The sequence below is a fragment of the Bos indicus x Bos taurus genome, chromosome 23 (genome assembly GCF_003369695.1).
Source record: "Bos indicus x Bos taurus breed Angus x Brahman F1 hybrid chromosome 23, Bos_hybrid_MaternalHap_v2.0, whole genome shotgun sequence".
NCBI classification, from domain to species: Eukaryota; Metazoa; Chordata; class Mammalia; order Artiodactyla; family Bovidae; genus Bos; species Bos indicus x Bos taurus.
The window spans coordinates 51,758,643-51,826,846 of NC_040098.1; the positions used below are offsets into that span (position 1 = coordinate 51,758,643).

Here is a 68,204-nt window from a genome sequence, read left to right on the forward strand (position 1 = left end):
CTCTCAAGAGTCTTCTCCAACACCACAGTTCAAAAGCAGCAATTCTTTGGCACTCAGCTTTCTTCACAGTCCAACTCTCACATCCATACATGACCACTGGAAAAACCATAGCCTTGACTAGACGGACCTTTGTTGGCAAAGTAATGTCTCTGCTTTTCAATATGCTATCTAGGTTGGTCATAACTTTACTTCCAAGGAGTAAGAGTCTTTTCATTTCATGGCTGCACTCAACCTATGCAGTGATTTTGGAGCCCCCAAAAATAAAGTCTGATACTGTTTCCACTGTTTCCCCATCTATTTCCCATGAAGTGGTGGGACCAGATGCCATGATCTTCATTTTCTGAATGTTGAGCTTTAAGCCAACTTTTTCACTCTCCTCTTTCACTTTCATCAAGAGGCTTTTTAGTTCCTCTTCACTTTCTGCCATAAGAGTGGTGTCATCTGCATATCTGAGCTTATTGATATTTCTCCTGGCAATCTTGATTCCAGCTTGTGCTTCCTCCAGCCCAGCGTTTCTCATGATGTACTCTGCATAGAAGTTAAATAAGCAGGGTGACAATATACAGCCTTGACGTACTCCTTTTCCTATTTGGATAAAGGTGTCAAAGTTACGGAAGAAAGAAGTTTAGAGCGAAAAAGGTCTTCAAAGTTAAGGAAAAACCAAGTTTAGAGGGAGAAAGGCCTTCAAAGTTCCAGAAAGCTTTGCAGAACAAGGCCGTGCTCAGCATTGCTCTTTGTAGGCTGCTGAGAAATGGCATCTGAGTGCCCGCAGGCAGAGCAGCAGGCACGGTCTTTTGCTAACAATACCCGGACAGGGCTCACTGGGCTGAGAGTTAGGAAGCCAAGAGGGACTGACCTTGGTGGTGGTGGGAGATGGTGCTCTGACGGGTGACCCAGACCTGTTGGGGTGCGCTTGCCAGAAACCCACTCTGTTTCTTCTCTAGAGCTGAAAGTCAGATCATGAAATAAAGCCTTTGAAAAACGCGGAAACCTCCTCCCTTCTGGACAGTGTTGGGAAATTTCTGAAATAGCTTTCAGAAAACCTCCTGTAAGTGTTGATTGCACTGACACTATGGTTATACTCACTGCATCCTGGGTCGGGAAGTTCAATGCCCTGTTTTTCTTTTTTTCTTTTTTTTGTCAGGATCCTTCAGATTCAACCAGATAGGGAAATATTTTTCAGATACAATGCTACGTTCTTAAAAGTAATCACATAGGGAAAATTTAGTTGGAAAAGATAACATGTCAAAATCTTTCGAGTTTTAGTTGATTGTTAGAAGGAGTTCATGCCCCCTATGTATCTCTTTGGGTCTTCTCTGGTGGCTCAGATGGTAAAGAATTGGCCTGCGATGGCGGATACCCAAGTTCGATCCCTAGGTCAGGAAGATCCCCTGTAGAAGGGAAAGGCTACCCACTCCAGCATTCTGGCCTGCAGAATTCTAAACATGAACCACACAGTCCATGGGTCGCAGAGTCGGACACGACTGAGCGACTTTCACTCGCACTCTGGCGGGGCCTCAGCTTCTGTCCTCAGCTATGACTCTGACACACAGGCGCAGCTGGGCCGGTGAATCCCGCATGCGGCTCCTGCACCCACGTCCCGTATCCTGCTCTGTTCCTACTTGTCTCCTGGACACCTTCACTTCATTCTCCGCAAGCACCATGAGTCCTCCTTGACAGGAGATGCGGGTTTGATCCCTGGGTCAGCAAGTTCCCCTGGAGCAGGAAATGAAAATCCTACGGGTGGATTTTCAGGGATGGTGGGCGACAGTCCACAAGGTCTCAAGGAGTCCAGCACGACTGACGCCTGAGCACAGCAATGCTACGTTACACCCCTGACCCGCCCCTTCCCCGGGAGGCTCTCTTTCACTTAATCACATCACGATGAGTACAGATACCTGAGTTACACTAGTAACTGGCACCTGCATCTCCACTCCTTTCCTGGCCCCTTGCCCCCAGTCCACCTGGTTCTCACATCCTGTGATGCCCGCCCTCATCAGCTCTGGGCAGCATCCCGTCACTGCTGCACTGCCCAGGCTCAGGCCTGCCTGGCTGTGCCCTGGTCCCCAGAGCCAAGTCCTAGGGGCCCCTGGGGCCTCTCCCCCTGCACCCAGTCCATCCTGAGGGCCGGTGCTGGAGTCAGAAAGGAAACGGGAGGGAAGGAGGGGAGGATATGGATGAATGAAGGAATCACGTTACTCGTCCAGTTTCAATCTTACAATGGTTCCCAATGTTCTTGTTCAGTTTCTCAGTCGTGTCTGACTCTTTGCGACCCCGTGGACTGCAGCACACCATCTCCCGGAGCTTGCTCAAACTCATGTCCATTGAGTCAATGATGAATCCAACCATCTCATCCTCTGTCATCCCCTTCTCCTCCTGCCTGCAATCTTTCCCAGCATCAGGGTCTTTTCCAATGAGTCAGCTCTTCACATCAGGTGACTAAAGTATCAGAGCTTCAGCTTCAGCCTCAGTCCTTCCAATGAATATTCAGGATTTACTTCCTTTAGGATTGTCTGGGTTGATTGCCTTGCAGTTCAAGGGACTCTCAAGAGTCTTTTCTGACACCACAGGGCCATGACTGACAGATAAAACCCCAATTCCTCAGAAGAGCCTCCAGGTTCTTTCCAGTCCAGCCCTGCTCAATCCTTCCAGCCCTGCCTGCCTCACCTTGGCTGCTCCCCAGCCCAAACCCTCTGCCTGGTCCTGCGTGTACCTCCTGGGAGCGGGAGCCCTTTCCCATCAATGACTCCGCCTCCAGCAGCCCCTGGACCTCACCCCTCTCTCGGGCCCAGCTCTTCTGTCACCCCGGGAGCCCAGCCCACGCCCCACTGCATCACTAGCTCCGACCTTCTGCCCCATCAAACCGGTTACATGCCCATCAGAGCCGCCACCTGCTGCACAGAGACACAACCTCTTTCCTGTCCCTCTGAACCCACAGAAGAGGAAGAGCGTGTTTGATCAGTTTTATCCCTCGCCTCCTTTCTGACCTGATACAGTCCTCCATACAATCAGCTTCCAACCCATAGAGCGTGGGGGTTTCCAGCTCTGCTACCTAGTGGGGCTTCGGGGGTAGGAAGATGCTGTTGCTCCCTGTGCAGGTCTAACTGTCGCTCCGCCCTCCGGCATGGCTCAATCCATCCGCCCCTCCCGCTCTGCCCGCCCCTCCAGCCCAGGTATTTGGGCCCCAGCGCCGGGGTCCCTGCCCAGCCCGCTCCTGACCGCGCTCCTTACTGTACCTGTGGGGCAGTGGGGCCGCGGCACTGGCCTGCGCGAGGTGGAAGGTGGGGTGGCCAGGCAGTGGACATCACGACGCTGTGAGTGTGGATCCTGGACCCCCGCGCCCGCTCGGGGTCCTGTGAAATGTGTGTGCTTCTTACTGGCATGTGCATGCAATGCAGAAGAGCTGTCCCTTAATGTAAAAGTCCCACTAGACTGTTTATCGTTTTCTTTGATACCTGCAATGTCTTTATGATAAATTTCTTAAATTTGGTCCTTTTTTTTTTCTTTTTTAGGATTAAGCCTTCTTTAATCTTTTTATGATTGACTAGTAAGGATTTTTATGTTATTACAAAGTGATCATGAAAGTCAGCTTAAAAAAAAAAAAAAGAAAGTCAGCTTATAATTATGTGACAGGTTATTTTCAAATTCACGGCTCAGGACAAATAAGAAGGATCTTAGTAAATGGTATTCAGTGTTTGGAGATTTATTTCACAGTTGACGGAGAAACCAGGTAATAAGCGAGGAAGTGGTTTTTAAACATGAAAGTACTGTTTTACTCTGCTCAAAAAAGAGTTTGTAGACGTGTGACCATGTGTTTAGCTTGTCTCTTGTGTTGTCGTTCCGTCGCTGAGTCGCGTCCGACTCTTTGCGACCCCATGGACTGCATCCCTGTCCTTCACACACTCCCAGAATTTATCCAAACTCATGTCCATTGAGTTGGTGATGCCATCCAACCATCTCATCCTCTGTCGTCCCCTTCTCCTCCCGCCTTCAATCTTTCCCAGCATCAGGGTCTTTTCAAATGAGTCAATTCTTCCCATCAAGTGGCCAAAGAATTGGAGTTTCACCTTCAGCATCAGTCCTTCCAATGAATATTAAGGACTGATTTCCTTTAGGATGGCCTGGTTGGATCTCCTTACAGTCCAAGGGACTCTCAAGAGTCTTCTCCAACACCACAGTTCAAAAACATCAATTCTTCACCGCTCAGCTTTCTTTATAGTCCAACTTTCACATCCATACCTGACTACTGGGAAAACCATAGCTTTGACTAAATAGACCTTTGTTGGCAAAGTAATGTCTCTTCTTTTGAATATGCTGTCTAGTTTGGTCATAACTTTTCTTCCAAGGAGTAAGTGTCTTTTCATTTCATGGCTGCTGCCACCATCTGCAGTGACTTTGGAGCCCCCCAAAATAAAGTCAACCACTGTTTCCACTGTTTCCCCATCTATTTGCCATGAAGTGATGGGACAAGATGCCATGATCTTAGTTTTCTGAATGTTGAGCTTTAAGCCAACTTTTTCACTCTCCTCTTTCACTTTCATCAGGAGGTTTTTTTGTTCTTCTTCACTTTCTGCCATAAAGGTGGTGTCATCTGCATATCTGAGGTTATTGATGTTTCTCCCGGCAATCTTGATTCCAGCTTGTGCTTCATCCAGCCCGGCATTTCTCATGATGTGCTCTGCATATAAGTTAAATAAGCAGGGTGACAATATACAGCTTTGATGTACTCCTTTTCCTATTTGGAACCAGTCTGTTGTTCCATGTCCAGTTCTAACTGTTGCTTCCTGACCTGCATACGGATTTCTCAAGAGGCAGGTCAGGTGGTCTGCTATTCCCATCTCTTTCAGAATTTTCAAGTTTATTGTGATCCGCACAGTCAACGGCTTTGGCATAGTCAATAAAGCAGAGATAGATCTTTTCCTGGAACCCTCTCGCTCTTCGATGACCCAGCGGATGTTGGCGATTGGTCTCTGGCTCCTCTGCCTTTGCCGTGGCCGTGTTTGCTGTGACCAGTGCGTTCTCTTGGCAAAACTCTATTAGCTCTTGCCCTGCTTCATACTGAAAGGAGGGGATTACAGGTCCCGTGGACCACCCAGCCTCTACCCTGCCTGCCGCCAGACCAGGAGGCTCCTTCATTTGCTGGATCCACACGAAAAAAAAAAAAACTGCTCACCCCTAGATCACTCACATCCTGCCATGTAAACAATTTCCAACCTTGTTTTGTGTTTTCTCCTTAATATAACAAACATCCCAGTATTGTCAGGCATTTGTGGAAAGCCTGTGTATGAATGAGAGCCAAATATTATAAACACCAACCACAGCAGCAAAACCCCAGAAGAAGAGAGAGAATGAGAGGAGCAGAAGACAACACAGCAGCCTGTGACTGACATCCTCCAGGGAACTGGAGCGGAGGGCAGGAAAGAACAGCAGAGGACTCGGAGTCTTTAGTAATGAGGGATAGAATGGCTAAGGTTGGAAAAAAGCACTAGAAAAATTGGAAGAGAAAGTCAACTGTGTCTTGCAGAAAATGAGATGGAAAATGCAGGAGAGGGAGGCAGATGAGAGCAGAGCTCTCTGCCCGCAGCAGGCAGCCATGCCTTGCCCAGTGCCCTGCAGATAACAACTTCTGCGCCGGCCGGTAGGAGGTGCACAGAAGAACAGTCAGTCCACAGGGGTGACAGGGGCCTTAAAAGTTCCCAGAGGGGAAGGGGTAGGGGAAGTTTCTTGAGTTGCCAGTTTGAAGAAGGCAGGGGTTAGTCCCTCAGTCGAGTGTGACTCCTTGGGACCCCATGGACTGTACCTTTCCAGGCTCCTCTGTCATGGACAGAGAATTCTCCGGGCAAGAATACTTGAGTGGGTTGTCATGTCCTTCTCCAAGGGATCTTCCTGACCTAGGGATTGAACCCAGGTATCCCGCGTTGCAGGCATATTCTTTACTGTCTGAGTCACCAGGGAAGTCAGGTTGAAAGTGCCCACCAAGTACACAGCCAAATGAATAAAGCCCGCCCATCTGGGGACAGACACAGCTATGTGATGTTGAGAATATCAGGGATAGGGGTCAGAGGTCAAGCGCTTCCGCCTGCTGGGGAGGGGAGAGGGACGGGGCTGGGGTGGCTGTGTCCTCAGACTTCAGGCTGGGAAGCCACAAAGCAGTACCTCTAAGGTCCAGTCCAGAGGCACAGTGACCTGCGGACCTCTCTGGATGCTGCCACACCACCCGTCGCTAGGCAGGCTGGAATAACGACGTGTCCATCATGCTGGAAGTCAGGATGTGCCTGTTCTGTCTTAGAACATCCTTGGACCCCTCACTTCCCCAAAGGAGGGAGGAAACCACGAAGCAGGGAGCACGGGGGCCCAGCGCAGGAAAGGGCGGGCGTCCAGAGTGGCGAGGACCGCGGGAGCCTCACGCCCGGAAGAGGAGGGGCAGCCGCGCCCGCGCCTCCGGCGCACCTGCGAGGGAGGAAGGTGGGGGCCAGGGGGTGAGCGCTTCGCGGGGCGACCCCGTCTCCAGGCTGCGTGTGAGCAGCTCAGAAGGAGACTTCTGCCCAGCTGTCCTCAGCAGCACCAAGGCTCTCCCGCTCCTTGTGGACTCGAGGATTCAGTTTGTGCTTTACAGCTTTTCCCTTAAAAGGGACCGAGAGAGGGCCTTCCCTGGCAGTCCAGGGGTTCGGGCACCGCGCCTTCACTGCCGAGGACCCGGGTTCAGTCCCTCCTGAGGGCACACGGTCCCCCCAAAGAGAAAAACAAGAAATCAAGAGAGGGGCTGATACTTGGAGTCTTGGGACTTGGAGAAGCGTTCTAAATGGACGTAAAGGAAGGAAACGGCAACCCACTCCAGTATTACTTGGAAAAGCATTCTAAATGGACGTAAAGGAAGGAAACGGCAACCCACTCCAGTATTCTTGCCTGGAAAATCCATGGACGGAGGGGCCAGGTAGGCTGTAGTCCACGGAGTCACAGAAGAGTCGGACACTGCTAGCTAGTAACCAAATTGGATATTAAAGATGGAAGAGAATGTGTGTGGGGGGAGTGTTTCCTCTCCTCTGCCATCTTCCTGGTTAGTCTAGGAGTTAAATTTAGCTAAGACAAAACAAGAGCAGAAATCCAACCCTACTGAATTTTGTGCGAAAATCGAAGATACAAGACTCAAGAAGTGACAAGGCAGGCAGCTTTGTGTGTGTGTGAAGATTTGACAAAACAAGGGGTTTTTGCCTGGGGTAGCAAGTTCGTGAAGTAACAGGGTTTGCTGGTTCGTTGTACAACCATTTCAGCCTTGCATTTCCCTCTTTGGTTGTAAAGATGTCTCTCTACCTCTGGTACAGGGACGATATTTCCACGTGGAGATTTATTTTCAGCTTTCAGGGTGAGCAGAAGAAAGGCAGAGCACACTTTTTGCACCAGCTATTTCTCAAGTCTCTTTACTTCAGAGCAATCAGTGTGCTGCCGTGGAGTGTTTTGGGGTGAGCTGCCCTGCACGCCATCAGGAGCACAGATTACCTGGTGCGTCCCCGTCCTCATGCAGGGGGACAGAAATCAGGGAGCTGACGCAGGGCCCGGAGCGGGGCTGCCAGCCTGCACGCCCTGTGGCTTCGCGCCCTTTCCTCAGGCTCACCTGCTTGTTTCTCCCACGTCGGTATCTAGGACTGACGCTGCTTTCTGTTGAAGAACTGGGGATCTCTCAGCTATCATCCCTTCCCACCAGGCAGAGAGGCCCTGAACCCTCACGCACCCCCACCCCTCCCCCAGTGTCCTGTTCTGGACCAAACGCCCTCCGTGGCGGGGCTGTCGACCTCCGAGGCCGGGCCCTGGAGGTGGACGTGGGCGCGTCCCGAGCCCTTGTCCTGAGTGGGGTGAGCAGGTCCTGGGCCTGGGCACAGGGCCCTGGATTCAGGCTTTGGCACAGGTGGAGGTCCCATAGGAGGAGACCTGGGCCTCAGGGGGTTTGTCTTTGAGGCTTTTGTGCTTCTTTGTACGGGATTTTCTTGTCTTTTATCTCAAGGCTTCAGGTTATGCTAATCAGGGTCTTTCTGTCTCTTTACATAATGTTCAACTTGTGTAACTGTGCATTTTGATTGATCATTTTGAATGATTCTTGTTATAAAATTGTACCTATAGGCCCCAAACACACCGAACAATCTAGAAATGGGAGCAAAAGCCCACAGCTCCTTCCCGACCCTCCCAGGCCGTGTCCCAGCACACTCTGTGTGTCAGCAGCGTGTCTCAGCCGTGTTCACGTGTCAGAAGCCCACGGGGGGGTCTGAGGCCCCGAGGAAACCGAGTTTTGTGCATGTAGCTGTTTGCTCGTCCAAGCAGAGCGTCAGTGCTAACAACAGTTAAGAGCGGAGTGAGACGTGGCCGACCTGTGGCCTGAATTTGCGTGACACTGATTTTAAATCCATCCTTTCAGCCTCGCCACCATGGATGCGCTGTCAGAAGCAAACGGCACCTTCGCCTTGACCCTTCTGAAAAAGCTGGGTGAGGGCAGCTCGAAAAATGTGTTTATCTCGCCCCTAAGCATCTCCTCTGCCCTGGCCATGGTCCTCATGGGAGCCAGGGGCAACACCGCAGCCCAGATGTGCCAGGTACATTCGGGAAGCCGGTTCTGGGCGGCGGCCGATGCTCTTTCCTTTGCCCGTGAGCCAGTGTCCGCGATCTGAGTCCCAAAGGCCTCGCTCGGCAGACAGGCCTCGCTCTCCTGTAGTCAGGGCGTACTGCACTTGTGCGTTTTTATCTGTTTTTTTTTTTTTTTTTTTTCAGACGCTTTCTCTAAACAAGAGCAGTGGGGGAGGTGAAGATGTCCACCAGGGTTTCCAGAACCTTCTCAGCGAAGTTAACAGGACGGATACACGGTACTTGCTCAGAACCGCCAACGGGCTTTTTGGAGACAAGACTTATGATTTCCTCTCGGTAAGTCATACTCCTGATTGCCCGAAGCACATAGAGACCGAGGTCGTGTGGAGACGGGAGGCGGGCCTTGTGGTGCAGACAGGCCTTGTGGGCTGAGACCCACACGGAGGGCGGGCTGTGGGACCCCAGTCACGACCTCACGCTTCCGGGAACCGTTCGGTCATTGCCTGTAAGAGGAGCCCTGTAACAGCCTTGTTCACATATTCATGAAGCTTCAGTGAGATGATTGTCAGAGAACTAACACGAATCATACCACAGTTGCAGAGGAGTTGGCCCAAACAGGGAAGTGATCGAATAGAATATTGCTGGTGTTGTTTTTCACGTGTTGGAAGTATTTTGTGCATTGTGAGACTTGCTTAATTCTTTTACACATGTAAACATTTTGATTATCTTTTCCTATGCAGAAATTTTTTTTAATTTTTGTGTTTTTTACTCTGGTTCTATTTAATCACACTGCTTTCCTGATTTTTAAATTTTTTTCATACACACCTCAAGTAACCTGTGAGTGTGTTCTTATTATATAAAACGCAAACAGAGCCAGAGTCCTCCCACACTCTCTTCCACGTTGCTCCCGCGCCCAGTTTGAGGGCTTGTCCCCTGTACCTAGAGAAAGGCTTTGCATCTCACTACCTGTGTGGCTGCTGTTCAGTCGCTGAGCCGTGTCCGACTCTTTCTGACCCCGTGGGCTGCAGCAGCCCAGGCTCCTCTGTCCTCTACTGCGTCCCAGAGTTTGCTCAGAGTCACGTCCATTGAATCGGTGATGCATCCAACCCCTCGTCCTCTGTCCCCCCTTCTCCTTTGCCTTCGATGTCTCCCAGCATCAGGGTCTTTTCCGATGGGTCGGCTCTTCGTATCTGGTGGCCACAATAATGGGGCTTCAGCCTCGGCAGCAGCGTGTGTCCGCCTCACCCTTCCTCACGGTGGCGGGCGGCGTGCTCAGGGGTGGCTGTACCAAGACACAGCCGCCAGCCCTGGGTGGGCGTGGGGTGGGACCCAGCCCGGGCCGAGCCGGCAGGGACCCTGTGTGTGTGGTTCTGTCCTGTGTGTGCGTGCTACTCCAGATGGACTTTAGAGGGAAGGGACAGAGGGAGGCTCTCAGATCTCAGTGAATTCTGCCTCATTCCCACCCCGACGGCTGCAGCCCTTCCTGTCGTCCTCAGAAAGGGTAGGGGGTGGGCGCGTCCACCTTCTCCTCAGCGCTGCAGGTGCTCAGCCTTTAACATTCTGATTGCTCACAAGACTGAGCAGCTTTTCATGGTGATCAAACGTTTGTATCTTTTCTGAAAATTATGTATTTATATGTCCTTTGTGTATTTTACTTTTGAGCTTTAGGTCTTTGTTTTTTGTTTTGTTTTGTTTTTACTGAGTTCTTTGTATGTTTAGGATAGTGATCTTATTCTGTTATATAACTTTTTTCATTATTTTTCACACTTGTTTCAGAGTCTAAATTAACTGTTTTAAAACAGGTGGTGTAAAGTGAATGTAGTCAGCATGAGGTCAAATATTGGTAAGGTTTGTAGAGCACAGTGCGAATTTTTTTTACAACCTGGTTTACTTGTTTTTATCAGTCTTAGCTACATGCTAGTTTATTGTCATCTTTTTTTCTTTAGTTCTACCAGTTTACTGCTACCAACCCATTTCCCTCCTCCCTCATGCATGTACACTCAGGCATGTAACCCTGTGGACTGCAGCCTGCCAGGCTCCTCTGTCCATGGACTTTCCCAGGCAAGAATCCTGGAGTGGGTTGCCATTTCCTTCTCCTGGGATTGTCATATTTGTGTAAGCCTTAGATTTACAAAAAAAAAATTTCCAATAAACACAAAGAATTGGCTAATTTTCCTTAACTTTCTTTCTTTTCTAGTGGATATTTGAAGACAAGCGTTGATGTTTAAAATGTTATTTTGATATGGACTATAAAATCAAAACATTAAAAATATTTTTCAGTTATTTCGTAGTGATTATTCCACGAATCCAATACCAATGGCAATGTATGATTAGATATTGCTTTAGTTTGGTTTTGACTGGTCATTACTCACTAAATAGTATTTTAAGAAGCAGGCACTTGTTTTCAGATGTGTTTAAAAGCTGTTGAAATCACCAAGGGTATGATGAGGTAATGACTTGTAGGTGACCACTTTGGTTCCAGACCATTTTCTTAGACTGGGAGATGGACATCTTTTCCAAAAGCCCCGATTAAGAAGTGGAGCAGTAGGTTGGCAGAGCCTGAATGATGTGAGGGTTCTATGAAATGAGGCACCCGGACCATGAAATGCAGGATCCACAGTGTGCAGAGAACTCAGCCATGTGACATCGGCAGAGCCAATTCTCCTGGTCCTCAGAGCACCTCTGAGACGTAGCTACTGCTGCGTCCTTGCTTCCAGGGGGCGAGGAAGCCAGAGAGACGCTGCACCTTTCCAGGGTCACACGGCAGTGACGCCCGGAACGTGTGCTGGCGGCAGTGTTGCCGCATCGCCTCTCTTGAATGGCTGTGTTGTTGTTGTTTAGTCGCTGAGTCGTGTCTGACTCCTTGCAACCCATGGACTGTAGCCCTCCAGGCTCCTCTGTGCGTGGGATTGTCCAGGCAAGAATACTGGAGCGGGTTGCCACTTCCTTCTCCAGGGGATCTTCCCCACACAGAGATCAAACCCTTGTCTCCAACACTGGCAGGTGGATTCATTACCACTGTGCCACCTGGGAAGCCTGTGATTTTACTCAGTTATTTATTCAATGTAGCTGAAAACGGAGAAACCGCATTGAAGGTTAATTCTGCACATTCGTTTGTACATTACACAAGTAACTGTCAAATGATCAGTGTTGAGATCGGCGCGGTGAAGAAGTAAGCTGTTGGTGTTGTCTGTTTCTGTAGCCATGTGATTCTGTCATTCCGTCTCTCCTAGTCTTTCAAAGATTCCTGCCGCATATTCTACCAAGCAGAGATGGAAGAGCTGGACTTTATCAGCGCTACGGAGCAGTCCAGGAAGCACATAAACACCTGGGTAGCCGAAAAGACAGAAGGTGAGGACGTGTCACTACTTCTGTTCACACAGTATTTGAATGAGTCTTATTTTCCACAAGTTCCTTCCCAAGACCATCAAATGTAAACAGAAATGGCTTTTTTCTCCATAAAACTGGAAACTTTCAAATCCACTTCTGAAATTTAATCAGTAATCAATTTCTCTAGCTTCCCCCCTCCTCATCAATATTTGGTGCACCTCTTCCAGAGCAATCGCACTTTGACTTTTGGCTGTTGCAGTTAATGTTCATATAGTCTGCCTTTTCACAAAGGGCGGGAGGAAGACTCTGGATCGGGCTCCACCTCCCTGCCTGTGCAGCAGAGCGCATGCTCTGCGGGTCGCTGAGCATCACTGCAGGACACTCGGTCAAGCCCTCGTCCACCTGCGCTTCTTCATTTTCATGCTCTGCAAGCTGGCTTCGGCCTCTTCCCTTCAGGACAGTCCCCTCACGTTGTAGACCGAACATTCCTTTTTCTGTCACTGTGAATTATCCTGCCCTATTATTTGTTCATTTTATGTGTTTTATGCAACTAATGGTATTTTCTGAGCGGAGACATTAAGGTTTTTGTTGCTGATTTAGCTTTAGGGGCCAGGCTCCCTGCATGGGTTTCCCTGGTGGCTCAGATGGTAAAGAATGCACCTGCCAATGCAGGAGAGGCGGGTTGGATCCCTGGGTCAGAAAGATTCCCTGGAGAAGAAAATGGCAATCTGCTCCAGTATTCTTGCCTGGGGAACCCCATGGATGCAGGAGCCTGGTGGGCTACAGTCCACGGGGTCACAAAGAGTGGGACCCAACTTAGTGAGTAAACAACAACTCCCTGTTTGTGGTTGTCTGGGGGACAGGGAACCCTCTGGTCTGTGCACTGACTCCTGCAGGGGACGGACCAGTGACTACTGTGCCCAGCACCTCCACCAGGAAACCCTGTTAGCTAACTGGTTCTTTAAATCTTCCTTGCAGGTAAAATTAGAGACTTGCTCCCTGCAAATTCAGTTAACCCCATGACACGTCTCGTTCTCGTGAATGCCGTCTACTTCAAAGGGAACTGGGACACAGAGTTTAACAAAGAGCACACTGAAGAAAGGCCTTTCAGAGTCAGCAAGGTGAACGAGAATGTGTCATAATAAGGGAGGAGGTTCTTGGAAACGGTCCCTGGGGTCCCCTTGGTTTACGGAGCCTGCCAGGAGGCTGACCTCAAGGAACGTGTGCCTCTTGTGGCCTTGGCAGCCCAGATGTGGATCTGGGCACACCCTGGCTTCCTCTCCCCCTGCTCCGCCTTTGCTGTATCATGAGCGGAGATCCGTGCGGCCAGTGTTCCGTCTTGTATCACACATCCCACGGGGCAGCTCGCAGGTCTCTGGGCCTCCTAGAACCCCCAAGATCCAGTTCAAACTCCAGACCATGGCTGTGACGCTCCCTGGGCCTGGATCCTACCATCTGTCCCCCTCCCGTCAGGAGCTACCTACACAGACGCCTTTCTCTGCAGGGCCGTCCAGAAGCCTCCCTAGCGGTCTCCCCAGCCCAGGTTCCTGGTTCCTGTGTCCCTCCTCTGAGCTCTCACAGAGCCCGTGGCCTCTCACAGTGGCTCTGATCTCCCAGAGCCCCTCGGGCCCATGTGCAGGACCAGGGAGGTTACTTGGAAGTTTTCCTGAGGACCGTGGCTGGGCTGAGAGTGGTGAGGGTAGGAAGCACAAGTCAGATTGTTTTGTATTTTCTTTTTAATAATTGTATCTATTTATCTTGGCTGTGCCCGGTCTTCTTGCTGCAGAGCCTTTCCTGCAGCTGCCATGGTGGAGGCCCTCTTGGCTCGGTGCTCGGGCCTGTGGGCTTAGAAGCCCCTGGACTGTGGGGTGTTCCCAGACCAGGGATGGAGCCTGTGTCTCCTGCATTGGAAGGCGGGTTATTTACCCCTGAGCCACCAGGGCAGCCCTGTTGTCTTTAAAACTAGAGCCAACATGGTTTGCTCATGGGTCACCTGTGGGGCGCGAAAGGCACCCAGGACCCTCCAGGGTTTGGCGGCGGGATGAGTGGTGTCGCCACGAGCAGAGATGGGAAGGTATAGATGGAGCACGTGGAGGGGAACACGAGCCGCCAGTGTGGGAGCCGAACTGGAGGCTCCTTTGCGTCCAGATGCAGATGTCAGGTGGGCAGGAGCCGGGGGAGAGGTCCTGCTGGGAATGTCCATGTGGAGACTTCCTGGGTCAGCAGGAGAATAGCAGCCTGAGGCCTGAGTGCTGGGAACCAGGGGTGGGAGCTGGAGCTGTGCAGACGAGCTGACGACGTGGAGCTGGGGTGGGTCTGGAAGACAGGACAGAGTGTGTGGGCCCAGGTGGACGGCTCTGATGACTCGTCCAGCGTGTTCACGGGTCTTGATTCAACTTAACGTTTATCCATTTCCTTTATAGAATGTAGAGAAACCTGTGCAAATGATGTTCAAGAAGTCCACCTGTAAAATAACCTACATTAGAGAAATAAGCACCCAGATTTTGGTGCTTCCTTACGTAGGTCAAGAGCTGAACATGGTGATTCTGCTGCCCAGTGAAAGAACTGACTTGAACATGGTAACCGGGCAGCCATGGCTACGGGGCCCAGGGTCTCGTCTGGATCCCTGCTGGGCACTGGGCTCCGGGAACTCGTCTGCAGCTGGCAGGCCACCCCGGGCCCACAGGGCTCGGAGTGTTGGTCGTAGCGGATGGTCCCTGGGGCAGCGCTGCTGCAGACCCTGAGATCTTCTACCTTCTCCTGCAGGTGGAAAAGGCCCTGACCTATGAGAAATTCATCGCGTGGACGAAGCCGGATGTGATGGACGAGGAGGAGGTGGAGGTGTTTCTTCCCCGGTTCACGCTGGAGGAGAGTTATGATATGGAAGAGTTCCTCCGAGAACTGGGCATGACCGACGCCTTCGAGGAGGCCCGGGCCGACTTCAGAGGGATGTCGTCCTGGCGAGGCCTGCACCTGTCCAAGGTCATCCACAAGTCCTTAGTGGAGGTCACCGAGGAGGGCACGGAGGCCGTGGCCGCCACAGGGGAGGACGTCATGACAGGCTCCCTGACGACCATACCCATGTTCTATGCCGACCACCCCTTCCTCTTCTTCATTCAGCACAGCAGGACCGGGGCCATCCTGTTCTGCGGCCGCTTCTGCTCGCCGTGACGAGTGGGGGGGCCCCCAGTGCTCCTCACCTCTCTCCCCGATCTCTGCGAAGAGCTGGAACCCCGGTGACCTTGGCGAAGGTCCACAAATAAAGAGCTGATCGAGACCGCCTGTGTGTGTCTCTGTGTGTGTGTGTCTCTGTGTGTGTGTGTCTCTGTGTGTGTGTGTTCTGTGTGTGTCTCTTTGTGTGCACATGTGTCTGTGTGTGTCTGTGTGTCTGTGTGTCTGTGGTGTGTGTATGTGTGTGTGTCTGTGTGTGAGTGTGTGTCTTTGTGTGTGTCAGTGTGTGTGTGTGTGTGTGTGTGCCTGCCCATGTGTTCTCGTGTCCCGTGCCTTCTCAGAACTGCAGATGCCATCAGAGGTGGCTGCTCGGTGGTCCTGTCGGTGGGGAGCACTGGCTGCCTGCTCTCTGCGTCCTCCCTCTGCCCGCCCCGTCCAGGCCTTCGGGGAGAGCGCTGTCTGCTCCAGGCCTGGAAGGATGAGCGGGGCTTCCCTGTCTCCTCTGCTCAGTGGCCCTGCTCCTGAGACCAAAGCGAAGCAGAGGCTACGGCAGCCACAGGCAGGAGGAGCAGGCCTCAGAGACCCCCGAACGTGAGCCCTCCAGAAACCAGCAGAAGAGGGGAGGGCCGTGGACCCAGACCAGAGAAGTCCATCCCCGAGCCACTGTGTCTGCACTGGAGGGTCTGTGGTCAGAGGCGTGTTCAACTGCTTGACCCTGCACACTCCTGAGCATGCTCAGTTGCCCACGGGGTCAGAGATGAGCAGACAGGTCCTGTTCACGAGATGGGGGCGTTTCAGACCACGTCATGGATGTACACCGGGTGACTTTCCATCCTGCCGCTGGTACTGGAGATAAAGAGCGGGCTAAGGTTTCAACCAGTCCATCCTAAAGGAAATCAGTCCTGAATGTTCATTGGAAGGATTGACGCTGAAGCTGAGCTCCAATACTTTGGCCACCTGATGGGAAGAGCCATTTGCAAAGACCCGATGCTGGGAAAGATGGAAGCAGGAGGAGAAGGGGACGACAGAGGATGAGATGGTTGGGTGCCATCACCAACTCGATGGACATGAGTTTGAGTAATTTCGGGAGTTGGTGATGGACAGGGAGGCCTGGCGTGCAGCAGTCCATGGGGTCGCAAAGAGTCGGACTCAACTGAGCGACTGAACTGCACAAAGCTTTCTGCAGCCGCCCGTGTTCCCTGCTGAGACGTGGGGCCCCGGCCCAGCCGATGCTGAGGTTCGGGTGGAAAGTGGTGGGGTGTCCACTGGCCTCCCTGTGGTGTCATCAGGAGCTGGGCTCCCTCTAACCTAATGGTGTGACCAACATTCTCAGCCTGTCTCTAGTCTGCTGTCTCTGCTGTGCCCAAGTCAGTGCCTGAGCTGTGAGGAGAGACAGGCTGCAGAGATGCTGCCCTTGGGAGTGGGCGGCGGGCGGGCCAGCGGCGTCAGCGCCCCCCTCGCCCCAGCCTGGACCACTGTCGCCTGAAGTGAGCTGTCTGTCCATCCAGGGTCTGAGGCGTCTGTCCTTCGTCCCCACCAGGCCGTCAGTGGGATGCTGTGACGATGGACACAGTGGGCCCGTGTGTTACAGAACCTGTCACACAGCTCGGCCCCTGCCCATCTCTTTCTTAGCTGGATCTACTGCGTTAAATGTCATTGGCAGTTTCCTCAAAACTGTATTTTTCAATGTGATCTCATTAAAATTTTTAAATAAAATCGCCTTAGAATCTTCCATGCATTTGTGATCAATAAACTTGGAATTCCTGTCCTCGTCATAGTCCTTCCCTGGTGGCTCAGACCGGGAAGAATTGCCTGCAGTGCGGGAGACTGGGCTTCGATCCCTGGTTTGGGAAGGTCCCCGGGAGATACTGGCTCCCCACTCCAGGATTCCAGCCTGGAGAATCCCACGGACTCAGGGTCGCAGAGTCAGACGTGGCCGAGCCTTCTCACTCTCACTTACTTTCCTCCCAGTTGATCTTGTCTGTGACCAGCTCGGCTTCAAGGAGGAGTGGCCGGTGGCCCCCAGAAGGACCTGCGGCTCAGTGCTCTGCTTTCATTGTCTTCAGATCCTTTATAGCTTTTGAGCAGAGGGTCCTGCGTTCTCATTTTGCTCCAGACCCTGCAAATTACGGAGCCAGTCCTGCCGTGGACTATAGTACCTTTTATGGAGAAATATAGTCTTTTTTTCAGATGCTGAGTACCAGGTAAGCTCAAAGCAAATCCTGAGAAATGAAAGATCTTCTCAATCCACTCTTTCCACATTAAAATATATACACATTTTGGTCAGGATATTTCCATAGTTGGCTTTTGAACTCCACACAGCATGTGTTTCCATGAGAGAAAGAAGTAGCCCAGTTCAGGTCATTTCAATTGCTCAGCCATGTCTTATTCTTTGCAAGCCCATGGACTGCAGACGCCAGCACTCCCTGTCCATCACCAACTCCCAGAGCTTACTTAAACTCATGTCCATCGAGTCGGTGATGCCATCCAAGCATCTCATCCTCTGTCGTCCCCTTCTCCTCCTGCCTTCAATCTTTCCCACCATCTGGGTCTTTTTCAGTGAGTCAGCTCTTCGCATCAGGTGGCCAAAGTATTGGAGTTTCAGCTTCAGCATCAGTCCTTCCAATGAACACCCAGAACTGATCTCCTTTAGGATGGACTGGTTGGGTCTCCTTGCAGGCCAAAGGACTCTCAAGAGTCTTCTCCACACCACAGTTCAAAAGCATCAATTCTTCGGCGCTCAGCTTTCTTTATGTCCAGCTCTCCCATCCACACATGAGCACGGGAAAGACGAGGCAGCCCAGCGTGACCGTTGATTTTGTCTGTCCCTTGACTGGGCCAGAGGACCAGTTAACTGGTCCAACACCAATCAAGATGTTTCCGTGAAGGTAGCTTTTACAGAGGATGAGGATTAAATGAGTCGACTTTGAGTAAGGCAGACTGGCCGCCAGCACGTGTGTGGGCCTGGTCCAGTCAGTTGAAGGTGACTGAGGTCCCCTAAGGAAGAGGCGCTTTCCTCCAGAGGCCTGTGGACTCAGGCTGCACAGAACCCTTCCCTTCCCCCACCTCCGGCAGCAGGGCACAGTCTCCCCCGTCCCTTCCTCTCTCTGTGTTCAAACCTCAGAAATCGCCTGGAAAATGGTGGCTGTCTGCTTTAGCGCCTGCACTGCCCAGCCCTGTAGTTCCATCACTCACTCACAGCCTCCCGGAAGGAGGACGCGGATGGTCCTGGCAGCTCGCCCTGCCTCTATTTGCAACTTTCCTTGGTTATCTCAGGTCAAGGTGCAGGCGGCATGTTCCCCGCTCCTGGCAGGAACAGTCATCTTCCTCTTCTGAGCCAGCGTCCTCGTGTCGATGTCCCTCTGGCCTTGGGCTCACCCTCAGCGTTCCTGTGGGCTTCTCCGGTGAAGTATCCGCCTTCCAGTGCAGCAGATGAAGGGTTGATCCCTGGGTCGGGAAGATCCCCTGGAGGAGGAAATGGCTACCCCTCCAGGATTCTTGCCTGGGAAACCCTGTGGACCGAGGAGCCTGGTGGGCTACAGTCCACGGGGCCGCAGAGTTGGTCACAAATTAGCGACTGAGCAAAGCAAGTGAAATATAGCCTCGAGCAGAGAGGTGCCGGTTGACACAGTCACGCCCCCGTTCCCGTCTTACCCACCCAGCCCTGCTTTTGTCCCGAGGTTCCCCAGAGGCACAGATGGCCCTTCCCTGGCTTGATGGAGTTGTCTCAAAACTGCAGAATCATATATGGATGTGAGAGTCGGATCATAAAAAAGACTGAGCGTCAAAGAATTGATGCTTTTGTATTGAGGTGTTGGAGAAGACTCTTGAGAGTCCCTTGGACTGCAAGGAGATCAAACCAGTCAATCCTAAACGAAATCAGTCTTGAATATTGGAAGTACTGATGTTGAAGCTGAAGCTCCAATACTTTGGCCACCTGATGTAAAAAACTGACTCATTGGAGAAGACCCTGATGCTGGGAAAGATTGAGGGCAGGAGGAGAAGGGGATGACAGAGGATGAGATGGTTGCATGCCATCACTGACTCGATGAGTTTGAGCAACCTCTGGGAGTTCATGATGGACAGGGAGGCCTGGCGTGCTGCAGTCCATGGGGTCACAAAGACTTGGACATGACTGAGCGGCTGAACTGAACTGAACAAGGGGTCTCTTTTGTTAAGGAATCCTTTGAAAGGAAAATGAAAGTAAAACTTCTGGCAAACCAATTCAGGACATGGGGATTTAAATATGGCTCTTCTTTGTGAAGAACTGCGCTCTTTATCTGCAGAACTCTGTCCTGGATGGTAGGGCAGACAGCAACCCGAAGGCGAGCCAGCAGCAGTCGGGGCTCTCTGCGGTTCTCGGCTCAGACTCATTTGCTTCCTCAGCCACGTCTCCCCCTGCTTACAGCTGGGTCACACCTGCCCTGCCCCGGGTGTGCAGCTCTGAGGCTCTGAGGCTTTAAGAGCTGAGTGTGTATGGTTCCGGCTCAGAGAAGTGTTGGCGGCTGGTGCACAGGGAAAGGGGCTCTCGCCCACCAGGGCCTGTTGCCCAGAGTCACCGGTTATGAGCCCGGGCAGCCACGACTGGTTGCTTGTGAGTAATCAGGTGTCTTGGTTTCCGATAACCGATCACCACAAACTCAGGGTCAATGTGTCATGGAACCTCGCCATATGCACGACATTAACATGCGCTCCATATCCTATATATAATTCACATGTAATATGATCAACAACAACAGTCAGTGCCAGGGTGTGTGCACATTCACCTGAGGTGCATCCAGGGAACCCAACTGGGGTTCCCCGGGGTCCTGGTTCTGCTCATGGAGCAGGTAATCTCTGGCCAGGGTGGGGGTCGGGGTGGTGGGGGGGATACCGGAATCACCTATACTCTCATTGTGACAAAGTCTCCACTGGGTCTGGAAAATTCTATGAAGTTGCTGGTGAACCATTTTCACTTTCATTTCTACATATGCTCTTCCCTGTATTCCCCAGGCCAGGTTAGATTCAGTCCCAAAGAGATTTTTCCTGTCTTCCTCCGGTTATCATGACTTATGCCCTCCTGGGCTGAATGAGTCTGTGACACCATTATCAGCTGGTGGGCACTGTCCCCCTTGAAGACAGGTAGCGTGCCCGGAGGTATTTTTGTTGTCATAATGGAGGGAGGTGCAGCTGGCCTCTAGTGGAGGAGCACAGGAGCCACGTCAGGAATGGTCATCTGACCCCACTCGTCAGCCGTGCTGCCTGTGAGCAATGCTGGCTGGACACGTAATCGGGCCCCTTTCACCTCGGAACCCACCACATCTCCAGCACAGCGGTGTGTCTGGAGGTTTCTCTTCGGGGGCCTAGTGGGTGACGTGCAAAGTCAGTGGTGGTATTTCCCATCAACAGTGGTGGAGGCAGATGTTTATCAAGCTTCCCATCACTTCTCACTGAAGTTAACGAACGTGACACGCAGTGTCTTCTGGAAACTGCCCACCAACTCTGTGGAGCAAATAGGTGTAAATGCTGTCAGGAAGTCAGGTTCAGACATTCGTGAAAAGGAAATACCAGCAACACTAGCACATGCCTTAAACGCGGGCTGAGAGATACACGTCTGCAACTCTGATCTTGCATTTTAATATTGCTTCTGAATTATGTCTGCCTCCTTTCTTGTTTCTGCAGCCCCCCTCCCTGGCGTCACTCCCAATACACCCACCCCATGTAGCCCAGCCTGTGCGTCCCCCCGACTCCCTGTTCCCGCTGTCCTGTAGGAGGACCACCCTGGGTCCTCCCTTCCCAGCTCTCCGCTCCTTGGCAGGTCACCGCCACCCTCACCGCCCACCCAGGACCTCTCACCTCTTTCTGAGGCACACTGCGATTGCTTCAGTTCTGAGTCTCAGGGAATTTTACCCCTATCATTTGACTTGCTTCTTAAGTGTCTCTTTAGGTCCAACCTGGTCCTTTCCTCTGTGTCATAAATCCACATTAGGACTGAACAGGGTTTTTAGAGACAAGCCTCTTGTGAAACTGAAGCTTTCAATCTGTGTAGTTTTCATAAAATTCCTTGGTCTGGAAAAAACCCTCCGAACGGCCATACTTGAAGTCCCGCTTTTCTGCCATGTGACACGCAGCGTGGTGGTGGGGGGAGATTAGTGAGCCAGAGGAGGGGTCCCGGCCCTCTGACTGGGCTGCAGAGCCAAGAGCACCTCTGTGACTCACACATCCTTCCTCTCAGCTCCTGGTGCCATTTCGGGGGCTTGACCTCACTGGGGGTGGTGCTGGGTCAGCCTCGGGATCCAGGAATCTCCTGGTTAATCAACGTTCGTTTTTATCCATCAGCCTGATCTGTCTTTCAGTGTTGCCGAGCACTGGGACACCTTCCTGCGCTCGGGTCCCCTCCTCCCGGCCACCTCCTGTTTCGTTACAGAAGCTAAAACACTTGAGGACAAGGGTGCAGGGAGCAGGGGAGCCGACTGCCCAGCACTTTGTGTGGAACCCCGGAACCACCGGGCGCCCTTCTCTGGGTCCCGTGTGCTGGGTGCAGGCCCTTCCCGATCTGGCTTGGATTTCAAGGCTCCTTCCTGCCACCGACTTCTCAGTCTCCTCCGGGACACACCCCCCGCCCCCACCGGCACCTCCCGGGACCTCCCAGGTCATTCTCAGAGGACCTGTTCTCTGACATCACTGGGAAGACCCGGCTCTAAAATGCTGTTTCCCTCTGCGTCTGGCTGAAGGGCTTTAACATTTGTGACAAAGGAGGCAAGAATATACAAAGCAGAAAAGAGAACCTCTATAACACGTGGTGCTGGGAAACCCGGCGAACCACTTGTAAAAGAATGAAACAAGAACACTTTCTAACACCGTACACAAAAATAAACTCAAAGTGGATTAAAGATCTAAACGTAAGACCAGAAACTGTAAAACTCCTAGAGGAAAACATAGGCAAAACTCTCTGACATAAATCACAGCAGGAGCCTCTCTGACCCACCTCCCAGAGTAATGGAAATAAAAGCAAAGATAAACAAACGGGACCCAGTTAAACTTAAAAGCTTTTGCACCACGAAGGAAACTATAAGCAAGGTGAAAAGACAGCCTTCAGAATGGGAGAAAATAATAGCAAGCGAAGCAACTGACAGATTTAATCTCAAAAATATACAAGCAGCTCCTGCAGCTCAATACCAGAAAAATAAACAACCCAATCAAAAAATGGGCCAAAGAACTAAGCAGATATTTCTCCAAAGATGACATACAGATAGCTTCTCCAGCTTCTAGAGAAGATGAGGGACACATGTACACCCATGGCTGATTTACGTCAACGTATGGCAAAACCCACCACAATATTGTAAAGTAATTAGCCTTCAATTAAAATAAATTAATTAATTTAAAAAATATTTGTGCATAATCACATGCCCCAGGAAGCCTCACCATCCCTTTAGAAATGCGTCCAGACACTGCGGTTGATGGTACGGACACAAAATCAAGTCAAGGAGAATGAGGCTGTCCTAAGGCCGGTCACCTAGTGGGGAACACGGAAGCTTCTCCGTAAAGTCTGTCCGGAGTGAAGTGTCTGCCGGGGACTTTCTTGGGGAATTTGTGTGTGGCTGCCACCATCTAGATGTTTTCTCATAACATTTAGGAAATACCTCTGAGGACTTCTGGTGTTCTCATCACCTGGGAGGCTCCTCAGGTCAGAGGTCGTGTCCTCAGCCAGGTGCCCAGCGCCCAGCCCAGTGCCACGCTCATGGGAGAGGCCTAGACGACCCTGCTGTTTGAGTTGACAGTCTTCCTTATGGAAGAATGAGGCACTCATGGAGGAAACAAGTTTAGAGGGAGAAAGGCCCTCAAAGTTACGGGAGAAACAAGTTCAGAGGGAGAAAGGTTTTCAAAGTTACGGGAAAAACAAGTTGAGAGGGATAAAGGCCTTCAAATTTAAGGAAAAAACAAGTGTAGAGGGATAAAGGCCTTCAAAGTTCCGGAAACCTTTGCAAAACAGGGCCATTGCTCTTTGTAGGCTGCTGAGACATGGCATCTGAGTGCCCGCAGGCAGAGCTGCAGGCACGGTCTTTTGCTAACAATACCCGTACAGGGCTCACTGGGCTGAGAGTTAGGAGGCCAAGAGGGACTGACCTTGGTGGTGGTGGGAGATGGTGCTCTGATGGGTGACCCAGACCTGTTAGGGTGCGCTTGCCGGAAACCAACTCTGTTTCTTCTCTAGAGCTGAAAGTCAGGTCATGAAATAAAGACTTTGAAAACATGGAAACCTCCTCCCTTCTGGACAGTGCTGGAAAACTTCCGAAAATGCTTCATTCTAGCAGCTTGGTTTTCCCTTTTTTTTGGCAGGATCCTTCAGATTCAACCACATAGGGAAATATTTTTCAGATACAATGCTACTCTGTTAAAAATAATCGCATACGGGGAATTAAGATGGAAAAGATAGCATTTCAAAATTTCTTGATTTTTAATTGATTGTTAAAAGGATTTGACGTTCCCTATGTATCTTTTCGGGAGTTCTCTGGTAGCTCAGATGGTAAAGAATCTGCCTGCAATGCTGGAGACCCAGGTTCGATCCCTGGGTTGGGAAGATCCCCTGGAGAAGGGAACGACCACCCACTCCAGTATTCTTGCCTGGAGAATCACACGGACAGAGGAGCCTGGCAGGATATAGTCTATGTATCTACTGTTGGGAGAAGAGGAAGAAAAAAATGAAAAGCTTTTTTTCTCATTTCGAGCTCAGGTTTTTCATCCTTGGTTAAACCCATCTCCTATCACGGGGATACAAGCCGGACGGAGGGAAGTCCTTCAGGCCTTGGCACACAGGGGCGACCGCGTCCACGGTAGAGGAGAGAGCCCTCTTGTCAGGAGCGTGAAGGCCCGGGGCTGAGGATGAGCGGGAGAGGCCCCTGGCGCCGCGCACAGTGGGGGTGGGCGTCCTGCTGGCTCCCGGTGGGAGCGCCCTCAGCGAGGCCTGCAGCGCCCGGGCCCTGAAGCAGCGTCTCTGAGAGCAGGCAGAGGGTGGGGTGCCGCGTGGCGGGCCTGCGGGCCTCCTGCCTCTCCTCCTGGGGTCAGAGGCGTTCCCCGGGCGTCTGCCCTGACGGCTGCGAACATCAGGGGAGGCGGGGGCCGGCGCTGCGTCCAGGCGGCCCTGGATCAGGGCTCACCTGGACGCCTTGTGGAGAGAGAGGCCCGCAGCAGGACAAAGCCCCCTGCCTCCTGTCCTTCCTGTGGACACGTCGAACAAGGCCTGGCTCCAGACTGGATGCTAACTCCTGGGCAGGCGGACAGCTGGCACGGGGGCCCAGGGATGGCCAGAGCTGCAGGCCTCTCTGGGACGAGCACCCCATTCAGGGGGTTGGGGAACCCCGACACCCTTCTCTTCCACTTCAGAGCTCTGGGCTGAGATGTGCCTCTCCTCTCACACACCACCTTCTGACTCAGAGGATTGTGCATGACATGAACAAATAAACATAATAAATCCAGCACTTGGCTGGGAGATAACTGAAATGAAAAAAATATTAAACGAGTTTAGGGCAAATCATTCTTTTAAAACCTCTGCTTGCTCTGGCTGTTTCCTGTCTTACCCTTGTGTTCACAGGGCAGGAACACCCGAGACTCTGGGATGGGTCCTGCAGTGTTTCTGCGAAGAAAACAGTCTGTGGATCGTCTTGAAGCAGAGCCCATCATGCACATGCTCTGAGGTGTGGGGGTGAGGAGCTGGGATGGGGGGTGATAAGACAGATGTGCGGGACAGACGAGGTGTGCTGGATTTTAGGATCTAACCAGTTTTCCAGGTGAAAAAGCCACCTACGTGTGAGAGGTTCTGAGCTGGGGCAAATCCGGAACCTGAAGTCACATTCAGGAGGTGCAGGGAGCAGGGGAGCCGACTGCCCAGCACTTTATGTGCAGAACCCCGGAACCACCGGGTGCCCTTCTCTGGGTTCCGTGTGCTGGGTGCAGGCCCTTCCCGATCTGGCCTGGCTTGGATTTCAGGGCTCCTTCCTGCCACTGTCTTCTCCTCAATCCCCTCCAGGACGCATCCCCCACCGCCACCTCCCGGGACCTCCCAGGTCATTCTCAGAGGACCTGTTCACTGACATCACCGGCAAGACCTGGATCGAAAATGCTGTTTCCCTCTGCGTCTGGCTGAAGAGCTTTAACATTTGTGCATAATCACATCCCCCAGGAAGCCTCACAATCCCTTTAGAAATCTGTTCAGACACTGCGGTTGATGGTACAGACACAAAATCAAGTCAAGGAAAACGAGGCTGTCCTAAGGCCGGTCACCTAGTGGAGAAGGAAATGGCAACCCACTCCAGGATTCTTGCCTGGAGAATCCCAGGGACGGCGGAGCGTGGTGGGCTGCCATCTATGGGGTCTCAGAGTCGGACACGACTGAAGCGACTTAGCAGCAGCAGCAAGGCTGGTCCTAGCGGGAACCATATGGAACACGGAAGCTCCTCCATAAAGTCCATCCGGAGTTTAGTGTCTGCCGGGGACTTTCTTGGGGAATTTGTGTGAGGCTGCCACCATCTAGATATTTTGTCATTACATCTAGGAGGTGCCTCTGAGCACTTCTGGTGTTCTCATCACTTGCGAGGCACCTCAGGTCGGAGGTTGTGTCCTTAGCCAGGTGCCCAGCACCCAGCCCAGTGCCACGCTCATGGGAGAGGCCGAGACGTCCCTGCTATTTGAGTTGACAATCTTCATTATGCAAGGATGGAGCACTCATGGAGGAAACAAGTTTAGAGGGAGAAAGGTCTTCAGAGTTAAGGAAGAAAAAAGTTTAAAGAAAGGTTTTTCAAAGTTACGGAAGAAACAAGTTTAGAGGGATAAAGGCCTTCAAAGTTCCGGAAACCTTTGCAGAACAGGGCCATGCTCGGCATTGCTCTTTGTAGACTGCTGAGAAATGGCATCTGAGTGCCCGCAGGCAGAGCTGCAGGCACGGTCTTTTGCTAATCATACCCGGACAGGGCTCACTGGGCTGAGAGTTAGGAGGCCAAGAGGGACTGACCTTGGTGGTGGTGGGAGATGGTGCTCTTCCGGGTGACCCAGACCTGTTGGGGTGCGCTTGCCAGAAACCCACTCTGTTTCTTCTCTAGAGCTGAAAGTCAGATCATGAAATAAAGACTGAAAAAACTCCACACCCCAGAGGCCTGGGTCTGCGGAGAACCGGAGCTCCCAGGGCAGTGGGCTGAACCTGGAAGTTGTGGGCGGGGCGGGTTTGCAGGCGGCCCCGCCCTTCGGGCCTTGTTCCCGGGGTCTCCTGGACCAGGGGCCACTCTGTGCTGGGAGCTGTGAACATCTGGAGCTGAGGAGGCAGGTGAGCCCCTCCCGTGGGAGAGAGAGCTGAAGGGGAGCCCCGGCAGGGACTCGGGCTCAGGGCACGCCTAGAAGGTGGGGACTGAGAAGCCGCCACGCTGCCACCTGGAGGCAGAAGGGTGACTGCCTGGCTAAAGGATGGGGAGCTGGGTAACGGAGCTCGCAGAGGCCACAGGGCCTCAGAGGGGCTCAAGGGGCTCTCGGGTCTGGCGGGAGGATGAGCCGTGTCGGTCGAGTGTGTTTGAGCCCCAGGGCTGGGCCAGGCAAGAGCCCGAGTGAAGGGTCAGGACCTCCTCCGTCTGCCGCAGTGGCGGGAGGTGCGGAGTGGGGACAGTCCTGTTCTCAGGCTCCGAGCGGCAGCAGGGAGAATGTGGGCCAGACCAGATGCGGAGTCAGGGCCAGCCTGGCTGGAGAGCTTTAAGGGGACAGGAGGCGAGGCTTGGTGGTGGTTGTGGGGGGGCTGGAGCGGGCTGGGAGGACACGGGGCCCTCTCAGGGCCTGAGGCCAGCCGTGGTGTGAGTGAGGGTCTCGTTACCAAGGAAGGATGGCCACAGGTGGGCTGGGGGCTGATGGCTGTGCCACGTCCGGTTTCAGGTGGGCCGGGGCCACCCCGCCCACCTGCCTGACCCCCTCTGACCTCCCCGCCTCTCCCACGGCCTCAGTGCTCCCCCTGGCTGCACCCCGTCACCCTGACTGTCCTCTCCTGAACCCCTGTCTTTCGTCCTTTCCTCTCCTGTGTCCCTCAGGACCTGGTTTCCAATGTCAGGCTCGGTGTCCGCTGGTGGCTGTTGAGGAAAGAAAGGAGGGAACCTTCAAATCCTGTTTCTGGTAAAGAAAGAACTGAAAATTTAAAAAAAGCACAGTGTCTGGGCCCCATGTCCCATGTCCGAGGGTCCCTGAGGGCTGGGAAGCGGAGAGCAGGCGCCCTGAGCTGGGTTGGGGTTCAGGGACACTTGCTGACCATCAGGACCCGAGGCCCGGCTCAGACGGAGCAGCCACTGTAGGTGGAAATTCCTCGCTTCACAGCCCATTTCCTCCCGGATTCCAGCCTGTCTGGCTCCAGTTCAGCTTCTCAAACATTTCTCAGCTATCAGCTGGAAAATGGGGAGACCTGGTCTGCTTCATAACTGAACATCTCCCAGGGATTCCTCAGGAGTATGTGCAAGAATACACGGGGCCTTGTGGGGACCTGGCAGAGGGCCGACAGGGCTCTCACGTGGGGTCTCTCCCCTCCTCCTCTCTAGCCCTGTCCTCCCCCTTCTCAGATGGGAAAGGACTGGACTTCACTGCTCCCAGGAGCCCAGCAGTGTGTGTCGGGGGGTGTGCGCCCCCGTTAGCCACTGGGGTTCATTCCCCGAGGCTCTCAGCTGCTTGACCTGCTGCCAGGACCACACGTCGTGACCTTAACCTTGGACTGCCTATTTGGACAGAAAGCACCGTACACGGATCTTGCTCCATAGACTATTTTGCACTCCACCCTGAAAGGACAGTGTCCTGTGTGAGGTGGGCGGCATTCAGAGTTACTGAGGGTCTTTCTCTCCGCTCTCAGACTCCAGACCTGGCCTCATGGACGCGCTCTGTGAAGCAAATGGCACCTTCACCCTCCGCCTTTTAAAGGCCCTGTGTGAACACCGCCCTTCAGAAAACGTGATTTTTTCTCCTGTGAGCCTCTCCTCGGTCCTGGCCATGGTCCTCCTGGGAGCCAAAGGGGACACCGCTGCCCAGATGGCCCAGGTGAGCCGGAGCGGGGACTCTTTCCCGTGTCCTGTCCGCTCGCCCGCTGCATACTGCCTTCTCCAGGCCTGCCTGTGGGAGGGTGCGGTGGACGGGGTGCAGACGCGTGCTGCCTTGGGAGGGGCTGGGGCTGCCCAGACACAGGGGCCGGAGCTGAGGTCTCCTTCACCAAGGTTTTTCTTGGGTAATCCTTCTCCAGTTAATAGCCTGGATGTGACTATCAAACTTTTGTCTTAATACTTTTATTTTTACTTAGGAAATGATAATGATTGCTTGAGATCTCAGCAGCTGAGCTCTGTCTCAGTTTGAGAGTACTGATGTTTGTACTAAAACTTGTAGCTGTTCGTTGGTGAGAAGGGTAGGTTAATAGGTATTTCAAGTCAATGATATACCACCATGCTTTCCAGCTGAGTCAGAGGATAAGCGGAAATGTGCAAAGAAGGTGCAAAGGCGTGGGCTTTTTACCTGTAGAGATGCCTAGGTGTGAGTTAGCCTAGATGAACAGATACTCAGAAACATCCGCTCGAGTCTGTCCCGTCCCCAGGGAAGTGTCTAGAGCAGACAGAGGAACATGTGCAGGAGTCGCCCAGAAGGCGGTGTGGTCCTGCGGTCCACACGGGCCCCCTCACTGCTGGGCGCCTTTCTGTTTCACTCTGCCTCTCCATTACTCTGAGAACCCTGGACGGTAGCGATTACTCGTCGTAATAATTTCCCAGCTCATGTGTGAGAGCCTGAAGGTTGAGGTGTTGAGAGTGACTCTTTATTCCTGAGGAACTTTATGGTGTGTAGGCGGGCCCATGAGCCCTAGAGCAGCTTCGTGGGGGAGCTGGTGTGTGGTGTGTCTGCTGTGACGTGGAGTGGGCCTGGCCTTCCTGTGCTGAGGTCACAGGCCCTCAGGGTGCGAACTCCGCCTGGCTGCCTGGCGTGTCTTGGGAAGGGCTCCCGGCCTGCGGGCTGTGGGCTCTGGGCGCCGGCAGACTCTGGAAGCACAGTCTCTGCCACTGTCGTTGTTCATACTCATTTCTCCTCGGATTTTAATGCCTTTACGTGAATCTCTCCTTTTTTTTTTTGGTAAATTTTAGAGTTAAGCTGTCCTACATTTAGGCACACTTACACTGTCCTTAGGATGCAGGATTTTAAAGCAGCTCCTTCTCTGAATTTCTCCAGTCCTTTCATTCTTTCCTTGTTACTCATCTTTAAACAAGGGAGATCAACTGAGACAGAAAAGCCAACTCTTTTACCCATTTCTGTTCTACTTTCTGTATCTTCCCCCTCTCCCGTGTCGTCTTGCTTCTCTGCTGCTGCTAAGTTGCTTCAGTCGTGTTCGACTCTGTGCGACCCCAGAGACGGCAGCCCACCAGGCTCCCCTGTCCCTGGGATTCTCCAGGCAAGAACACTGGAGTGGGTTGCCATTTCCTTCTCCAACGCATGAAAGTGAAAAGTGAAAGTGAAGTCGCTCAGTCATGTCCGACTCTTAGCGACCCCATGGACTGCAGCCCGCCAGGCTCCTCCATCCATGGGAGTTTCCAGGCAAGAGTGCTGGAGTGGGGTGCCATCGCCTTCTCCAGTATGTACTAAATCCACACTTAAAAGTCGTGTCCTTTTAGGAATATTTTGTAAAGTATTTGAGAAAAAATGCTGGTCACAAAACTTTTAGAAATTGAAGGGCAATATTGATCATTTTAAATTACTTATCTCGATAGGTGCTTTCCTTAAACACAGAGACGGACTTTCACCAGGATTTCCAGCAGCTACTTGTTGAGCTGAACAAGACTGACACTCAGTACTTGCTCAGGACGGCCAACAGGATCTTTGGGGAGAAGACATATGAATTTCTCTCTGTAAGTTCAAGCAACAGAACAGTACAAGTTGTGATCAAAATGTAGAGGGTGAGAGAAAGACCCCAGAGAACTGATACTTATGAACACGATTTTTAAAACTTGTAATTCTCTAACTGTACTTTGAATTAGTTGAAATTTGACTATTTCTAAAGTGCATTTGTCCATTATGATTATTCATAGCTGAGTTCTCACCTGTTTATAAACGCTGATCTTTTCATATCTAGCAGACTGAGATGATCACCTTTAAGGGATTAATGGTTACTTTAATGTAATATATATACTGTTCAGAATTTTGGAAACTCACTGACCACTCTCCTCTCCAAAGACCTTTAAGGAATCGTGTCTTCGCTTCTACTATGCTGAGCTGGAGCAGCTCTCCTTTGCTGAAGCTGCAGAGCCATCCAGGAAGCACATCAACGCTTGGATCTCAAAGAAGACTGAAGGTCAGCGCTCCATGGTGGCTCCCCCACTTCTGCTCCTCCTGCTCCTCTCGTCCCTGGTCTTTCTGATGGTCAGCGCTGTGTTGTCTGGGCCCCATGGACCATCTGAACGTTAATGGACTCGCAGAGGTTCTGATCAGATGCTCGGGTTTTCAACAGCAGAGACTTCATCGTGTCCATTCTCCCCGGAGCAGAGTGACCGGCAGGAGCAGAAGCTCACAGGCCGGGCTTGCAGGTTAACACCTCACAGAGAAGCATCGTCTCCCTCGGGCGTGTGTTCTCGCGTCGCTGAATGCCGCATCTCTGTCGGAAGGAGCCTGGGGCCGCCTCTGAACAGCCTCTGTGGCCCTCCGTCACACGAGACTGACCCTCTCCTGCTCCTTTCTTGTCTCCTGCCTCCACTCCTGTCCTAGAGCCTAGGACAGGCTAGACCCACGACAGGCCCGCTGCAGACCCTCTCTCGGGCTGATGGTTCTGCAGACTGAAATCACTGCATGGGGGTGGGTTGAGCCTCGTTCGCTTCTGTTCCCCAGGGTGTCCTGCTGTGGCCTTGGCCCCATGGTGGCCATGTGATGTTGGGCCCAAACAGACCCCTCTGTACCAATTACACGTGGTACCACTGAGAGCGATGATCCTTCCGCTAGTACATGGACCAGCAGAGAGCAGGAGGTGGTCTTTCCTTCAAGACCTAGCCATCCTTGCCCTGTTTCTCCTCTGCCCTCTCGAGGCGTGAATTAGCAGGGGTGCTCTTAGTTCATTGAAAAGGCTTGACTGGATCTCCGGGGGAGAAAGGAGTACCTTTCACGTGCTCCCTGACCTTCTCTGAGAATGTCTGGGGGATCATAGTGAAACCTTTGCTAGAGGCTTCCAGAAGTTTGTCCTTGTGATGGTGTGCCCTCTGATGCGCAGTCCTGGAAGGCTGGCTCTGCATGTGGCCTCTCCAGCCATAGCCTCTCCAGCCCATCCATCATTTCCTGTCTGTCTCCACCCACCTGGAGCGGACTTATCCTTGAGTGATGAAGTGGTTCACGTCACCCACTTTGCAGAGGTCCTGAAGCACCGAGATCATAAACGCCACCCATGTGTGTGGCTTCCGTTTAGAACAACCCAAACTGGGCAAATCTGAAAGCAGAACTTTGGTTCTAGACTACTAATCGGGATTTTCCAATGAGACTTATCAAGGGTTTTTTCTATCATGCTTTGTATTCTCTACTTCTCCCTAAGGTAAGATTCCAGAGTTGTTGTCTGCTGACTCCATTAATGCAGAGACCAAGCTGGTTTTGGTCAATGCTGTCTACTTCAGAGGGAGGTGGAGTGAGGAATTCGACAAGGCGTACACCAGGGAGATGCCTTTTCGAGTAAACCAGGTGGGGGAAGCTTCTGAACATCCTGAGAATTTGGTGAAAAAATTGAAAAATTTAACTTTGTAAGAGCATAGATCATTGGTTAATAATAACTTGAAACTTCACATTTCTGAATGAAATTTTAAACTCAGTGGTGAAGAACACCTGTTGCCTTTAGTCTTTTGCATTTTTTATTGCTCCTAGAGCCTTGATAACTTCTCATGAAGTCATTGCTGTATGAGTGTATTCATCCTACATTCAGCCTGAAAGCTCAAGTTTTTCTTTTAAGTCCAAATTGCTCAGATAGAAAGCAAAAAATGAAGAAGAAATCCAAATTTAAAACCCCCACAGGTGTTAGGAAAGTGTGATCTGGGTATTACTATGATGGGGGTGGGGGGGGGGTGGGGGGCGGTCTGCAGAGGGAAAGAATAAGAAAATGTATTTCTTTAATCAATTATTTAAAAAATGAGAATAAATACAGACTTGATTTGCTATTAATTAATCTCCAAAAATTCAGTAATCATAGCTTTCTAATAATAAATTTTGACACAGACCTTAGTCTTGACATTGAGGTATAATTTCAATTGAGACAGGCATTAAAATAGTTTGTTAACCACTCCCCCACAGCCAGCACTTATAAAAATGCCCTTTTAATGCAATTCAGAAATTTATAGGAGTAAAACCCTTTTCTTCGAATACGGTATACTGTAAATAATCAGTCTTCTAGTTGCAGAGTGGGAGGGGAGCACTCCACAGCTGGCATGGATTTTAGAAATTTGTTTTAATCTTTTTAATAGATGACCTGTGTCAACCTGTAAAACTGAATTTAGTAAGGGTAGTATTTCAGTTAACTTCTGTGCACATACAGCACTTCTGTATTTTAAAAATTTATTTCCTCCAATTGAAGTTTCAGAATTGGTACAGTTGTGTTTAAATGCATGAAGACCCATGTGGTTCTTTTTTTCTTACTGTGCAGCACAGCATGTGGGATCTTCGCTTCCTGAGCAGGAATTAAACCTGCCACGCCTGCAGTCTAACCTCTGGGCCCCCGGAGAACCTCTCTCATGGCTCCTTGCACTTGTCACACTTTTCCGAGCCTGTCTACATTTCTGGACTGCACTGCTGTGAAACTCTAAGGTTTCATAAAACATTTTTCTAATTAAATAGCAGTGATTTTCATCAGATTCTATTGTTTCATTAGATATATTTACTGGGCATCTTTTAGCTCTGGAAATCTGACTTCCTTTCTGAGCACAGCAGAGCACCACATTTATTTTGCTGAATGAACCATCTTTCCCAGGCAGCACCGGTGTGCTGACGACAGGTGCCTTGTGATGGGAGCAGGGAGAAGCTGCTGGACAGTTTGTAGCACTAATCAGGGCGCGGATGCCGTTTCCATCGGGGGTTCTGCACACCCCTCCATCCACCGCCTCTCCCAGAGACGGTGCTGCCTCCTCCGATGATCTGTGTCTGATTCCGGGTCATCTGTTTACTCCTGCAGAAGGAGCAAAGGCCAGTGCAGATGATGTTTCAGGACAGCGAGTTCAGACTGGCCCACATAAAGGAGGTGCAGGCCAAGGTGCTGGAGCTGCCGTACGCGGGTGAGGAGCTGAGCATGCTGGTGCTGCTCCCCGACGACCACGTGCCTCTGAGCTCGGTGAGTGTCCTGCGCGCCCTTCCTGCCCCGCTGGCCCTCGAGCCCCTCCTCCCGCTCTTGGGTGTACTAGCTCGGGGACCAGAGCACGAGATGGCACACCTGTCTGCCAGGTGACTCGGGGTGGAGGGGGGCGGGGGGGAGCCCTCCAGGAAAGGAGACTCAGGGCTGCCTGACGTTGCTGAATCCCAAAGTCAAATTCTGGCCTTTCAGGTGGAGAAACATCTCACTTGGGAGAAGTTCCTCGCCTGGACCCACCCTGACTCCATGAAGAAGACCCAGGTGTCTGTCTTCCTCCCGAAATTTAAGCTGGGGAAGACCTACAACATGCGGTCGGTGCTCTCGGGCCTGCGGGTGGCTGAGGCCTTCCAGCCGGGCCGGGCTGACTTCTCAGGCATGTCGCATGGCAAAGGCCTGTGTCTGTCTACCTTGGCCCACAGGAGCGTGGTGGAGGTGAACGAGGAGGGCACGGAGGCCGCGGCCGCCTCGGCCGCGATCGAGGTCGACTGCGGCCTGGACCAACCCCGGTTCTGTGCCGACCACCCCTTCCTGTTCTTCATCAGACACAACGGCTCCCGCAGCACTCTCTTCTGCGGCAGGTTCTCCTCCCCGTAGGGGTGCGCACGCCGTGCCTGCCCACCCTGCCTTCCCTGTGTCCCCAGGGCCTGGGCAGCTCCCAGCCTGAATGACTCACTAGCACACCCTTGCTTCTCCTCCAGGCTGACCCCCGAACGGGGATTGAGGGCCAGTAGACCTCAGTGAGACGCAGCCTGAATCCCGTAGGATGGTGGGCAAAGCGCTCCGTGGGCCGCAGACTCACTTCCCACTCACTCCCGAGTGCGTTTCTTTCCGGTTGCACTGTGTTCTCTTCCTGGTCACCTGCTTGCCTTAGCCTGTTTCGGTATTCATCCAGGCCACTAGCTGTCACCACCGTTTGATAGATTTCCTGGTGCTTGTGCTTTTTAGGAACGTTCCGTAATGCGTATTTATTTTTTTGGCTGGGTAGCCCATGGGATGTCAGTTTCCCGACCATGGATGGAACCCATGGCCCCTGAGATGGAAGCTTGGCTTCCTTTCCATTGACCTGCCTGGGAATTCCCTCTTTAATGCCCATCTTATCTTTCTTTGACATTCACTGGTCACCATGAATACTGCCAACCCTGCATCAGGCCCTGGGGAAGGAAGTAGGGGGGTGTGACCTCTGACTCCTGACCCCATGGCAGAGGTAGGCAGCTCTGAGGACCACCAGGCTGGACTAGGTCCTGCCTCTAGGTTACCATGTGACCACTGGAAGGATCACATGTTTCCTCGTGTTACTGTATTTCTCCACTTCCAACTCTAACGGGAAAAATCACGTTCAACCCTTAAAGCTCATTTCCAATGTCATCTTCTCTGAGAGCTGTTTCCTTTCCTGCAAAACCAGAGGTGCGTCTTTGTACCCACACTGCCCCTTGGGAGATGGCACGTCCCTTACAGTAGCTCTTTGCATATTGCCCCTCTGTGTTTTCTGGCTTTAAGGCCCTTGGGGATGGGGCTGTGCTTCATGCATCAGGGTATCACTTACAGTGCATGGATAAGCAATTTGATGATGGGCTCTGTGACTTTAAAAAAAAGGATTAGAAATCAGTTTTTCTAATTGATAAATAATAGAAACAATTTATTGAAAAAACAATTTTTTTTAATAATTTTTTTATTGAGGTGAAATTTGTAAAACCTAAAATTACCATTTTAAAGTGAATGACACACTGGTGCTTAGTCTGTTAGTGCTGTTGTTCAACCATCACACTGATCTCGTTCCAAATGTTCTTCATCCCCCTGTATCCACTAAGCAGTTACTCCCCATTCCCTGCTTCCCCAACCCGTGGCAACCACCAGCCTGCTTTCTATCTCCATGGATTTTCCTGTGCTGGCAATTTCATGTAAGCTGAATCATGCACGACCTCTTTTGTGTCTGGCCTCTTTCATCTCACATAATGCGTATTAAAAAGCAGGGGCATCACTTTGCCAACAAAGGTCCATATAGTCAAATCTATGGTTTTTCCAGTGGTCATGTACAGATGTGAGAGTTTGGACCCTAAAGATGGTGCCAAAGAATTGATGCTTTTAAACTACGATGTTGGAGAAGACTCTTGAGAGTCCCTTGGACTGCAAGGAGATCAAAACAGTCCATCCTAAAGAAAATCAATCCTGAATATTCATTGGAAGGACTGAGGTTGAAGCTGAAGCTCCAATACTTTGGCCACCTGATGTAAAGAGCTGACTCATTGGGAAAGACCCTGATGCTGGGAAAGATTGAGGGCAGGAGAAGGGGACGACAGAATATGAGGTGGCTGGATGACATCACAGACTTGATGGACATGAGTTTGAGCAAGCTCCAGGAGATGGTGAAGGATAGATAATCCTGGCATGCTGCAGTCCATGGGGTCGCAGAGTCAGACATGACGAGTGACTGAACAGCAACAAAATGTGTTCAAGATTCATCCGTGTTATAGCAGATGTCAGCAGTTCACCCTTTTTTGTGATTGAGTAATATTCCATTGAATGCAAAGAGCACATACTGTTTGTCCAGCCGTCCACTGATGGACATTTGTAAGTTTCCACTCTTGGTTCATTGTGAGCAATCCTGCTATGAACATGCATATACACGTATTTATTTGAGTATTTGCTTTTCATTCTTTGGGGTACATTACTAGGGGAAGTTGCTGGGTCAAATGGTGATTTCATGTTTAACTCTTTGAGGAAATACCAACGTGCGTTCCACTGTGGCTACTCTCCACTCTTGTATGAGGGTTCCAGGTTCTTCACAGTCTTACCAATGTCTGTTATCTCCTTTCTTTTAAAAGTATTAAAAGAAAGTGGGTAAGAAGTGATACCTCACTGTGGTTTTCATTTGCATTTCCCTAACGTCTAATACAGAGAAGGCAATGGCACCCCACTTCAGTACTCTTGCCTGGAAAATCCCATGGGCAGAGGAGCCTGGTAGGCTGTAGTCCATGGCGTTGTGAAGAGCCGGACACAGCTGAGTGACTTCCCTTTCACTTTTCACTTTCATGCATTGGAGAAGGCAATGGCAACCCACTCCAGTGTTCTTGCCTGGAGAATCCCAGGGACAGGGGAGCCTGGTGGGCTGCCGTCTATGGGGTCACACAGAGTCGGACACGACTGAAGCGACTTAGCAGCAGCAGCAGCAGCAGCAGCATCTAATAATGTTGTGCGTCTTTTCACGTGCTTACTGACCACTTGTATATGTCTTCTTTGGAGAAAAGTGTATTCAAGTGCTTTGTTCGTTTTTTCATTGGGCTGTTGGTCTTTTTGCTGTCAAGTTGTAAGGGTTCTTTATATATTCTGGATGTTAGGCCTTTATCAGATTTGTGATTTGCAAGTATTCTCTCCCATTCTGCAGATTATATTTTCCCTTTCTTGATAATGTCCCTCAATCCACAGAAGTTTTAATTCAATGAAGTTGAGTTTATCTATTTTTTCCCTTTTGTTGCTTATATTTTTGGTGTCACAGCTAAGAATCTATTGCCCTATCCAAAGTCATGAAGATTTACAGCTGTTTTTTTTTTTTCCTAAGACTTTTATGGTTTTAAGTTTTACATTTAAATTGTTAATCTGTTTGATATCTGTGATATGAGGTAGATGTCCAACTTAATATTTTTGCATATTTCTTTGTGGTATTTTATTGATGAACAAATATTTTCCCTGTAATAAAATTTAGGCTTTCCCTTAGTGATTTCTACCCTGCTTTCTGCTCTCAGTATTGGAATTATCTTCCCACTGAGAAACTAATTAGTCACCTATTTTTTCTTCTATATTTTTCTACTTTTTAAACCAATTAACTGTTTAATCTGTCACTATTTTTTTGTGTTGTTGACATTCAGGAGAAAATATGACTTGGTTTATTTACAAATAGCCAAGTTCTCAACATTATTTGTGAAACAATCTGCTTTCCTCCAGCCATCTATTGTTTTCATCTTTATTCTTCTGTGTTGTTGCCAGAAAAAAAAGCAACCTAAAAAACTGAGTTATGTTTTATTTGGTGAAAATTTTTAGGACTTGGGCCCTGGAGGCAGCATCTCAAGTGACCCTGCGAGCACCGCTCTGAGGAGGCGGAGGTTGGAGCCAGGCTATATAGAAGCTTTGCAACAAAGGGCCAGTGGTCTTCAATGTCAAAAGTTTTTTTGTAAATTAAAGAAAAGCAGATAATCCAAGTTAAGGGATTTGAATTTAGTGCTTTTCCATGTATAGGGAGATGCAAGAGTCTGGCTCGCTGACATTGCTCCTGTGCCGTGTGCCTCAGCTCTCTGGGATCAGGATCCTGTGTTTCCACATCCTGAGTCGCTCAGGGCTCACGGTAGGGAGTGTCTATGGTCTGCTGGCTGCTAAATGGCAGGTATTCTTTCCTTCCCGAGCACCCGTGGGGCTCACCAGGCGACACTGGAGGCCCGCAGTCACTGATGACTGACATCCTTGTTTACTGATATGGCAGGAAACATTCTGTTTCTTGGTTGAAACACCAACATAACAGTCATTGAAGACTCAAATCATATAAATATTCACCTATATTTTTCTTTAGTGTTTTTGTCATTTTATTCCTTGTTATTAATTCCCTTTGGAATTTATTTCAAAGTAACGTGAGAAACCAATTTTTAAAAAACTTTATTTATTCTTGATTGAAGGATAATTGCTTTACAAAATTGTTTATGAAGAAACCAAATTTTTAAGGTAATAAATTTTTTGTGTTTATTAAAAATAGTGAAGATATTAGTTAATTCAGTTTTCTTGAATAAAGACATGATAAAGTGAAAGTGAAAGTCATTCAGTCATGTCTGACTCTTTGCGACCCCATGGACTATCCAGTCCATGGGATTCTCCAGGCCAGAATACTGGAGTGGGTGGCCTTTCCCTTCTCCAGGGGATCTTCCCAACCTGGGGATGGAACCCAGGTCTCCCGAATTGCAGGCAGATTCTTTACCAGCTGAGCCACCAGGGAAGCCCAGGACATGATGGGATTTCCCTTAAATGCCCTGCGTGACCTGCAGGGAGTCCAGGAAGCTCTTGAATTGTCCTTTTACTGATTCACCCCTGATGGCTCATATAAGCATGTGAACATGACATTTTTCTGACAGCTTGTCTTCACGGCACTTCTGTGGGCTCAAGGTCAGGAGTTAGTGATGAGGAATAAAGGTGTTAGGTTCTTGTCAAAACCAGTCACAGGCTGTTGTCGGTAACTCAGCAATTGAGTCTAGCAGATTGGTGGCTCTGTGGCCTTCTTTCTAATATGTAACTACAAGGGGAAGGGAGTGTTACGCGCAAGCAAAGGATCAGTTCAGTTCGGCCACTCAGTAGTGTCTGACTCTTTGCGACCCATGAACCGCAACAAGCCAGGCCTCCCTGTTCATTACCAACTCCTGGAGTCCACCCAAACCCATGTCCATTGAGTTGGTGATGCCATCCAACCATCTCATCCTCTGTCGTCCCCTTCTCCTCCTGCCCTCAATCTTACCCAGCATCAGGGTTTTTTCCAAGGAGTCAGCTCTTCTCATCAGGTGGCCAAAGTATTGGAGTTTCAGCTTCAACGTCAGTCCTTCCAATGAACACCCAGGACTGATCTCCTTTAGGATGGACTGGTTGGATCTCCTTGCAGTCCAAGGGACTCTCAAGAGCCTTCTCCAACACCACAGTTCAAAAGCATCAATTCTTCCACACTCAGTTTTCTTTATAGTCCAACTCTCACATCCATACATGACCACTGGAAAAAGCAAAGGATAATAGGTGCTAAATGCAGCTCTTGCAGGGTTGGGGGCGGGGAGGTGCAGAGAAGCAAACTTAGTTACAGATATGCAGTTAGGAGCAGTTAAAGCAAAAAAAAACCCCAAAACCTAGGAACGTTCAGGTCTGCTCATTCTTCTCTTTATCTTTCCTCTTCTTCCTTTTCTCTGAGACAGTAGGTAGATGTACAGACACTTGAGAGATTCTTTCCCATACCAACCATTACCGATGGGGTGTCCAGAATTCCACTCAACATGTACTTTCTGCCTGCAGCTAGCGTGTTCTTACAGGTTAAGAGCTCAGGAGGGAGACTCCAGTGCCAATTTGGAGGCCAGGATGCTGCATTCTTACCAGCTTACTGCAGCTTCAGCCTTCCCACAGCCCACCCCTTCCTGCTTTGATAACTGACAAGAATGACTCACAGAACTCAGGAAGGTGCTTTCCATACCATCATGGTTTGCCCTGAGGAATAGAGCTGCTGAGGCCGGGTGTGGGGAGGGCCGCACGGTTTCCAGGCCGTCCCTGGGCACCACCCTCCATGCGTTCACCCACCTGGGAGTTCCCCGGGGCCCCTCATTTAGGGGTTTCCTGTGAGCGTGATGGCTTCATCATCAGCCACGTGTTTGGCTCAGTCTCCAGCCCCTCTCCCTTCCAAGGAGGTCGGGGTGGAGCTGAAGATTCCAACTCTCGGATCACCTGGGTTTTAGGAGCTCCGTGCCAGGAACTGGGGACAAGGACCAAGTGTGTGCTTTATTATATCCCAGCCTCAGTGAGACCACCTCTTCAGGAGCCTGGAAAAGCACAGGGTGACGAGTGACGGGTCAGGTGCTAAGTGAGCACCATGCAGGATGTCCCACTTTGAAGGACCCTGAGTCCCGCCTCCCAGCAGAAGGAACTGAAGGGCCCCAGCGGCTGCCCTGGGCACCCGGCAGCCTCCATCCTCTTCACATCGTGGTCCTGCCTGTACGACAGTCTGGTATGCTTAGAGGCTGACTGGCTCGCCAGCATGATTTTTAGGTTTTTCATGTCTCAGAAAAAGTTATCAACTCTCTAGGGATTGAAAGTGAAAGTGGCTCAGTCCTGTCCAACTCTTTGTGACCCCATGGACTATACAGTCCATGAAATTCTCCAGGCCAGAATACTGGAGTGGGTAGCCTTTCCCTTCTCCAGGGGATCTTCCCAACCTTGGGATCAAACCAGGTCTCCTGCATTGCAGGCAGATTCTTTACCAGCTGAGCCACCAGTGAAGCGCATCCTCTAGGGATTAGAAGGATTGTTTTATTACTGGTCTTTCCCCCGGGCCTTTAGAGTCTTGCCTTTAGCTGTTTTATCAGAACAAGCCAGAGGTATCCAAGCAACACATACATGCCTGGGAGGCAGAAAGGGCTGAGGGGAGAGATTCAATTTTTCTGTTGTTATTAGGAGTTCCATGGATATTTCTGCCACACATAAAATGGTGAGATTACTACATAAGGGAAAGTGTTCTGTTTTTAATTATTCCGGAAGACATAAACAGAAGTTTTACAGCAAATGAGTTTCCGTTCAGTAATCAGCAAAGCATTGACATGCCTCATTGTTCAGTGATGTGTTCACAAGAGCCAAAATCTGCCTAGTATTTGAAGCATTTCCTCCTTTTTTTTTATTGAAGTGTAGTTGATTTACAATGTTGTGTTAGTTTCTTGTGTAGCAAAGTGATTCAGTTACACACACATATATTCTTTTTCATGATAGGTTATGACAAGATACCGAATATGGTTCCTTGTGCTACACAGTAGCACACTGCTATTTATTTAGCTGATATATAGTAGTATTTTTAATATATATATATATATATATAGTGTATTTATTAGGACTTCCCTGGTGGCTCAGGCGGTAAAGCGTCTGCCTACAGTGCAGGAGACCCGTGTTCAATCCCTGGGTCGGGAAGATCCACTGGAGAAGGAAATGGAAACCCACTCCAGTACTCTTGCCTGGAAAATTCCAAGGACAGAGGAGCCTGGGGGGCTACAGTCCAGGGGTCGCGAAGAGTCAGACACGACTGAGCGACTTCACTCAGTGTATTTATTATCCCTTTTTTAAAAGCTTAGTTTAACAAATACACTGAATGTTGACTTCTGACCCAGATGCTGAGATATAAAAATAAGAAGAAAAAAAAAAGACACTGGTTTGATCCTTGGGTCAGGAAGATCCCCTGGAAAAGGAAATGGTGACCCACTCCATTACTCTTACCTGGAAAATCCCCATGGACAGAGGAGCCTGGTGGGTAGTCCATGGGGTTGCAAAGAGTCAGACATGACTGAAGCAGCTGAGCACGCGCACATGTGCACACACACACACACACACACACACACACACACGATTGTTGACTGACGTTACGGATGGGAGGGACTCCTGCATCTGATACTCGACCCTGCCTTCCACTGGGAGCTACCTCCTCACCGGGCATCCTCAGGAGTCCAGTAGGACCCTCCTCCCAGGGGTTGTGCAGGGAGGACTGACTATTCCAGCGTCTCCCCAGCCCTGGGGGCGGTGCCTGGGACACAGCAGGTCCTGGGGAGTCACGGGTCCAAGCGCAGACACCCGCCTTCCGTGGGATCCTTGCCGCCACTCCCGTACTTGTGGCGCCTTCTCCCCACACACTGGATCCCGCCACAGCTGGGGAGGCAGGGTTCTCTCATCCTGCTGGCCCCTCAGTCCCCAAAAGTTCTGCCTGTGAAGCCAGAGACAGCTACAGCCTCACCACTCCCAATCTGCCCATTTCTTGGACAGATATTTTTCAGTTTTATGAACTATGTAATATCGTTCCTCTATTCATTCCCAACTTCTTTTTGAAAAGATTGCAGTTTGCATTCTTGCAGAGACAACAGCTGGAACTCTCCAAACTCCTACTCGTTAATACTTTCAAACACTCTGTGAAAACGCAGGGATTGCGTGCCAGATTCCAGCTCCAGCAGCCAGGGATTCAACCTGAAGAGACGGACGGTGTTGGCGATGATGATGTAGCCTCTGACTCATAATACGGAACTACATGTTTATTTCAAGCTTCAGGTTCTCTTTTATACTTTGACAAAAGCATCAGGTCAGAGATTTGACGTTTTTAGTTTCCCCCACCCACATTGACTGTACTTGTGATTACATTGTAACTCATGCTACATTCCTCAGTTTACTTCTTATCTTTCTAAATCCTGTTCACCCCTAGCATCTTAAGATCCTTATCTCCTAAAAAGGCTTCTAGCTACTCTTAATTAATCCTAAACTCTAAACTCAGCAAACTTCTTTTGCCATAAGCATTCCCCTCACAAACAGGTCTCAGATAATAATCCTTCCCATGGCCTCAACCTGCAGCCTACGTGCTCATCCTGGGACATTCTTTGTAAAGATCCTTGAACAAATGTCAATGGTTATTTTATAGATTATTTTCTGGGCACAACTGTAGAAGGCTTTGTGCTTTCTCATGCTTCTCTCAAGCACCTTAACATTCTTTCCAGCCAACTCAACCAAAGAAAGGAAAGAACAAGTCAGACTCACAAGGCCTAACTCCTTCATCCTGGGGCCGTGCCTGCGAGATGAGGAGAGGGGGTTGGGGCCATGCCTCCATTTTGTCAGTAATGCCTAACGCGGCTCCTGACAATCACGGTTTGATGGCAACAGCAGATGTATGTGAGTTTGGCTTCTAGGCATGAGGACCACAAGTTTGAGGAGGTGGCCCTCAGCTCACAGAGTGTTCTTGTGTGTGCTACCCCAGTGTCTGTGTTTTAATATTACTGAGACCCATTCCCTTTCTTTCCTTGGTCTTTTCTTTTTAAAGACAAAACTGTAGAGGTATCACCTCTCAATTCAGTTGATTTATTGACAAAACTGGTCCTCCTTAATGCTACATACTTCAAAGGAAGCCGTCTAAGGAGTTTGATTAAAAAAAAGCCTAATGGAGAAAAGCTTTGTCAATTAGCAAGACAAGGCTGTGTCTGCCTGTGCAGAAATTGTCTAGAAACATTGAGGTCCTGTTACGGGCCAAACTGTGTCCCCTCCAATCCCCAGGACCTCAGAATGTGAAAGTAGAATTTGGAGATGCCTTTAAAGAGGTAGTTAAGGTAAAATGAGATCACATGGCTGGGCCCTGAGCCGATATGACTGCTGTCCTTTTAAGAAGAGGAAACGGCACAGATGCCCAGAGGGAAGATAATGAAGACACGTGGAGAAGATGCCCTCTACGAGCCAAGGAGAACAGCGATCAGAAGGATCCAGCCTTCCTGGCGCCTTGACCTTGGCTGTCCAGCCTCCAGAGCTGAGATGATAAATTTCTGTTGTTTAAGCTCCAGAGTCTGTGCTACTTCGTTACGGCAGTCACAAGAAAAGAATTTCAGATTTCAAGAATCACGATGATTTCTTCTGGGTTTCTCCATGCAAATAAATGCCTAAGCACAGAAATGATTCTGTTAATTTGCATCATATTAGTGTTCTCGGTCAAGCTTATATTTTGAATATGTTTTGTATTCCTCTTTCAATCAGCTGGTGGCAATCATCTGATTTCAGTTTTGCATGCTTTCTTTAGAATGTGAACAGAGGCAGATGTGTCATGTCCTGAGCGGGGGAGATGCAGGCAGGGGTCCTAAGGGGCACCCCCTGGGGTTGAGGAGCTGAGCAAGGTCATTCCTCACCTGACGACCACGAGGACCCAAACGTCTGAGTCATCCCTCGGTGGTGTGCTCTGAACACCCACATCTAAAATACACCCTCTGAGCACCAGGTCTTGGACTTAGAGATGGTCTGAAAATTAAATGCAACTTCAGCTGTGACAGAGAAAGGCCAACCCATTTTCTGAGGTGCTGGGATCCCGTCCTGGGGGAGGATGGGCGGCGTCCAGCTCTGGGGGTGCCATTCACATGGAGCTGCATGCATGCGACCTCCCGAATCTGGGGAACTGTGGCCCTTCCCGTCCGGCTCAGACCTGACACCTGGCTGCCACCTGCTGAGGTGGTGAGAGACACAGTGTCCTGTTCTTCAAGGCACTCACAACTTATATAAGGGAAACAAGCCCACCTTTAATAGGAGAGAGAACTTGGTGAGAAAACATACTTGTGGAGCACTTTGCAACTTAGGAAGCACTGTTAATCAACATTTATTAAATATTTACATTTACATTTGATTTTCATAATAACTTCTGGACACAGGTAAAGTAAGAACCCTTCACTGTACAAATAAGGAATTGAGGACAAAGAGCTTAGTAACTTGTCTAAGACGGCACAGGTAGTTAAGCGGCAAAAATAGGACACACTGAGGTTCGATTACAGAGAGAGATAAGACAGGAGGGCGGAGTTTAAAGAGAAACCTGAAGAAGCAGGCTGATGGGCTGAGCCTCGGGTGGGGCAGAGGCGGGGCGGGGGACGACCCAGACAAGGGTCTGGGAAGAGGGAAGGACAGAAGAGGGCTGGACAGACGGAGGAGCTGGGAGGCTGGAGTTGCGTTTGTTCGTACCTGATTCCAGGTCTTCATTATTCACACTCAGTGGCGTAAGGAGGCCGCCAAGGCTAGAACCCTGTTACAGTCATCTTCCCAGAACCTGACCTGATTCTTGGCACTTTAATAAAAATGCGCTAAGGATGTTGTAAACACGGCTGACCCTGTGGCTGGAGGGTGGCTGGGCTTGGGGAGGAAGGGCCCGAGTCAGAGGTACCGTGGGACAGGGCGAGTCCTGTCTCCCCTGGTGGGAACTTGACCTGCGGTTTGCTCAAGGAGACATCACGTGTTCTGCCGTCACTGAAGATGCTGCTGCTGCTGAGTTGCTTCGGTCATCCTTAAGCTCTTTGTGACCCCATGGACTTTATCCCACCAGGCTCCTCTGTCCATGGGATTCCCCAGGCAAGAATACTGGTGTGGGTGACCTTCCCCTTCTCCAGGGGATCTTCCCGACCCAGGGTTTGAACGCAGGTCTCCCCCATTGCTGACAGGTTCTTTACCCTCTGAACCACCAGGGAAGCCCCAGTTGAAGATAAAATGAGGCCCAACTGTTTTTGCAGACCTTGAGTCAGAATCTCTCTCATAAGGAAAGGAAAAGAATGGGCTGGGGGTTGGGGGAGACCTCACGGCTGTCACCCCCGTCCTTGCCCTGCTGACCGGGAGCACAGCTGAGCCTGTGAAAGGGGGTTTCGTGTCCCCAGAACTTCCCCTCTCCTCCCACGCTGGGGCCTGGATTCCAGGCTATTTTCACTCCACCCCTTATGGAAACAGGAAATAACTTCAGAACAGCTTGTTTATATGAGCTGTTACAGGTTCAGCTTAAACATCGTTTCCTCCAGAAGGCCCAGCTGACCCTCTGGCTGGACACCCCTTGACCTGGTCCCCGCTCTGCCCTCCAGCTCCACTTCCTCCCGGCAAGTGTTCCTTTGGACCCCCGCCCCTTCCCCGCCTGCCCTCCGAGGCAGGGGCGGTCCACCTCGTCTGAAGACAGCAGGAAGGGCTTGTCGCCCAAGCTTTCATCGGTGGCTGGGAATTCACTCTTCCCCTTGACGCTGGCCTCTTCATTTCCCATCTTTGACTTCTTTTTATATAAGGAAAGGGGGCTTTCCTATCTATGGGCTTATTTCTAGGAACCAGACCACAAAATTTCCTGCCGCAAAGCGTGGTGGAGGGTCCATGCTCAGCGGCCACAGTCACTCTGGCTGTAACCCACACGGGCGGCCTTGCAGATGACCCGGGAGGCGGAGGGCGCCTGCGGCCCAGGCCGCCTGCCTCCCACCCCAGACAGCGCTCGCAGGGGAGGCAGGATGGGCAGGCCACAGGCAGCCTGCTGAGTGAGGGCACGTCCTGGGAACACTCTGATGTGAACAGAATCTGGTTTTAAAGAGAACTTTTTTTTTAAGTTTTTATGGTGATAAAATACACATAACATCCAGGTTACCACCTGAACCATTCTGAAGCGCAGACTTCGGGGTCATTAAGTACAGACTCTGAGCGCTGCCATCCATCCCCCGACTGCTTCATCTTCCCCGAGTGAGACTGCCCCGTGAAACAACAATGACTCCCGGCTCTGTGTCTTTAAGAATCTGACTCCACTGCAGCCCTCTTGGAAGTGGAGTTGGGTAGTACCCGTCTTTTTGGTCTGGCCACTCTCGCTGAGTTTAAGTCCTCTGGGTTCATCGGCGCTGTGGCCTGTGTCAGGGTGTCCTTCCCCCTAAGCGTGAGCAAGACCCCAACGTCCGCCAGGGCCACGCTCCGTGTCCATCTGTGGATGGAGCAGCAGCTGCTGCTGCCGTGAGCCGGGTGCACGGACGCCTCTTCCGGGCTCTCTGCTCGGTGGTTCGGGGAGCACACCCGTGGGTGGACTTGCTGGAGTGGATGCTCCTTCTCCTCCTGTGTGTGTGAGGCGCCTCCATGCCGCTTCCTCGGGGGCTGTGTGGTCTCCACTCCTCCCACAGCGCAGCGGCTCCTGTCCCCACATCCTCGCTTGCGGACCCTTTAAAAAAGGTATTTGCACTTCTTCTGAAGGAGGAAACAGAACAGGCTCTATCTTAAAAGCAGGACTTTTAAGTCATCTTGGGCCGGACTATGGACTTTGAGCTATATGACCAGTATCTACGGAAACCACAAACCAACTGGAAAACCAGGCCCCAGATGGAAGAGTCCTAGGGCTCTCCATCGCCTAAAGGAATACCCTAATTATCTGTATAACTGAATAGAATCATACATTCTATTATGCTTATTGGGGTATGACCACAGGCCTATTGATAATTGTCCACTGTTAACTACCTAGGCTTAAGGCATGTGAATCATGGGTTAACTTTGATTGTATCTTTCTTTCTCCTTTGTTTAGACTAGATTCAAGGAATTTTGGGGAGGTGGGTTTGGGCATGAACACTTAGGGTATATAGTGAGTGAAGTCGCTCGGTCGTGTCCGACTCTTTGCGACCCCGTGGACTGTAGCCCACCAAGGCTCCTCCATCCATGGGATTCTCCAGGCAAGAATACTGGAGTGGGTTGCCATTTCCTTCTCCAGGGGATCTTCCCGACCCAGGGATCGAACCCAGGTCTCCGGCATTTCAGGCAGACGCTTTAACCTCTGAACCACCAGGGCAGACCCTTATAAGGTTTTCACAAAAACTGGTGGGGTCCTTGGCTAGGAGGAGACTCTGCCTTGGGCCCGCCGGTGTAATAAACTGCACTCCATTGTCTGCATTGTCCTTCTCGGTGAGTTTGTTTCCCGGAACGTGAGGCTACAACATTGCTTTGCCCACTCCTCCCACAGCGCAGCGGCTCCTGTCTCCATATCCTGGCTTGGGGACCCTTTAAAAAAGGCATTTGCGCTTCTGCTTTGACTGTTCTTCCGTGATGGGGTCCGCCCCCCGCCCCAGCCTGGGCCCATCAGCCGACCCCGCCCTCCGCCCTCCGCTGTCTCTCTGCTGCTGCCCGGATGCAGCCCAGGCCTGCGGCCCCTTCCCCTGGCCCCCTCCCCCCACCCCTCAGTGCTGTTTTCCTTCCAGGGCATTCGAGGACCTGCCTAGGGCTTCCTCAGCGTCTGTCTGTCGGGGTTCAGAGAGGTGCCTCTGAGCTCCAGCCTGCTTCTTGTTCTGAGCCACAGGCTGCTGGCCGCTGGTCAAACACATCCCTCTGTTTATCTAAAGTTTTTCCCTGTAAATAAAGTCAGAATAGGGTTTCTTACCCTGCCTTCCAGGCAAATACCTCAAGGGCCTAACTCTCTGCAGGGTTAGTCTCTCTCTGTTCTGACAGTCCAACAGCACAGCCCTCAGCTGCCTCCTCCTGTAAACTCTTCGGCTACTTTACCCCAATCCACGCTTCTGGACCAGGTTTCACTTTCATTTTGAGATGGAAGAAAGCACACCAAGAACCCATCCTCTTTCAGTCTCCAGAGCTACTCACTGTCAGAGGCAAAACTCTGACAAAGAGGCAGCGAACACGCTCTGCCAAGAAGACGAGAATCTACTTATAGTCAGCTGTGCAGCAGCTACTCAGGGACAGAGTCACACAGCCAAGAATATGCAGAAAGATAATCCGCTACTAACTGCTTACTTGAAATCACTTGCTAATCAATTATTAGAAATCTGCTTGAGCTTTAAACTAGCCATGGGGAGTGGGAAACTGGAACATTCCTGAACTTCACCTCCCCTTTGACCTGCGGCCTATGATGAGATAAACCCCTCCGGGTCCCGTAGGAGATAACGTGGGCCCTTGGGCCTGGCATAGTGTCTAGGCCTCGAGATACCGGGAGGCAGGGTTTGTGGCCAGGGCCCACTTCCCTTGGGCCTCAAAGTTAAACTACTGAATTGTTTCACAATGAGATTAGACGAAGAGTCACACTGGAAAGCTGGGCCAACAGCACTTCAACCGTAAACCTTGAGCTCACGTCCCAGAAGAGAAGCATCTGCCAGTGCTTACAAATCCTGTACTACCATGAGGACAACACAGCTATACAGCCTTGCATTCTCATTTCCCACTTTTTACTTCTTTTCATTTTTTCGGTCATGCCACAAGGCTTGTGGGATCCTGGTTCCCTGACCGGGGATTGAACACCTGGCCGCAGCAGAGAAAGCATGGAGTCCTAAGCACTGGGCCACCAAGGAGCTCCCCGCGTCGCACTTTTAAAAGCATCCATGTATTAAATATGACATTTTAAAGTATACTAAAATGCTTACTGGGGCTTCCCTGGTGGCTCAGTCAGTAAAGAATTGGCCTGCAGTGCAGGAGTTCAATTCCTGGGTCGGGAAGAGCCCCTGGAGAAGGAAATGACAACCCACTCCGGTATTCTTGCCTGGGAAATCCCATGGACAGAGGAGCCTGGCGGGCTAGAGTCCATAGGGTTGCAAGAGTTGGACACGACTGAGTGACTAAACCACCCCCGAAATGCTTACTAGATGCATACTAAATTTTCTTTTTCGTCTTCTTTTTTTGTTTATTAAAGCAGGAGACTCAGGAAGTAAAACTGGTTTGGCTTGTCTGGACCTGTGCGAGGCAGAGCGTGAGGAAGAGGACTTGGCTACCGTGTCCAGGGTCATCACAGGGGGCGGCGGGCAGGCCCGGTGGCCGGCCCATTGGACCTGAGAGCTCTCTTCTTTCTTCCAGGTGGCAAATAAGCTTCTGAATGAAAAGCTCAGAGATGGACAGAGCCAGGATCAAGGGGCCACAAAGAAAACTGCCGCAAGGGGTCTGTTCTCGGCAGTCTGAGAATTAGAGAGCCAAGGCAGACTTTTTTTGGAACGCTGTCCAGGAGAGAGCCGCCCTGTCTGGTTAGAGCACAGGCCCTTCGGGCGGGTCGGGCAGGAAGGCCCCTGCGGGTGGAATGCAGGGCCTTCGAGGGTGGACCGCAGACCAGCCCCGGGCCTCTCTATCTCTCTGCGCGTAGCCGACGGCACCCTGGCCCTTCCGTGGCCTACAGCTCTCCCCAGGTCCTGCCATCACCACCTGTGTGTGCTTGATCCCGGCCCCCCAGCACACCAGCTCGTGTGGAAGGCTGAGCTCAGAACGTAAACGATCTGTGTGCTTTCCCTCATGTGGCTTCCAGCACTTCTGGGGTACACAGGGGTACACTGGAGAGGGGAACAGGAGAGAGCTGTGATCGGGGCTTAGAAAGCAAATCCGGTGCCTTGGAAGAGCAAACCTCTGCCCTAACACCTGCTCTCCACAGACACGTCTCAGCTCCGGGGGTCCTCGGTCAGCGCTCACGCCTCGACTCTCAGGAGGTCGGCCAGGGCTTCATCTCTGAGGAGACAACGGCTTCCTGCCCTCTCCTCTTGGGACAAAGACCCCAGCGAAAGGTGCCCCTGTGTCCACCCTTTGGAACAGCTTGAAAATGCATTTGAAAAGTTTGGCTGCAGGAGGAACGGAGGGAGTTCTTGGTCAAGACTTGCGCTTGGCTCCGGTCACCCGATCTGGTTCCTCCTGAGGCACAGGGTCTTCACACAGCCTCACACACAGTGAGACTCAGGGAGGCTGGGCTGTGTGCACTCCTGCACACACACGGCAGACCAAAAGATGTGGAAAAGGTTACAAAGCCGTTTTACACAGCGAGGGCACAGTTTGGTTTCTACAGAGTAAGGATCAGATTCACTTTTTAGAACTGAACAGGAAACTGTATGCTTTTTTTTTGGTGGGGGGGGGAGCGGGCAGGAAACTCTGCCAAAAATTGAATGTTGGCATCTCATAGAAGCTTTCCAAGTTCAATATTGACTGCAAGGTGAAAACTCACTGCTAAGGTCACTAAGCGGCCTTCGTAATCAGGTAGGTTGAAGACCTACTGAAATGAAACTTGAGCACTTAATAGGGAATTTCACCTGAGGAACCATGATAATAAAACTTGTCTGGCCTAGTATCCATATCAAGGAGACTGGGGGAACTCTGCTTCCCTGTCTTGAGGAAAAGTGATGTTACTAAGTGAACAAGATCAACTGAAACTAGCCCTCCATTCATGACACGCAGCTCACCAGCTGGAGGCTGGAGGGACCCTCTGGGTCAGCTAGTTGGCTTCATCTGCGGGAAAATAAACACATCCTTATGGCAGGAGGTAGGTTTGCAACTGCTGTCCCGCAGAAGCTGGTCAGGAGCGAGGGGAGGGGGCTGCAGGCAGGAGTGGAGGACACCCCCCAAAACCCGGAGCCCCGTCTTACCCCCTTGACTTTCCAGTGGAAGTGTTTTTGTTTTTCCTCTCTTCTCCGGCCTTGGGCCAGCCTCCTGTCTCGTCTTCTCTCTCCTATAGTCTCTGGGTGGAGGCGGGTGGGGTTCCCTTTCAACCCCGAGTTCCTGCTGTCTGTTAGGCAGGACAGTTCACCCCCTTGACACCCGCCCACTCCCCCGGCACCTGCAGGGTCCTTGACACCCGCCCACTCCCCCCCCACCCCAAGCCAGTCCACAGAGAGTCTCCCGTGCACTTCCCAGGTCTTGAGGAGCCTCTTTGGGGAGGTACGAAGGCTCCCAGGACCCTGTGGACATGGGGGTTGGGGGTGGGTAGGGGACGCCCCCCCACCCCTGGCTAAGGCAGGCTCCTAGGAAGAACCCTCATGGAGGTTTCGCTTGGGGACTAAACAGGTCACTGCCTCGTGATGGAGGGGAACCTCCGTGTGAAGGTGGTCTGTCCGGCGATGACAGGTAGCAGGGCTGGGAAAGCCGAGCCCACGGCACGGAGAACTCGTGCCTTGCGGGTACACTGCGCTCTCAGCCAGGCGGGCAGCTTCGGGCCGCGGTCTCTGAACTCCTCCACTCACCAGGTGTCTGCTGTCAAGGACACGGGTGGACGTGGGTGGAAGGACCTCTGCGGGTCTAAGTCTACTTTACGCGATGCCACCCTGGGTTCTCAGTCCCTCCCGTCAGGAGCGCCTGTCTGACCGGGATGGTCAGAGCCTGGAAGGGCTGGGAAGTCAGAGGTTTAGCTTCGATGTCATGAAAACACACTTGTTCTCTGCCCCCTGTTCCTGACACAGAGCTTCCGAAGCCTGTGGAATTCCAGACGATAAGAGTGTTTTGATCATTTACAAGGCGGCTCTCTCAAGCACATGTGAGTTTACACTAACAGAGCAATTCCAGGTAGGTTCAGGGGAGAGGCTGTAAAGGCTGGGACTTTCAGGCACCCCTGCCCACCTCTGGGGAGGGAAGGGGCTGGAGAGTGAGTTCAATCACGTGGCTGATGATTTAGTCAATCGTCTCTTGATTTAAGGGAAAAAACGACCCTAAGTCATAGATTTGGAGCGTCTCTGGGCTGGGGAACACACCAGGGTTCTGGGAGGATGTGTGCCGGGGGCGGGGGATGGGGCCCATGCTTCACCCCCACCCCCATCCCTGTTCTGCGAGGCTCTTCCACTTGGCCGGTCTTGAGCTGCATCCTTCATAACAGGCATCGTGAGGAGAACGGGCTTCTTTCGTGGCTCCATCGGTAAAGAATCCACCTGCAGTGTAGGAGACCAGGGTTCGATCCCCAGGTTGGGAAGATCCCCTGGAGAAGGAGAACTCACTCCAGTGTTCTTGCCTGGACAATCCCATGGACAGAGGAGCCTGGAGGGCTACAGCCCTTGGGGTTGCAAAGAGTCGGACACGGGTGGACGTGGGGACTGAGGGAACCACACGCGCACGCACACACACACCGCGCACACAGAGAGTGAGCAGAGCGCCTTCCTGGGTTCTGAGAGTCTCTTGGAGACTCGTGCGACTGAGGAGGGGCCATAGGAACTCCTGAACTTGTAGCTCGTCGGCTGGAAGCGGAGGTGGTCCCTGGCACTCGAGACTGGTATCTGCAGTGGGGCCATCCCCGTGGGGCTGAGCCCAGCCTGGGGGCCCCGCGCTCACCTGGGGAGCTGCTGTCAGAACGAGCTGAGTGGCAGGACACCCAGTTGGAGGTGGAGGTAACAGGTGACGAGGTGCCTTCCCAGTTGAGATAAGCTGTGGCTCTGAAAAGCTTTAGAAGGACATTGCCTTGAGTACCGTGGGAAATAAAGAAAGAAGGGGTTAGGTATTTTGTCCCAGGTGTTCTGTGCAGGAGGCGTGGGAAGCAGGGAGAGAGCCCTGGGATTGGGCTAGGGCCCAGGTCCCCTCCCCCAGGAGGCAGGCCCGCGGCCGGCTGGTGGGCGCGGCTTCGCTGCGTTGCCCAGATGGGATGCGAGCTCGCGCTTCTGTGACCTCCACCTGAGCGCCCCTCCGCCCCTGTTCTAAGCCTCAAGGACAGCATCGGTCCATGCGCTCCTGTGACCCCTCCTGCACCTGCGCTGTATTTAGGTGCCAGCGTTTGGGGACGTTTCACTGAATCCACCCCGGACCTCAGCGGCTGCCGCTGTTGCCCTCGGCTTACAGACAGTGCAGCTGGGACCCGGAGGGTGTGAGGAGTCCGCCCGGGAGAGGCAGCGCGGGGCTCAAAGCCAGGCATCACCGGCTTCCTCATGAGCCGCCGTATTGACGCAGGCCCATCGGCCTCCTCCCTGCCCGATTCGGTCTTCCTCTCTTTAACTGAAGGCAGCCAGTTCTTCCCAAAGTCCCTTGCAGAGCGTAACCTTCGTCCCCTCTGATACTTGTGGCCCCCACAGCTGAAAGCCGTTCTCTAAAGAGATGAGGCCATGGCGCGGGCCCACGAAACTCCCCTCTCGTTGAAGGTGGACCATCTGCTTCTACTAATACTCAGATCTTCCCAACCCTATCTGTGAATATGGGGTTTGTGGTCCGTTGAAATTACAGGCTTTTTCCCCCGACATGAACTGCTCCTCCAATAGGTGTCTCACTCATGATATTTGCAAAACGAACTCCTTAACATCTAAACTGAAAAGGTCACTCTCTTTATGACATCCTTCACGTTGGTTTGACACGACCTTTCAGCCGGTAGAGCTCTTCTGAATCTCAGTGCGCTCATCCCCTGCAACAGACTTGTGTTTGGCAAGTTGATTGTCTGTGTCCTTCTAAGCCTCCATTGAAGCTGTCTGTGAGAGAATGAGACAAGCTCACCAAAGGCAGAGCCCGCCGCACACGTCGAGAGACCTCTGTGCGTGGGGTCATGGCTACGACCAGCTAACCATGCTTTACTGGCATCCTGCCCTCAGAGTGATGACGAGACTTGTCAGTCGCCCACTCAAATCCTGACGACAGCGTCTGCAGCACGTCAGCTGTCTGCATCATTTTGCTCTTGTGTAGTAGTGGTTCATCCTGGGACTGGAATTTGTCTTCTTTAGGCTCCACTTCTATTGATTTTTTTAATTACTGCTTTTAAAAGTTGATTTCTCCTTTATTAAAGTATAGTTGATTTACAGTGTTAGTTTCAGGTGCGCAGCAAAATGATTCAGGCTCCTGCGTCCATGGGATTTTCAAGGCAAGAGTACTGGAGTGGGTTGCCATTTCCTTCTCCAGGGGATCTTCCCGACCCAGGGATTGAACCCAGGTCTCCTGCATTGACAAGCATTGGCAGACAGATTCTTTACCATCTGAGCCATCAGGGAAGCCCTTCATTTTCCCTTAAAGGTTATTACAAAATATTGACTATAGTTCTCTGTGCCACACAGTAGGTCCTTACTGTTTATCCATTTTTACAATGTAGTGTGTATATATTAATCCCAAATTCCTAATTTATCCATCCCCTTCCTTCCCCTTTGGGGCTTCTCTAGTAGCTCAGATGGTAAAGCATCTGCCTGCAATGCGGGAGACCTGGGTTCGATCTCTGAGTTGGGAAGGTCCCCTGGAGAAGGAAATGGCAATCCACTCCAGTATTCTTGCCTGGAGAATTCCGTGGATAGAGGAGCCTGGTGGGCTAGAGTCCACGGGGTCGTAAAGAGTTGGACACGACTGAGCAACTAACACACACACACTCCCTTCCCCTTTGGTAACCAGAAGTTCATTTTTCTGTGTCTGTGAGTTTGTTCCTATTCAGCAAATATGGTCATTTGTATTACAGTTTTGGGTTCCACATATAAGTGATATCGTATGATACTTGTCTTTGCCTGACTTAGGTTACTTAGTACGATCATGTCCAGGTTCATCCATGTTGCTGCAAAGGCTCCACTTCCATTTAAACTAACGTCATTCTATCCTTTCCATCTGATTAGCCTTTGGTCCCTTTTACCACTGACTGAGAAACTTTACAAGTCGGCATTACATCACCTGCCCACACAGCCCACTTTGTTCTGGGATAGAACCTCCATTCACTTGTTCATGCATCTGCCCAGCAACACTTACTGAGCATGTACTGCGATCCGGGTGCCGTTCTGGATCTGGTTGGAGCTTTGTTTCCGTGATACGCCGCTCCATTCCTAACCAGGATCATTTCTGACGGCAACAGATGCTGGATGCAAAAGAAAGTAAGTTGGGAAGAGAGGAGACACCAGGAACCGCCTCAGGAAGAGGTGGTGAGAAGAGACCAGAACTAGGAGTCATTGTCGCTCCAGGAAGAGGTTAGAGCAGGAGGAAGACCCTGGAGCAAGACGCTTCTAACCTGAGACCTGGAAGGCAGGTCTACGAGATGAGGAGAAGGAGGTGAGGTCAGAGGAAACCTTGACTGAGCTATTTCACAGGCACAGTTAATTTTATGGATATTGCAGCTCCCCTAGTAATGGGAACTGTGCTTGACTGAAGCAGAAAGGCCCAGTGCTCAGACCTCTCAGTGGTCAGCGGTGGGTGTGCTGTGATGACATTCCGCCCCCTGGAGGACAAAGCTGAGAGTTCACCACTAGGTTTGTTTTGCACGATTATCTAACAGAAAAGGACTAACAGAAACTCTTCAGAGGTTATTGTATCTGTTCCTGTGGCCTTAGTTCGGAGAAGGCAATGGCACCCCACTCCAGTACTCTTGCCTGGAAAATCCCGTGGAGGGAGGAGCCTGGTAGACTGCAGTCCATGGGGTCGCTGAGTCGGACATGACTGAGCGACTTCACTTTCACTTTTCACTTTCATGCACTGAAGAAGGAAATGGCAACCCACTCCAGTGTTCTTGCCTGGAGAATCCCAGGGACGGGGGAGCCTGGTGGGCTGCCGTCTAGGGGGTTGCACAGAGTCGGACACGACTGAAGTGACTTAGCAGTAGCAGCAGCAATGGCCTTAGTCACTTAAGTTTCTCAAGAAACTTGAACATGAGAATGTAACTAAGAATTTCCTTAGAGGGTCCAGTCACCTGCAACCATATCTCAGTCTCCAAAATTATTCCTCGGTGTGAAATTACTGTGTCTCACCTAAAATTCTTGGACTATTGACAAGAAAACATTAGTAGTTATAAAGTGATTTTGATTCATTTTCTTATCGTTTTAACAAGTTAAAAATAAATTATTACACAAACATGTTAAGCAATTATTTAAATACGTGTCAAGTTAGTTTCACATTTCTCTTTAACTGTAGTGAACAGTTTTGTACTTGGCTTAAAAATTATTTAAGTTTAAAATGTTTGCACGCCCACGGACTATTGTAAATTTTGTTTATATTTAGAGAATAATTATCTAAAATAAAATAGCTTATTGTCTAGAGAGCACTCTAACATGGAGATCCTGTGCTCATAGTGATCCCAGTCTCCATATTCACAAACCACTGTGAGATGTCTAACACCCCCAGGATAGGCTGATCAAGGGTATAATGATTCTTATTTAGTTTCTTGAACTGAATCAGAAAACAGGTGAATGCAAAATTACTTTTGAAGAGGAAAAGAAAATCAAGATTTTTGTGGGGTTTCTGGATGGCCGACTTATTTGAAGGTGGAGACAAGTCTAAGAGGAACCCACTTTCCCTTTCAGGCTGCGTGAGCAGGAGGAATAACTCAGTCACGAGGAAACCCCTTAGAGGATGGACAGCCCCCTTATTCTTATAGGATGAGCCAGCCAGGACCACTCGGCCAGAAGCAGTTTCGATGGTGCCCACACGTGCCCCTGAGGGGAGAGGGCGACGAGGGGGTGCTTCAAGGACCTCAGGTTGGAAGACACGGGTGCACCCTGTGCACTCACAGGCTGACGCTCTCCTTTCAGCACAAGACTGGGCGCTGATGACGGGCAGTGTGGGCGTGCTCGCTCTCCCCTGGGTCCGGTCTGGAATCTGATTCATCTTCAACGACCGTATCCTTCTAACGCCCTCTGTCATCATTTTCCCTTGTTTGGCACATCTGATTTGTGCTTTTCCCAGTTCCTTTTCCAGAGAGTCTATCTTGCTCTGGAGTGCAGAGCTGGGTGTGCTCAGCTTTTCATATGGCCACTTGGTACGTCAGATGACTGTGACTCAAGGCTGGCGTTTTTAAAGACGAGTCTAGATATTTACGCGCTTAAAAGAACACTAAGTTCATTCGTTTGTACCCTCAATGAATGCAGCAAGTGCATGGCAAGCTTGTCGCCGCCCCACCCCAACCCCTACCTTGTTTTGTCCAACTAGCAACTTCTGATCAAAATCAAGAGAACTGAAGACTTTCGGCCGCCCCTGCACAGCAGCCCCTGGTGGCCGCTCGGAGGACAGGTTCTGCTCTCACGCCTTCAGGCCTCCCTGCCCGGGCGGGCCAAGGCCCTCACAGCCGGCCTCACGCCCTCCTCCTGCTCCTTGCTGATGGTCTTCTCCCCGCCCTCCGTGGTCACGGCTGCGTCGGCCACGGAGCACTCCAGCTGTGCCCCCAGCATCACGGAGCTCACCGGAGGGCATGCAGAGGTCGTGACCGCCGGCTGGCCACCGAGCTGGACCCGGGCAGTGGGAGGATTTTCCCTCCCCTCCTCCGTCCTTAGAATGTCTGTCTGTCCATTGTTCTTGTATGAGAAGGCTCTTCAAGGGCTTTTCAAATCAACTGTGAAATTATAATCAAATCAGCTTGTCAAGTATTTTGAGTTGTGTTCATCTGTTGGATCACTTGACATTACTTCATTTGCTTTTTTTTTTTCGTGACATATAACCCACAGATTATGAGGATAATTGTAACAGTTACACAGCATGCACCCAAGTGATGCAGGTCAAGAGGTTGAACTGGCCGTGCTCAGGAAGCTGCCTCTACAGCACGTGACCCCCCAGGCCCAGCCCTGCCTCTCCTGTCCCCGCAGGTAACAGCTCCTGTGATTTGGGGAGAGCGTCTTTGCTTGTCTCTATTGTTTTACCCCTTCCAGCTTATTCCAGCTTTCTTTAGGCTGATTCTGAGATTTATGTAAATAAAATAATGTTGACATGTAGTCTTTTGAATTTGGCTTCTTTTGCTCAACTTATGTTACAGAGTTTCATGCATGTCGTGAAGGCAGCCACGGTTTGTGCATCTTTGTTGCTGCGTGGTCGGAGAAGGCAATGGCAATGCCATCCCCGGGACAGGGGAGCCTGGTGGGCTGCGGTCCATGGGGTCAGGAAGAGTCGGACAGGCCTGAGCGACTTCACTTTCACTTTTCACTTTCAGGCACTGGAGAAGGACATGGCAACTCACTCCACTACTCTTGCCTGGAAGTCCCAGGGACGGGGGAGCCTGGTGGGCTGCCGTCCATGGGGTCACACAGCGTTGGACACGCCTGAGCGACTCAGCAGCAGCAGCGTTCCACTGAATGGGCTCCCATTCTGCTGTTGTTGATCTTTGGGGTTCACCAATAAAGCTACCTCCAACATTCTTGTAAATGTCTCCATATGAATGTGAATACTAGGAGAATTGCTGGTTCAACACTCCTAATAATCGAACTCGAATAATAATTGAATTATTTTCCAAAGTAGTTTTCCCAGTTTATAATCCACCCCACACAGAAGTGAGAAAATTCCAGTGGCTCACTTAAAATTGTCAGAAATTTTAATTTTTGGCAATGTGAATGTAAGATATCTCATTTTGTTTAAAGTTTGTATTTAACCCGTTTTTATGCATTTAAAAGCCATTTGGATTTCCTCTTTTAAAGTGTGTGCTCATTTTTAAAAAGTTTTTATGTGATTTGTACAAGTTAAACACACACGCATGTGCACATATCCATTTTCTTTGAATAGTTATTGGGATTGGGATTGATTTAAAAAGTCAGTCAGAGAAAAATGACTATCTTTACAATATTGAGTTCTACTCAATGAATGTAATATATTTCTTCATTTAGTTAGATTTTTAGAAAATTTTCTTAATAATACTAAAATAATTTTGTATAGTGGTTTTGCATATGTTTTATTAGAAATATGTCCTGGGACTTGACTATTTTAAATGGTATTTTTAATAGTATTTTAAATGGTATTTTTCTTTTAATTTCATTTTATTTGTTGCTAGTTGATATTTAGTCATTCTCTTGCTAAACATGTTTAGTAAATCCAAGTACAGAGTTAGATAACATGATTAGTTCCTAATGGCTAGAGAATCCTGCCCCTAACAAACTTAGGGTGGATCAGAAGATGGGTATTTACAGAACTGGACCATATACTGGGTCAGTTAAGCAGGTCCCAAAACATTCCTCAATACCGAAATAATACAGGAATCATGTTCCCCAACCAGAATACAATTAACCCGGAGGTCAGTAACGTAAGGACAGTCAGTTCTCAGACCAACGCCACAGACTGCGGCCAGTTTGGGACGCTCCCCTGACCTGCGCCTGATGAACGCAGCTGCGAGTCTTTGAAAAATCGACCCTGCGCCTCTGCATTTGGACCTTGAACCTAAGATTGCCTTGTCCCCGCATCAGAGAGTGGGTGGGAAACTTCTGCCCTGGATTTGGGGTCCTTGTGGCTGGGCGTGGGACAACAGGGAGGCCCTGGGGTCACCAGCTCCTCCCCGACCCTTGGGCACACCCAGTGCAATTAAGGGGGTGGACGTGCTGGGGGGAAAGGGGCTCCGACCAGCTTCAAGCTGATTAATCCTGGCTGAGCCTAGGGGGCAGCAAAGGCAGAAACGATTACCAACATTTAATATGCTTTGCTGCTACTTTATAGTAATTTCTGTTGAAGTACAACATACACGCAGAAAAGTACACGATGTATGCCTACAACTCAATACGTTATCACAAAATCCACACACTGTGTAACCACCGGAGGGAAGCTGCCGGCACCCCAGAAGGCCCCGCCCCACCCGTGCTGCTCCCGCCCACCCGGCTTGTGCTGAGAGTGAACGGGGTTTCTTCTCACCGGCAGCCAGAGAAGCTGACGTGGACGGAAGCGCCTCGCGGGAGGAGTGTAGGCACAGGGCCCCCAGCGCAGGAGGCAAGGGATGCTGCGTCCCGGGGGCCTGGGGAGCACCCAGGTGGGCGGGGGGCAGAGGAGGAGCGGGCACAAGTGGCGGCTCCCAGCCCTTAGCCGGGCTCTCGTAAGAAGGGATGGGTCGGACAGGCTGGGTGCACTAAGTGAGCTTGTGCTGGAGAGGGCTCAGGCCCTCCAGGGATCTAAGGAGGGGTCCCTACAACTCTCTCTAGCTGCCTGGGGTTGGGGCGCGTTAGGGCCAGTGTGGGTTTGATAAAGGAGAGAGTCGACAGTGTGGTCACCGAGCTCCTGGGTCCATGTGCCAAAGGTGCCCTTACGAGAGGATCGTTTCCCGCCTCCGGGAACCCGCCTGCCCTGGGCTCGCAGGCTCTTCAGGATCCAGGCCCCAAATGCCTGGGTGTCAAGGAGACAGAAAATAGGAGAACGTGGTCAGAGCATCCACCTTCCTCCGGGAGGGTCTCCGCCCCTCCCGACCTCTGACACCACCGACCGCTTCCGCCTATTTCCGAGCTCAGCCTGCACTGCCGCGCGCCACGACCCTGCGCATTGCCTGGTGTATTTGTCTCCGCTCTTACGTGGTTCTGCTGTACGGTTTCCCCATCCTTCTGCTTGGGCCTGACTCAGATCCTGCTGCTAATGAACACGCCGGTACACGTCTCAAGGCGCTCACTCTCACAAGCACTTCGTTGGGTCTGTCCTGGGGACGAGATCGCTGCTCCAGCCAGGGTACCGCACCTCGGAGCTCAGCAGACTCGCCAAACACTGCACCAGACCGGCCATCACTCATGTCCCAGGATCTCTGGGGTAACTTGGAACCGGGCCATTGACACTCAAGCCCGCAAGTGCCTCGGGCCATGTGCAGCCCACAGACTGATGGATGACTGGGGTGTAAAGCCCTTTCTGTCTGCGCCTGGTACAGAGTATGTAGGGATGTCATATTGCTGCTGCTGCTGCTGCTAAGTCACTTTAGTCGTGTCCAACTCTGTGTGACCCCATAGACAGCAGCCCACCAGGCTCCCCTGTCCCTGGGATTCTCCAGGCAAGAACACTGGAGTGGGTTGCCATTTCCTTCTCCAGTGCATGAAGGTGAAAAGTGAAACTGAAGTTGCTCTGTCGTCTGACCCTCAGTGACCCCATGGACTGCAGCCTTCCAGGCTCCTCCCTCCATGGGATTTTCCAGGCAGGAGTACTGGAGTGGGGTGCCATCGCCTTCTCCGGATGTCATATTAGGGCCTCCCTGATAGCTCAGTTGGTAAAGAATTTGCCTGCAATGCAGAAGACCCTAGTTCGAGTCCTGGGTCAGGAAGATCCCCTGGTGAAGGGAAACACTACCCACTCCAGTATTCTGGCCTGGAGAATACCATGGACTGTATGGTCCATGGGGTCTCAGAAGTCAGACACATCTGAGGGACTTACACTTCTCTTCACTTCATGTCATATTTGACTCAGACTACTAACTTCATGTGAGCACAAATACAAAACGTCAGAGGGAAAAACCAGCAAGTTCAGAACCTGTTTTTCCTTGGTTTATGTGTCTGGGATTTTAATTTAACAGCTTTTCAGCACAACCTCTTACTCTTGACTTCCTTACCCACAAAGACCTCTTGCTAGAAGCTGATGAGGGGTCTTTGGTTCTGTGAGAGACAGTGCAGAGGTTACTGATTTTAACAAACCACTGGTTTTAACTATGACTGACTTTCAATAAATGCCAGTTTCTTTATTCCAATGGGCTATGAAACATTCTTCAATCTTAGTTATTAAAGTCTTAGTGTTTTGTTTTGGTTAAATAATGAAAAGTATTTTTATCTCTTATTACTGGGTTTTCTTTTGCCTCTTTTCTTATAAACAAATTTGCAGAGTAAAAACAAAACCTACAAACTCATTTACACTGCTTTATTTATATTACTTTAAAAATAAGATTTTTCCTTTGTTCCCTTTTCATGTTGAGATTTGTAAAACAGCAAGGAGGAAGTTTCAAGATGCAGAATTATTACATACTCTCAAGTATCAGATCAGTTCAGTTGCTCAGTCATGTCCGACTCTGTGACCCCATGAACCACAGCATGCCAGGCCTCCCTGTCCATCCCAAGTATCAGATTTGGTGAAATTGCACAGCCAGGCATTTAAAGTGGGAAAAACCAAAAGGAACTTACAGAAAGAGTTCCTGCTTTTATTCTCCACTCATAGTCACTCTAACAGTCTGTATAGGGGAAAACTGGCCAGTGTGCATTTCAGTATTGGGTAATGGGTAAGAAATACTTTATTCACACAAATGGGCGGTCTCATGGTGTGTGAGCAGTTATATGAGTTGACCCAGCCTGGTGGGGTTGTCAGTTGCCAGGGGAGTCTTTGGGCTGAATTCACTGGACACCTGAGCCAGGGACCTGGGTGATGTTGCTTGGAACTGATTCTATTTCCTCTCACCCTGAGGGCCCCTCCTCACCACCACCACCACCACCACTCCCGCACCCCATAACCGGAGAGGCTGGAGTGTACAGATGAGACTTCAAAGAGGCTGGTTTGGCCTCTGAAAGGTGATGCATCGGCGTCTCAGTCATTCACACCTTAGTAAGAAACAGCTCATCTTGACAGAGATGACAGGCCCTTGACGGAGACCTGAGTTTGCCTGGAACTCAGGGGTGCTGATCCCCAGGAGGGCGCTGCGCGCACGCGGCTCACCGCCGGATGCACCGCCCTGCTCCGGCTCCTGGGAGGTGAGTCAGGGGGCAGGGCGTCCCGCCCTCACCGCCTGCGCCGCCCCCTTCTGCCGCTATAAGGGCCGCGCCCGGCCTGTCCCAGACCCCGCCCCGCCCAGGCAGCCCAGCAGCGGGTAAGGCTGGGCAGGGAGCTGGGCGGGCGGGACAGGCTCGGGTCCGCTCGCGCCCCGCGGGGTCCGGCATCTGGCGGTCACCCCGGCCCGCTGTGCGCCCCTCGGAATCCCCGTGTCCGGCGGTCACCCCGCCCCCTGCCCTGCGCCCCGCGGGGCCCCCTGTGCGGCGGTCACCCCGGCCCGCCGTGCGCCCCGCGGAAACTCCTTGTCCGATGGTCACCCAGTCCCTTGGCCCGCGCCCCGCGGAGTCTCCTGTGCGGCGGTCACCCCGCCCCGCCGTGCGCCCGCCCCGGGGTCCCCGCGCCGCGTCCGGTCTTTCTAGGCCGCCGCCGGCCCGAAGGCGGAACCCAGCCCTTCTCCCCCTCCTCCCGAGCTGTTTGCGCGGTCCGGCCCAGGCCAAGCCGCTCCTCCTTCCTCTTTCCTGCTGCTGGAGGTGCAGGAGGCGATTTGTCAGCGACAGTAATAATTCAGCTGTGACTGGCATGCGGGGCAGCCTCCGGCCGATCCCCTTCCTCGCCCGAGTGTGGGGCTGAGAGCGAGGCCGGGCGGGGACAGGGGCCAGCTGATGGGCCAGGGCCAGCTGCTGCACCCGCAGACCCCGCTGCCCGCGGGAGGGACAGGGTTTCTGGTCACCTTCTCCCTGTCCAGCCGCTCGACCTGCTTCGGGGCCTGTGTTGGGTTTCCGAGCTCTCATATCCTGCGAGAATGGGGACAAGACCTCTCCAGACATCGGACAGTGAACCCCAAAACGAGGGTCATCCTGTCTCCTTGCTGGAATTTGCTTCATTGGTTGGCAGGTTGCTCTGATTTTCTATGGGAAACTTGGATGCCATGTCAGTGCTGAGTCCTTGGCCAGTCTCCCCAGGCTCTCACATCTATGCCTGCGGGTTCTTGCCCTCCTAGAAAGAGAAGGAGAACGTGCAAGTTCCAGTGAACTTAAGGGGGGGGTGGCCCAAGCTGAGAGGAGACGGGGGTGACCTTGCTGATTCACTTGTGTGCCGTGGGCGGCTCAGGCTCTGCTCTGCGTTGCAGCCTCACCATGGAGCAGCTGAGCGCAGCGAACACCCGCTTCGCCGTGGACCTGTTCCTCACCCTGACCGAGCACAATCCTGCCGGAAACATCTTCATCTCCCCCTTCAGCATCTCATCAGCGCTGGCCATGGTCTTTCTGGGGGCCAGAGGCGACACCGCGGCGCAAATGTCCAAGGTCAGCAGAAACTAGCCAGAATAGTCTGCTTTCCCCGATGAGCCCTGCCGCTGCTGCTGCTGCTGCTAAGTCGCTTCAGTCGTGTCCGAGTCTGTGCGACCCCATAGACGGCAGCCCACCAGGCTCCCCTGTCCCTGGGATTCTCCAGGCCAGAACACTGGAGTGGGTTGCCATTTCCTTCTCCAGTGCATGAAAGTGAAAAGTGAAAGTGAAGTCTCTCAGTCGTGTCTGACTCTTAGCAACCCCATGGACTGCAGCCTACCAGGCTCCTCCATCCATGGGATTTTCCAGGCAGGAGTACTGTAGTGGGGTGCCATTGCCTCAGCCGGGATCAAAGGCTGTACCTCTGAGCTCTTGCAGTGCATTTGTGGGCTTTCCAGATGGCTCAGTGGTCAAGAATCTGCCTGGAATGCAGGAAACTCAGGCAGACTCGGTTTCAATCCCTGGGCCTGAAAGATCCCCCTGGAGGAGGGCATGGTAGCCCACTCCAGTATCCTTGCCTGGAGAATCCCATGGACAGAGGAGCCTGGGGGGCTGCAGGCCACGGGGTCACAAAGAGTCGGACAAGACTGAAGCGACTTAGCAGGCATGCGTGCACAGTGCGTCTGTAGAACTGTGTCTCAGTGTTCAGTGTTGTGTGTCACGTTATACGTTACACTTCATGAGTTCAGACTTCCAGAAAAAGCCCCAGGGAAAATCCACTTGGATGCAGGCTGTCTTTATGATCCAGTCTCTTCTGAGCACCTTCGATGGGGTGGCTCTAGTTGTAAAGAACCCGCCTGCCGATGCAGGAGGTGTCACAGCCTCAGATTCAGTCCTTGGGTCGGGAAGATCCCCTTGAGGAGGAAATGGCAGCTCACTCCACTATTCTTGCCTGGAGCCCATAGAGTCACAGAGTCAGACAGGACTTAAGCAACCTCGCATGGATGCATGCATGAGACAGACAGTGTTTTTGGTTGGGCTGAGCAAGTGTGAAGTGTGGAGTGTTAGTCGCTCAGTCATGTCTGACTCTTTGTGACCCCATGGGCTGTAGCCCACCAGGCTCCTCTGTCCAAGGGGATCCTCCAGGCAAGAATACTGGAGTGGGTTGCCATTTCCTCCTCCAGGGGATCTTCCTGACCCAGGGATCGAATCCAGGTCTTCTGCATTGCAGGCAGATTCTTTACCACCTGAGCTACTGGGGAAGCCCAGTGGAGTCTCCCACATTTGGGGAAATCACAGGGGTCAGCTCGTGCGAAGTGCAATGGGTCAGCCTCGCCCTGGGACACCCGCCTGTGTGACCACGGTGTCTCCCCCGGGCTGAGGACAGAGCAGTGAGAAGACTGGCCGCCCCGCCGCCTGCTGCTTCTGCCCCAGCATCGCCTGCTGGCTCTCACAGGCACCTCCTCCCCCAGGACCGTCTGCTTTCTGCTTTGCCTGTGATGCCGGCTCCTCCCTCCAGCAGCGCCTGCGGGGTCTTGTGTCCGGCCCTGTGCTCCTGGGCCTGGCCCAGGCGTGTCCTGTGTGAGCAGGAGGGCCCTTCAGGGAGACGGGAAGGCGACTCGGAGACTCCGCCTGTCCTTGGGGGGTGCGGAGGGCACCCGTGTGCTGGGCCTGCTTTATTCTGAGTGGGGAACTCTGGCTTTCCTCGAAAGAAAGGGCGTCCGCGAAGGTCTTTCTAATGTCCAGGCCACTGGTCACGCTGCACCTAGAGCCAGGGAAGGTCCAGCCCAGATTCAGGTTCACCAGCCTGTTGCAGCTGCAACAAGTACAAGTGTTTGTACTTGATGGAAAACCAACGGTTTTCATCACTGTAGATACAGAAGCATTTGAAAGTTTTCAAAAATCTACTTAAAAAAAAAAGAAAGAAAAAAACCCTGGTACTAGTAACTGTTAGTTGCCCCTGCAAGGTAATCTGAGCTTCTGTTTTGAGGTTTTCCAGGAACTTCACAACCTCAGTGAAGAGCAGTCTTAGGTTCTTACCCCGTTTCCCTGAGGAGACGGATCACAGAGCCCACACACACGCTCCACGTGTCAGGGAGAGACCGGCCTTTGCACACGGTAGAGCTTTGCTCTTTGTGCCCTGAAAGAAGGAACCAGCCCAGGCCGCATAAAACCATAAAGTGGCTCTTGGTATAACTGATATGTGGAGAGTTAAACTTTGTCCAGTGTTAAGTTTAATGAAATTGTTTTTAAGCAAGTGAGTTACTGACGCTGGCAAGGCAATAACAAACCTCTCAGTCTCTACTACCTTTGTGTTCTTGCATAGCTGATGATTCCTGTATCTACTGTTTATTTCTGAGAACTCTCAGGAGAAGTCTACTTGTACAAATATGGACATGCCATTTATGATTGGGGGAAGCAGGCTTGTATACATGTTTAGTTTAGTAACCACTCATATTTGTGCAACTGTAATTATATCAAAAAGTGATGCTGAAGGGCAGCTTTCAATATACTTACTATGTTTCACAAAGCGAATACATTTTGGATTTTGCTGATCAATAATTAGTACTAAAACATATTAATTTGATGGAAGCAAATTCCAAGGAACCAGGTTATAATTTCAAAATCCATGGTTATAGAAAGAATATTTCCTTTATTTTAGGCTCTGCATTTCGAAGGAGTTGAGATTCATTCGGGATTTCAGAGTCTGAATGCTGATATCAACAAGTGTGGTGCTCCGTACACTCTGAAACTCGCCAACAGGTTATTCGGAGAGAAGAGTTACGATTTCCTGCCTGTGAGTGCTTTGCTCTTCGTTTTCTCAAACTCGAAAGACAATGCAGACTTTTTGCCCAGCACAATCAAGTCACGCAAACCAGTTTTAATTTTTATAAACATTCAGAAAAATAATCCAGAATGAAAACATAACCAACAGCATTCGCCTCGGCGGATGTGATTTCGTTTTCTCATCTCCACAGTGAAAAGGTCAGCCCTGGCTGCTCTACTAGAGAAATCCAGAGTGAAGCCCGTCATTCATGTCCAAGTACAGCCAGTGTTTGCTCGTTTATGACAGTGTTAGTCAGAGAATAGAAAAGAATCGGTAAATTTCGTGCAACACCAAAACTACTGGGCTACACTCGTAAGAGTGGTTAGGATGGTCAAGTCAATGCTACGTGTTTTTCACCAGAGTAAAAAAAAAGTACAAGAGCTAGAATTTTTGTTGTTACCATGAAATATGCCTTTGGGGATTATTCCTGTTGCTTTTAAGGATTTTGGAGAACCACCTCTGTATGGAGAAGGACTTACTCACGATACCTCCTGTTTCTTTTCTTAAACAGGAGTTCTTAGCTTCAACGCAGGAAATGTACAGTGCTGAGCTGGCCAGTGTGGATTTTCTGCGGGCCCCCGAGGATGCGAGGAAGACCATAAACGCGTGGGTCAAAGAGCAGACGGGAGGTGAGCGAGGGCGGCGCTGGCCGTCCGCCGGGCCCTTCCTTCCCTCCGCCCGCCTCCCCCTGCGGGGACCCTCCCCTCCCTCGCCTCTTGGCCTGACCCTGGGGTCCACCCCTGCCCAGGCCGGTCAGCTTTCAAACTCAGGAATCTCTCCAAGTGGAGATGTAAACATGGTGTAACTGAAGATGCTGCAGCTTCTTCCCTGTAAGCTCCCCAAACTGCGCTTAAAAGTTGAAACTAACATCGACTGTAGAATAAACGGATGAAAACCTCGTGATCCAATGTCTACAAGCCGCTGTGGCCAGGAGTGTTTCCGCCAACACCTCATCTAAGGAGTCAGGCTGCGTCTCTCGTTCGTGTCCCTGTCGTAGTCACGGAATGGTCAAGGCACCCACAGGACACCTGTCCCTTCCACACCCACAGCGGCCGTCACAGCCACACGCACCACGAGTGGGCCATGTGTCCGCGGAGGAGCTGTCCTACCTCTTAGACGTCTGTTAAAAGCTTCCTGGTGGGAGTTAGGCGACCACTTGGATGATTTGAAGAAGCAATTTACTTCTTAGTGACTAGAAACACTTTGGTTAAGAAAATTTTCCTTTCCTTATAAAGAATGGCCTGTCTCCAAATGAGGCCTGCTGATTATCATACATCCCAGAAAAGGAGATTTTTCCTGTTTTTAGCCCTTTAACCCAATACCTTGTTTCGAAGCATCGCCCCCCCCGGGGGTAGTTTGTGTTTCCCCTCATCCGCCCTCGAGTTGTCTGGTCTTAATTGTGGCGTGCGCTCTCCAGGTGTGGTGTGTGGGCTTAGCTGCTCTGAGACTTGTGGGATCCTAGTTCCCCAACCAGGGATGCAAGGAAAGCAGATTCTTAGCCACCCAACCAACAGGGAAGTCCTTCCGAGCCGGTTCATTTCCAGTGGGAGCACCCCGGGGCCTTAGCGTAGTGCCATGTGACAGGACTTTGGGTAGAAGGAAGCGTTTGAATTGCATTTCAGTGCTAATCAAGTGTGTTAGTCGCTCAGTCGTGCCCGACTCTTTGTGACTCCATGGATTGCTGCCCACCAGGCTCCTCCGTCCATGG

General features: G+C 51.2%; 3 protein-coding genes, 1 long non-coding RNA gene and 1 pseudogene across 10 annotated transcripts in view; 3 read left to right on the forward strand and 2 right to left on the reverse strand.

Annotated features, from left to right (window-relative positions):
• Positions 1-3,206: 3,206 nt before the first annotated feature.
• LOC113881268 (serpin B6-like) lies at positions 3,207-16,788 on the forward strand. 3 transcript variants are annotated; one of them, XM_027524165.1, is made up of 7 exons: positions 3,207-3,314; positions 8,408-8,582; positions 8,758-8,907; positions 11,805-11,922; positions 12,880-13,022; positions 14,325-14,480; positions 14,668-15,176. In XM_027524165.1, exons 2-7 carry the CDS (start codon positions 8,418-8,420, stop codon positions 15,070-15,072), a joined length of 1,137 nt encoding a protein of 378 aa, XP_027379966.1. In that variant the 5' UTR covers positions 3,207-3,314; positions 8,408-8,417; the 3' UTR covers positions 15,073-15,176. The 3 variants fall into 3 exon arrangements, with proteins under 3 accessions (XP_027379966.1, XP_027379967.1, XP_027379965.1); XM_027524166.1 differs by having other exon boundaries at positions 3,215-3,362; positions 14,668-16,788; XM_027524164.1 differs by lacking the exon at positions 3,207-3,314 and adding an exon at positions 6,439-6,934 and having other exon boundaries at positions 14,668-16,788.
• A 2,971-nt stretch (positions 16,789-19,759) lies between these two features.
• On the reverse strand, positions 19,760-26,199 carry LOC113881730. Of its 2 annotated transcripts, none has more exons than XR_003508133.1 (2): positions 26,060-26,199; positions 19,760-20,553 (listed from the first exon to the last, which is right to left on the reverse strand). It is a non-coding gene; the product is annotated as an uncharacterized LOC113881730 (long non-coding RNA). The 2 variants fall into 2 exon arrangements; XR_003508134.1 differs by lacking the exon at positions 26,060-26,199 and adding an exon at positions 20,908-21,904.
• A 77-nt stretch (positions 26,200-26,276) lies between these two features.
• LOC113881729 (serpin B9-like) lies at positions 26,277-36,249 on the forward strand. Of its 3 annotated transcripts, none has more exons than XM_027524787.1 (8): positions 26,277-26,368; positions 27,114-27,195; positions 27,917-28,101; positions 29,805-29,942; positions 30,268-30,385; positions 31,607-31,749; positions 33,227-33,382; positions 33,593-36,249. In XM_027524787.1, exons 3-8 carry the CDS (start codon positions 27,934-27,936, stop codon positions 33,992-33,994), a joined length of 1,125 nt encoding a protein of 374 aa, XP_027380588.1. In that variant the 5' UTR covers positions 26,277-26,368; positions 27,114-27,195; positions 27,917-27,933; the 3' UTR covers positions 33,995-36,249. The 3 variants fall into 3 exon arrangements, with proteins under 3 accessions (XP_027380588.1, XP_027380590.1, XP_027380589.1); XM_027524789.1 differs by lacking the exon at positions 26,277-26,368 and adding an exon at positions 26,378-26,442 and having other exon boundaries at positions 33,593-35,318; XM_027524788.1 differs by lacking the exon at positions 26,277-26,368 and adding an exon at positions 26,512-26,684 and having other exon boundaries at positions 33,593-35,318.
• A 26,189-nt stretch (positions 36,250-62,438) lies between these two features.
• The window catches only part of SERPINB1 (serpin family B member 1), a 9,196-nt gene continuing 3,430 nt past the window's right edge, over positions 62,439-68,204 (forward strand). The window contains exons 1-4 of one of the 2 annotated variants that reach the window (XM_027524638.1): positions 62,439-62,540; positions 63,573-63,747; positions 66,332-66,466; positions 67,008-67,125. In XM_027524638.1, the coding sequence (XP_027380439.1) occupies positions 63,580-63,747; positions 66,332-66,466; positions 67,008-67,125 (421 nt within the window). In that variant the 5' untranslated portion in view covers positions 62,439-62,540; positions 63,573-63,579. Of the gene's footprint in view, positions 62,541-62,982; positions 63,338-63,572; positions 63,748-66,331; positions 66,467-67,007; positions 67,126-68,204 lie in introns of those variants that run through there. The other variant, XM_027524637.1, reaches the window with a different exon arrangement.
• LOC113882333 lies at positions 64,936-65,044 on the reverse strand (annotated as a pseudogene).

What these genes read in the sequence shown, in the direction of transcription:
- LOC113881729 (XM_027524787.1), top strand. Translation starts at nt 27,934, where the DNA reads ATGGACGCGCTCTGTGAAGCAAATGGCACCTTCACCCTCCGCCTTTTA. An exon ending in CCGCTGCCCAGATGGCCCAG is followed by an intron (nt 28,102 to 29,804) that starts GTGAGCCGGAGC and finishes TTATCTCGATAG; the next exon opens with GTGCTTTCCTTAAACACAGA. An exon ending in GATCTCAAAGAAGACTGAAG is followed by an intron (nt 30,386 to 31,606) that starts GTCAGCGCTCCA and finishes CTTCTCCCTAAG; the next exon opens with GTAAGATTCCAGAGTTGTTG.
- LOC113881268 (XM_027524164.1), top strand. An exon ending in CCGCAGCCCAGATGTGCCAG is followed by an intron (nt 8,583 to 8,757) that starts GTACATTCGGGA and finishes TTTTTTTTTCAG; the next exon opens with ACGCTTTCTCTAAACAAGAG. An exon ending in AAAGAACTGACTTGAACATG is followed by an intron (nt 14,481 to 14,667) that starts GTAACCGGGCAG and finishes CTTCTCCTGCAG; the next exon opens with GTGGAAAAGGCCCTGACCTA.